This window comes from Oncorhynchus nerka, linkage group LG9a, assembly GCF_034236695.1.
Source record: "Oncorhynchus nerka isolate Pitt River linkage group LG9a, Oner_Uvic_2.0, whole genome shotgun sequence".
Taxonomy (NCBI): domain Eukaryota; kingdom Metazoa; phylum Chordata; class Actinopteri; order Salmoniformes; family Salmonidae; genus Oncorhynchus; species Oncorhynchus nerka.
The window spans coordinates 1,375,382-1,447,470 of NC_088404.1; the positions used below are offsets into that span (position 1 = coordinate 1,375,382).

At 44.9% G+C, this 72,089-nt stretch overlaps 2 protein-coding genes and 1 non-coding gene across 3 annotated transcripts in view; 2 read left to right on the forward strand and 1 right to left on the reverse strand.

The window, feature by feature from the left end:
* The first annotated feature begins 13,954 nt into the window (after positions 1-13,954).
* LOC135573440 (sodium/potassium/calcium exchanger 1-like) lies at positions 13,955-29,563 on the forward strand. Its single transcript, XM_065022767.1, has 6 exons — positions 13,955-14,021; positions 16,039-16,157; positions 16,416-16,706; positions 21,151-21,240; positions 23,015-23,181; positions 25,286-29,563. The coding sequence occupies exons 1-6, from the start codon at positions 13,955-13,957 to the stop codon at positions 25,533-25,535; spliced, it is 984 nt and encodes a 327-aa protein (XP_064878839.1). The 3' UTR covers positions 25,536-29,563.
* Positions 29,564-51,289: 21,726 nt separating this feature from the next.
* Positions 51,290-51,361, reverse strand: trnaq-cug (transfer RNA glutamine (anticodon CUG)). Its single transcript has one exon. It is a non-coding gene; the product is annotated as a tRNA-Gln (tRNA).
* A 207-nt stretch (positions 51,362-51,568) lies between these two features.
* The window catches only part of rab11a (RAB11a, member RAS oncogene family), a 24,735-nt gene continuing 4,214 nt past the window's right edge, over positions 51,569-72,089 (forward strand). The window contains exons 1-5 of the mRNA XM_065022182.1: positions 51,569-51,777; positions 57,883-58,078; positions 61,795-61,988; positions 63,292-63,372; positions 67,732-72,089. The exon at positions 67,732-72,089 is cut by the window's right edge and continues 4,214 nt beyond it. Of these exons, the coding sequence (XP_064878254.1) occupies positions 51,738-51,777; positions 57,883-58,078; positions 61,795-61,988; positions 63,292-63,372; positions 67,732-67,868 (648 nt within the window). The 5' untranslated portion in view covers positions 51,569-51,737 and the 3' untranslated portion in view covers positions 67,869-72,089. The remainder of the gene's footprint in view (positions 51,778-57,882; positions 58,079-61,794; positions 61,989-63,291; positions 63,373-67,731) is intronic.

The following is a 72,089-nucleotide window of genomic DNA, read 5'->3' on the forward strand; positions in this document are numbered from 1 at the left end:
GTAGAGTAATGTGTCTTCAGACTGTCACGTAGAGTAATGTGTCTTCAGACTGTCACGTAGAGTAATGTGTCTTCAGACTGTCACGTAGAGTAATGTGTCTTCAGACTGTCACGTAGAGTAATGTGTCCTCAGACTGTCACGTAGAGTAATGTGTCTTCAGACTGTCACGTAGAGTAATGAGTCTTCAGACTGTCACGTAGAGTAGTGTGTCTTCAGACTGTCACGTAGAGTAATGCGTCTGACTGTCACGTAGAGTAATGTGTCTTCTGACTGTCACGTAGAGTAATGTGTCTTCAGACTGTCACGTAGAGTAATGCGTCTTCAGACTGTCACGTAGCGTAATGTGTCTCTTCTGACTGTCACGTAGAGTAATGTGTCTTCTGACTGTCACGTAGAGTAATGTGTCTTCAGACTGTCACGTAGAGTAATGTGTCTTCAGACTGTCACGTAGAGTAATGTGTCTTCAGACTGTCACGTCTTCAGACTGTCACGTAGAGTAATGCGTCTTCAGACTGTCACGTAGAGTAATGTCTTCAGACTGTCACGTAGAGTAATGTCTTCAGACTGTCACGTAGAGTAATGTGTCTCTGACTGTCACGTAGAGTAATGTGTCTTCTGACTGTCACGTAGAGTAATGTGTCTTCAGACTGTCACGTAGAGTAATGCGTCTTCAGACTGTCACGTAGAGTAATGTGTCTGACTGTCACGTAGAGTAATGTGTCTGACTGTCACGTAGAGTAATGTGTCTTCAGACTGTCACGTAGAGTAATGTGTCTGACTGTCACGTAGAGTAATGTGTCTTCAGACTGTCACGTAGAGTAATGTGTCTTCAGACTGTCACGTAGAGTAATGTGTCTTCAGACTGTCACGTAGAGTAATGTGTCTTCAGACTGTCACGTAGAGTAATGTGTCTTCAGACTGTCACGTAGAGTAATGTGTCTTCAGACTGTCACGTAGAGTAATGTGTCTTCTGACTGTCACGTAGAGTAATGTGTCTTCTGACTGTCACGTAGAGTAATGAGTCTTCAGACTGTCACGTAGAGTAATGTGTCTTCAGACTGTCACGTAGAGTAATGTGTCTTCTGACTGTCACGTAGAGTAATGTGTCTTCAGACTGTCACGTAGAGTAATGTGTCTTCAGACTGTCACGTAGAGTAATGTGTCTTCTGACTGTCACGTAGAGTAATGTGTCTTCAGACTGTCACGTAGAGTAATGCGTCTTCAGACTGTCACGTAGAGTAATGTGTCTTCAGACTGTCACGTAGAGTAATGCGTCTGACTGTCACGTAATGTGTCTTCAGACTGTCACGTAGAGTAATGTGTCTTCAGACTGTCACGTAGAGTAATGTGTCTTCAGACTGTCACGTAGAGTAATGTGTCTTCAGACTGTCACGTAGAGTAATGTGTCTTCAGACTGTCACGTAGAGTAATGTGTCTTCAGACTGTCACGTAGAGTAATGTGTCTTCAGACTGTCACGTAGAGTAATGTGTCTTCAGACTGTCACGTAGAGTAATGTGTCTTCAGTCTTCAGACTGTCACGTAGAGTAATGCGTCTGACTGTCACGTAGAGTAATGTGTCTTCTGACTGTCACGTAGAGTAATGTGTCCTCAGACTGTCACGTAGAGTAATGTGTCTTCAGACTGTCACGTAGAGTAATGTGTCTCTTCTGACTGTCACGTAGAGTAATGTGTCTTCTGACTGTCACGTAGAGTAATGAGTCTTCAGACTGTCACGTAGAGTAGTGTGTCTTCAGACTGTCACGTAGAGTAATGTGTCTTCAGACTGTCACGTAGAGTAATGTGTCTTCAGACTGTCACGTAGAGTAATGAGTCTTCAGACTGTCACGTAGAGTAGTGTGTCTTCAGACTGTCACGTAGAGTAATGTGTCTTCAGACTGTCACGTAGAGTAATGTGTCTTCTGACTGTCACGTAGAGTAATGTGTCTTCAGACTGTCACGTAGAGTAATGTGTCTTCAGACTGTCACGTAGAGTAATGTGTCTTCAGACTGTCACGTAGAGTAATGCGTCTTCAGACTGTCACGTAGAGTAATGTGTCTTCAGACTGTCACGTAGAGTAATGTGTCTTCAGACTGTCACGTAGAGTAATGTGTCCTCAGACTGTCACGTAGAGTAATGTGTCTTCAGACTGTCACGTAGAGTAATGTGTCTTCAGACTGTCACGTAGAGTAATGTGTCTTCAGACTGTCACGTAGAGTAATGTGTCTTCAGACTGTCACGTAGAGTAATGTGTCTTCAGACTGTCACGTAGAGTAATGTGTCTTCAGACTGTCACGTAGAGTAATGTGTCTTCAGACTGTCACGTAGAGTAATGTGTCTTCTGACTGTCACGTAGAGTAATGAGTCTTCAGACTGTCACGTAGAGTAGTGTGTCTTCAGACTGTCACGTAGAGTAATGTGTCTTCTGACTGTCACGTAGAGTAATGTGTCCTCAGACTGTCACGTAGAGTAATGTGTCTTCAGACTGTCACGTAGAGTAATGTGTCTTCAGACTGTCACGTAGAGTAATGTGTCTTCAGACTGTCACGTAGAGTAATGTGTCTTCAGACTGTCACGTAGAGTAATGCGTCTTCAGACTGTCACGTAGAGTAATGTGTCTTCAGACTGTCACGTAGACTCTTCAGACTGTCACGTAGAGTAATGTGTCTTCAGACTGTCACGTAGAGTAATGTGTCTTCAGACTGTCACGTAGAGTAATGTGTCTTCAGACTGTCACGTAGAGTAATGTGTCTTCAGACTGTCACGTAGAGTAATGCGTCTGACTGTCACGTAGAGTAATGTGTCTTCAGACTGTCACGTAGAGTAATGCGTCTGACTGTCACGTAGAGTAATGTGTCTTCAGACTGTCACGTAGAGTAATGTGTCTTCAGACTGTCACGTAGAGTAATGTGTCTTCAGACTGTCACGTAGAGTAATGTGTCTTCTGACTGTCACGTAGAGTAATGTGTCTTCAGACTGTCACGTAGAGTAATGTGTCTTCAGACTGTCACGTCACGAGTAATGTGTCTTCAGACTGTCACGTAGAGTAATGTGTCTTCAGACTGTCACGTAGAGTAATGTGTGTCTCAGACTGTCACGTAGAGTAATTGTCTTCAGACTGTCACGTAGAGTAATGTGTCTTGTGTCTCTGACTGTCACGTAGAGTAATGTGTCTTCAGACTGTCACGTAGAGTAATGTGTCTTCAGACTGTCACGTAGAGTAATGTGTCTTCAGACTGTCACGTAGAGTAATGTGTCTTCTGACTGTCACGTAGAGTAATGTGTCTTCACGTGACTGTCACGTAGAGTAATGTGTCTTCAGACTGTCACGTAGAGTAATGTGTCTTCAGACTGTCACGTAGAGTAATGTGTCTTCAGACTGTCACGTAGAGTAATGTGTCTCAGACTGTCACGTAGAGTAATGTACTGTCACGTAGAGTAATGTGTCTTCAGACTGTCACGTAGAGTAATGTGTCCTGTCACGTCAGACTGTCACGTAGAGTAATGAGTCTTCAGACTGTCACGTAGAGTAATGTGTCTTCAGACTGTCACGTAGAGTAATGTGTCTTCAGACTGTCACGTAGAGTAATGTGTCTTCAGACTGTCACGTAGAGTAATGTGTCTTCTGACTGTACGTATAATGTGTCTCAGACTGTCACGTAGAGTAATGTGTCTTCTGACTGTCACGTAGTAATGAGTCTTCAGACTGTCACGTAGAGTAATGTGTCTTCAGACTGTCACGTAGAGTCTTCAGACTGTCACGTAGAGTAATGTGTCTTGTCACGACTGTCACGTCAGAGTAATGTGTCTTCAGACTGTCACGTAGAGTAATGTGTCTTCAGACTGTCACGTAGAGTAATGTGTCTTCAGACTGTCACGTAGAGTAATGTGTCTTCAGACTGTCACGTAGAGTAATGTGTCTTCAGACTGTCACGTGTCACGTAGAGTAATGTGTCTTCAGACTGTCACGTAGAGTAATGTGTCTTCAGACTGTCACGTCACGTAGAGTAATGTGTCTTCAGACTGTCACGTAGAGTAATGTGTCTTCAGACTGTCACGACTGTCACGTAGAGTAATGTGTCTTTCTGACTGTCACGTAGAGTAATGTGTCTTCAGACTGTCACGTAGAGTAATGTGTCTTCAGACTGTCACGTAGAGTAATGTGTCTTCTGACTGTCACGTAGAGTAATGTGTCTTCAGACTGTCACGTAGAGTAATGTGTCTTCAGACTGTCACGTAGAGTAATGTGTCTTCAGACTGTCACGTAGAGTAATGTGTCTTCAGACTGTCACGTAGAGTAATGTGTCTTCAGACTGTCACGTAGACTGTGTCACGTAGAGTAATGTGTCTTCAGACTGTCACGTAGAGTAATGTGTCTCTCAGACTGTCACGTAGAGTAATGTGTCTTCTGACTGTCACGTAGAGTAATGTGTCTTCAGACTGTCACGTAGAGTAATGTGTCTTCAGACTGTCACGTAGAGTAATGTGTCTTCAGACTGTCACGTAGAGTAATGTGTCTTCTGACTGTCACGTAGAGTAATGTGTCTTCAGACTGTCACGTAGAGTAATGTGTCTTCAGACTGTCACGTAGAGTAATGTGTCTTCAGACTGTCACGTAGAGTAATGTGTCCTCAGACTGTCACGTAGAGTAATGTGTCTTCAGACTGTCACGTAGAGTAATGTGTCTTCAGACTGTCACGTAGAGTAATGTGTCTTCAGACTGTCACGTAGAGTAATGTGTCTTCAGACTGTCACGTAGAGTAATGTGTCTTCAGACTGTCACGTAGAGTAATGTGTCTTCAGACTGTCACGTAGAGTAATGTGTCTTCAGACTGTCACGACTGTCACGTAGAGTAATGTGTCTTCTGACTGTCACGTAGAGTAATGTGTCTGACTGTCACGTAGAGTAATGTGTCTTCTGACTGTCACGTAGAGTAATGCGTCTGACTGTCACGTAGAGTAATGTGTCTTCTGACTGTCACGTAGAGTAATGAGTCTTCAGACTGTCACGTAGAGTAATGTGTCTTCTGACTGTCACGTAGAGTAATGTGTCTTCTGACTGTCACGTAGAGTAATGTGTCTTCAGACTGTCACGTAGAGTAATGTGTCTTCAGACTGACTGTCACGTAGAGTAATGTGTCTCTCTGACTGTCACGTGACTGACTGTCACGTAGAGTAATGTGTCTTCAGACTGTCACGTAGAGTAATGTGTCTTCAGACTGTCACGTAGAGTAATGTGTCTGACTGTCACGTAGAGTAATGTGTCTTCTGACTGTCACGTAGAGTAATGTGTCTTCTGACTGTCACGTAGAGTAATGTGTCTTCTGACTGTCACGTAGAGTAATGAGTCTTCAGACTGTCACGTAGAGTAGTGTGTCTTCAGACTGTCACGTAGAGTAATGCGTCTTCTGACTGTCACGTAGAGTAATGTGTCCTCAGACTGTCACGTAGAGTAATGTGTCCTCAGACTGTCACGTAGAGTAATGTGTCTTCAGACTGTCACGTAGAGTAATGTGTCCTCAGACTGTCACGTAGAGTAATGTGTCTTCAGACTGTCACGTAGAGTAATGCGTCTGACTGTCACGTAGAGTAATGTGTCCTCAGACTGTCACGTAGAGTAATCCCTCTCACCCCCCCCCCCCCCTTAAAAGATTTAGATGCACTACTGTTCCACTGGATGTCATAAGGTGAATGCACCAATTTGTAAGTCGCTCTGGATAAGAGCGTCTGCTAAATGACTTAAATGTAAATGTAAATGTAGATAAGGGGAGGAGACAGGTTAAAGGTCTTTTAACCCTTGAGACAATGGAGACATGAATTGTATGTGTGCCATTCAGAGGGTGAAACAAAAGATTTAGCTGACAGTTGGAGAGTTAAGAACTGCAGCGCTTGCAGGATTTCACACTCATCAGTTCCAGCCAACTGGACACAATTGAGGCTGTTCTGGAGGAGGGTGGGGGGACAACTCAATATTAGAAAGTTGTTCCTAATGTTTTGTACACTCAGTGTGTAGCAGATGAGGATCTGTAAGACAAAGTCTGAAGTGTCTCCACTAGGTGGTGCAACTGGGTAAAACGCTTCAGAAAGGTGGTTACGTGTGTTTGGTTTGAGGTCCTGGGTTTGAGGTCCTGGGTTTGAGTTCCTGGGTTTGAGGTCCTGGGTTTGAGGTCCTGGGTTTGAGGTCCTGGGTTTGAGGTCCTGGGTTTGAGGTCCTGGGTTTGAGGTCCTGGGTCCTCTGGATAAAATCATTCTGTAGGAGAGGTTACTACTACCTGCCAGCAGGTGGAGCTGTTATCCTCTGGATAAAAGCATTCTGCTGTAGGAGAGCCTTGGACCATGAAATCATACATGAAAATCCATTCCAACTCTGGTTTTGTCTTTGTCCAGGTCTGTACACAATAGAGTATAACTATGTTCCATCTTACAAATGGCAATTATTGCTAATTTACCCTGAATTGAAAGAGTAGATGTAACAGTATAACTTTAGACCGTCCCCTCGCCCATACCCGGGAGCGAACAGTCACCCATGAAGCATCGTTACCCATCGCTCCACAAAAGCCGCAGCCCTTGCAGAGCAAAGGGGAACAACTACTTCAAGGTCTCAGAGCGAGTGACGTCACCGATTGAAACGCTATTTAGCGCACACCGCTAACTAAGCTAGCCATTTCACATCCGTTACACCTGCACCACCGCTAACTAGCTAGTCGTTTCACATTGGTTACACTCACCCCCCTTTTGACCTCCTCCTTTTCCGCAGCAACCAGTGATCCGGGTCAACAGCATGAATGTAACAGTATAACTTTAGGCCGTCCCCTCGCCCATACCCGGGTACGAACCAGGGACCCTCTGCACACATCAACAACAGTCACCCACGAAGCATCGTTACCCATCGCTCCACAAAAGCCGCAGCCCTTGCAGAGCAAAGGGGGAACAACTACTTCAAGGTCTCAGAGCGAGTGACGTCACCGATTGAAACGCTATTTAGCGCACACCGCTAACTAAGCTAGCCGTTTCACATCAGTTACATAGACAGATTGATAACCCCCTAGAATGACTCCAAAAGACTCCTGAACACCTATTAAAATGGCTACTCAGACTATTTGCCCCCCTGTGAGAGTTCACTTCTTTACTATTAAATGAGGAGAGACTAACTTGTCACACAAGTCAGTTATAATTCAACTAAATCTATAATATAATGAGAGCTTTGCAATAGTGATGGCATTTCTGATGATCTGTTGAAAAGCCCCAAGACAAAAAGTACGAAGGTCTTTGAGAGCCAGGATACACCCCTTTCAACCTACTTGACGAACAACATATACATAGAATGAGTCACAAGGGGAGACTTTTTAAATGAGAAAGGAGTATCCCGTAGCCAGATAGCATTCGCTATAAATTATCGTTCAGTTTGGCCCTTAAGACGAGGTTCTAATCTCGTTCCTGGTATTTCATAGCACAAAAACGTCAACTCCAGACACTACCCCACACATCTAGTCTCAGACCTTATCTCCCCCAAGGCCAAAGGAGGGAGTGACTGGCGCACAGACATTGTGGAATCCAGTAATTGGTTGCCCATTAATCACACCCTCCCTTCACGTGGTTTAAGAATGATATTCTGCATAGCACCAGGAACATGTGAAAGACAAGCCTGACCTCTCCCCTCTCTGGGCCCCAGGTGACTGAGTCCCAGCTGAGGGAAGAAGTGCAACTGCCAACACCAGAGTCCAAAGGGATACATTCTAATAAGTATCTCACATCAGCATATTATGCAGATAGAATTATCTATGTTACCCAACTCATTCTGAATTCTTCCACCTCACACACACCCCCCCCCCTTCTACGCTGCTGCTACTCTGTTATCTATGTTACCCAACTCATTCTGATTCTTCCACTTCACACACACCCCCCCCTTCTACGCTGCTGCTACTCTGTTATCTATGCATAGTCACTTTAACTCTACCTACATGTACATATTACCTTGACTAACCGGTGCCCCCGAACGAACACTGACTCTGTACCAGTACCCCCTGTATATAGCCTCCACATTGACTCTGTACCGTAACACCCTGTATATAGCCTCCACATTGACTCTGTACCGTAATACCCTGTATATAGCCTCCACATTGACTCTGTACCGTAACACCCTGTATATAGCCTCCACATTGACTCTGTACCGTAATACCCTGTATATAGCATCCACATTGACTCTGTACCGTAATACCCTGTATATAGCCTCCACATTGACTCTGTACCGTAATACCTATATATAGCCTCCACATTGACTCTGTACCGTAATACCCTGTATATAACCTCCACATTGACTCTGTACCATAATAACCTGTATATAGCCTACACATTGACTCTGTACCGTAATACCCTGTATATAGCCTCCACATTGACTCTGTACCGTAATACCCTGTATATAGCCTCCACCTTGACTCTGTACCAGTACCCCCTGTATATAGCCTCCACATTGACTCTGTACCGTAATACCCTGTATATAACCTCCACATTGACTCTGTACCGTAATACCTATATATAGCCTCCACATTGACTCTGTACCGTAATACCCTGTATATAGCCTCCACATTGACTCTGTACCATAATACCCTGTATATAGCCTCCACATTGACTCTGTATATAGCCTCCACATTGACTCTGTACCATAATACCCTGTATATAACCTCCACATTGACTCTGTACCATAATACCCTGTATATAGCCTCCACATTGACTCTGTACCATAATACCCTGTATATAACCTCCACATTGACTCTGTACCATAATACCCTGTATATAGCCTCCACATTGACTCTGTACCGTAATACCCTGTATTTAGCCTCCACATTGACTCTGTACCGTAATACCCTGTATATAGCCTCCACATTGACTCTGTACCGTAATACCCTGTATATAGCCTCCACATTGACTCTGTACCGTAATACCCTGTATATAGCCTCCACATTGACTCTGTACCGTAATACCCTGTATATAGCCTCCACATTGACTCTGTACCGTAACACCCTGTATATAGCCTCCACATTGACTCTGTACCGTAATACCCTGTATATAGCCTCCACATTGACTCTGTACCGTAATACCCTGTATATAGCCTCCACATTGACTCTGTACCGTAATACCCTGTATATAGCCTCCACATTGACTCTGTACCGTAACACCCTGTATATAGCCTCCACATTGACTCTGTACCGTAATACCCTGTATATAGCCTCCACATTGACTCTGTACCGGTACCCCTGTATATAGCCTCCACATTGACTCTGTACCGTAATACCCTGTATATAGCCTCCACATTGACTCTGTACCGTAATACCCTGTATATAGCCTCCACATTGACTCTGTACCGGTACCCCCTGTATATAGCCTCCACATTGACTCTGTACCGTAATACCCTGTATATAGCCTCCACATTGACTCTGTACCGTAATACCCTGTATAAAGCCTCCACATTGACTCTGTACCGTAATACCCTGTATATAGCCTCCACATTGACTCTGTACCATAATACCCTGTATATAGCCTCCACATTGACTCTGTACCATAATACCCTGTATATAGCCTCCACATTGACTCTGTACCGTAATACCCTGTATATAGCCTCCACATTGACTCTGTACCATAATACCCTGTATATAGCCTCCACATTGACTCTGTACCATAATACCCTGTATATAGCCTCCACATTGACTCTGTACCGTAATACCCTGTATATAGCCTCCACATTGACTCTGTACCGTAATACCCTGTATATAGCCTCCACATTGACTCTGTACCGTAACACCCTGTATATAGCCTCCACATTGACTCTGTACCGTAATACCCTGTATATAGCCTCCACATTGACTCTGTACCGTAATACCCTGTATATAGCCTCCACATTGACTCTGTACCGTAATACCCCCTGTATATAGCCTCCACATTGACTCTGTACCGTAATACCCTGTATATAGCCTCCACATTGACTCTGTACCGTAATACCCTGTATAAAGCCTCCACATTGACTCTGTACCGTAATACCCTGTATATAGCCTCCACATTGACTCTGTACCATAATACCCTGTATATAGCCTCCACATTGACTCTGTACCATAATACCCTGTATATAGCCTCCACATTGACTCTGTACCGTAATACCCTGTATATAGCCTCCACATTGACTCTGTACCGTAATACCCTGTATATAGCCTCCACATTGACTCTGTACCATAATACCCTGTATATAGCCTCCACATTGACTCTGTACCGTAATACCCTGTATATAGCCTCCACATTGACTCTGTACCGTAATACCCTGTATATAGCCTCCACATTGACTCTGTACCGTAACACCCTGTATATAGCCTCCACATTGACTCTGTACCGTACTACCCTGTATATAGCCTCCACATTGACTCTGTACCGTAATACCCTGTATACAGCCTCCACATTGACTCTGTACCGTAATACCCTGTATATAGCCTCCACATTGACTCTGTACCGTAATACCCTGTATACAGCCTCCACATTGACTCTGTACCGTAATACCCTGTATATAGCCTCCACATAGACTCTGTACCGTAATACCCTGTATATAGCCTCCACATTGACTCTGTACCGTAATACCCTGTATATAGCCTCCACATTGACTCTGTACCGTAATACCCTGTATACAGCCTCCACATTGACTCTGTACCGGTACCCCCTGTATATAGCCTCCACATAGACTCTGTACCGTAATACCCTGTATACAGCCTCCACATAGACTCTGTACCGTACTACCCTGTATACAGCCTCCACATTGACTCTGTACCGTAATACCCTGTATATAGCCTCCACATTGACTCTGTACCGTAATACCCTGTATATAGCCTCCACATTGACTCTGTACCGTAATACCCTGTATATAGCCTCCACATTGACTCTGTACCGTAATACCCTGTATATAGCCTCCACATTGACTCTGTACCGTAATACCCTGTATATATCCTCCATATTGACTCTGTACCGGTACCCCCTGTATATAGCCTCCACATTGACTCTGTACCGTAATACCCTGTATATAGCCTCCACATTGACTCTGTACCGTAATACCCTGTATATAGCCTCCACATTGACTCTGTACCCTGTAATACCCTGTATATAGCCTCCACATTGACTCTGTACCGTAATACCCTGTATATAGCCTCCACATTGACTCTGTACCGTAATACCCTGTATATAGCCTCCACATTGACTCTGTACCGTAATACCCTGTATATAGTCTCCACATTGACTCTGTACCGTAATACCCTGTATATAGTCTCCACATTGACTCTGTACCGTAATACCCTGTATAAAGCCTCCACATTGACTCTGTACCGTAATACCCTGTATATAGCCTCCACATTGACTCTGTACCGTAATACCCTGTATATAGTCTCCACATTGACTCTGTACCGTAATACCCTGTATAAAGCCTCCACATTGACTCTGTACCGTAATACCCTGTATATAGCCTCCACATTGACTCTGTACCGTAATACCCTGTATATAGCCTCCACATTGACTCTGTACCGTAATACCCTGTATATAGCCTCCACATTGACTCTGTACCGTAATACCCTGTATATAGCCTCCACATTGACTCTGTACCGTAATACCCTGTATATAGTCTCCACATTGACTCTGTACCGTAATACCCTGTATATAGCCTCCACATTGACTCTGTACCGTAATACCCTGTATATAGCCTCCACATTGACTCTGTACCGGTACCCCCTGTATATAGACTCCACATTGACTCTGTACCGTAACACCCTGTATATAGCCTCCACATTGACTCTGTACCGTAACACCCTGTATATAGCCTCCACATTGACTCTGTACCGTAATACCCTGTATATAGCCCCCACATTGACTCTGTACCGTAATACCCTGTATATAGCCTCCACATTGACTCTGTACCGTAATACCCTGTATATAGCCTCCACATTGACTCTGTACCGTAATACCCTGTATATAGCCTCCACATTGACTCTGTACCGTAATACCCTGTATATAGCCTCCACATTGACTCTGTACCGTAATACCCTGTATATAGCCTCCACATTGACTCTGACCGTAACACCCTGTATATAGCCTCCACATTGACTCTGTACCGTAATACCCTGTATATAGCCTCCACATTGACTCTGACCGTAATACCCTGTATATAGCCTCCACATTGACTCTGTACCGTAATACCCTGTATATAGCCTCCACATTGACTCTGTACCGTAATACCCTGTATATAGCCTCCACATTGACTCTGTACCGTAATACCCTGTATATAGCCTCCACATTGACTCTGACCGTAATACCCTGTATATAGCCTCCACATTGACTCTGTACCGTAACACCCTGTATATAGCCTCCACATTGACTCTGTACCGTAATACCCTGTATATAGCCTCCACATTGACTCTGTACCGTAATACCCTGTATATAGCCTCCACATTGACTCTGTACCGTAATACCCTGTATATAGCCTCCACATTGACTCTGTACCGTAATACCCTGTATATAGCCTCCACATTGACTCTGTACCGTAATACCCTGTATATAGCCTCCACACTGACTCTGTACCGTAATACCCTGTATATAGCCTCCACACTGACTCTGTACCGTAATACCCTGTATATAGCCTCCACATTGACTCTGTACCGTAATACCCTGTATATAGCCTCCACACTGACTCTGTACCGTAATACCCTGTATATAGCCTCCACATTGACTCTGTACCGTAATACCCTGTATATAGCCTCCACATTGACTCTGTACCGTAATACCCTGTATATATCCTCCACATTGACTCTGTACCGTAATACCCTGTATATAGCCTCCACATTGACTCTGTACCGTAATACCCTGTATATAGCCTCCACACTGACTCTGTACCGTAATACCCTGTATATAGCCTCTCTGCCTCGCTACTGTTATTTTACTGCTGCTGTTATTTTACTGCTTATTTGTTACCTTCATTTCTTCTTATTATTTTTTGTGTGTATTTTTTAAAACTGCATTGTTGGTTAAGTGCATGTAAGTAAGCAGTTGGTTAAGTGCATGTAAGTAAGCAGTTGGTTAAGTGCATGTAAGTAAGCAGTTGGTTAAGTGCATGTAAGTAAGCAGTTGGTTAAGTGCATGTAAGTAAGCAGTTGGTTAAGTGCATGTAAGTAAGCAGTTGGTTAAGTGCATGTAAGTAAGCAGTTGGTTAAGTGCAGCATTTCACTGTAAAGTGCCGTATTTGGCGAATGTGACACACAAAAAAACATTTGATTTTATTGTAAGCCTGGGGGGGATGGTTCTACCAACCTAACATAGGGAATTGTTTTAAGGTGGTCACACCAAGGATCCTTTAGCTAATTCATTTAGAATTTTAGGTCACCTTATATGAAATAAAAACACAGTACCAGTCAACAGTTTGGACACACCTACATTCAAGGATTTTTCTTTATTTTTTATATTTTCTACATTGAAGAACAATAGTGAAGACATTAAAAACGATTAAATAACACATATGGAATCATGTAGTAACCAAAAAGTGTTTAAAAAAATGAAAGTATATTTCAGATTCTTCAAAGTAGCTACCCTTTGCCTTGATGACAGCTTTGCACACTCTTGGAATTCTCTCAACCAGTGTCATGAGGTAGTCACCTGGAATGCATTTTAATTAACAGGTGTGCCTTCTTAAAAGTCCATTTGTGGAATTTCTTTCCTTCTTAATGCGTTTGAGCCAATCAATTGTTGTGACAAGGTAGGGGTGGTATACAGAAGATAGCCCTCTTTGGCAAAAGACCAAGTCCATATTATGGCAAGAGCAGCTCAAATAAGCAAAGAGAAACAACAGTCCATCATTACTATAACACATGAAAGCCAATCAATGCAGAACATTAAGAACTTTGAAAGTTTCTTCAAGTGCAGTCGCAAAAACATCAAGCGCTATGATGAAACTGGCTCTCATGAGGACCGCCACAGGGAAGGAAGAGTTACCTCAGCTGCAGAGGATAAGTTCATAAGAGTTACCAGACTCAGAAATTGCTGCCCAAATAAATGCTTCACAGAGTTCAAGTAATGGACACATCTCAACATCAACTGTTCAAAAGAGACTGTGTGAATCAGGCCTTCAGGCCTAGCTGCAAAAAAAACACTACTAAAGGACACCAATTATAAGAGTCTTGCTTGTGCCAAGAAACACAAGCAATGGACATTAAACAAGTGGGAATCTGTCCTTTGGCCTGGAGTCCAAATTTGAGATTTTTGGTTCCAACCGCCGTGTCTTTGTGAGAAGCAGAGTAGGTGAACGGATGATCTTTGCATGTGTGGTTTCCACCATGAAGCATGGAGGAGGAGGTGTGATGGTGCTTTTCTGGTGACACTGTCTGATTTATTTAGAATTCAAAGCACACTTAACCAGCAAGGCTACAACCGCATTCTGCAGCGATATGCCATCCCATCTGGTTTGCGCTTAGTGGGACTATCATTTGTTTTTCAACAAGACAATGACCCAAAATACAACTCCAGGCTGTGTAAGGGCTATTTGACCAAGGAGAGTGATTGAGTGCTCCATCAGATGACCTGGCCTCCACAATCACCCGACCTCAACCCAATTGAGATGGTTTGGGATGAGTTGGACCGTAGAGTGAAGGAAAAGCAGCCAGGAAGTGGTCAGCATGTGTGGGAACTCTTTCAAGACTGTTGGAAAAGCATTCCAGGTGAAGCTGGTTGAGAGAATGCCAAGAGTGTGCAAAGCTGTCATTAATGCAAAGGGTGGCTACTTTGAAGAATCTCAAATGTGGAATTTGGCAAAAGGCACCTAAAGGACTCTCAGACCATGAGAAACAAGATTCTCTGGTATGATGAAACCAAGATTGAACTCTTTGGCCTGAAAGCCAAGCATCATGTCGGGAGGAAACCTGGCACCATCCCTACTGGGGAAGCATGGTGGTGGCAGCATTATGCTGTGGGGATGTTTTTAAGTGGCAGGAACTGGGAGACTAGTCAGGGTTGAGGAAAGATGAAAGGCGCAAAGTACAGAGAGATCCTTGATGAAAACCTGGTACAGAACTCAGGACATCAGACTGGGACTAAGGTTCCCCTTCCAACAGGACAACGAACCTAAGAACACAGCAAAGACAACGCAGGAGTGGCTTCGGGACAAGTCTCTGAATGTCCTTGAGGGACCCAGCCAGAGCCGGGACTTGAATCCGATCAAACATCTCTGGAGAGACCTGAAAATAGCTGTACAGTGATGCTCCCCATCCAACCTGACAGAGCTTGAAAGGATATGTAGAGAAGAATGGGAGAAACTCCCCAAATACAGTTGTGCCAAACTTGTAGCGTCATACCGGAGAAGACTCCAGGCTGTAATCGCTGCCAAAGATGCATCAACAAAGTACTGAGTAAAGGGTCTGAATACTAAATGAAATATTTCAGTTCTTTATTTTGTTATACATTTGCTTAAAAAAATGTTTTAATGTATTTGATTTTGTCGATATTGTGTGTAGATTGATGAACTATTTAATCCATTTAAGAATATGTCTGTAACGTAACAAAATGTGGAAAAAGTCCAGGGGTCTGAATGCTTTCCGAATGCAGTGTACTCCCATACATATTTTAAACTGGTAACCGGTTACCTTCAGACTAGTGTCGTGAGGGTCGTCCATAGACCAAACCGTTCCGACACTACAGATGTTTTCCTGAGAAGACTGATTTTCAGGATGTCTCATGGTCTGACAAACGTTGCTGTAACTCGGTCACTTTCCACCTCACATGCGGAAGGCTGACATAAGCAGCTGCTGTGGACACAGCCCATTAAAAAAAACATCTCTCTAGCTTAAACTGATGGATTTTGATAATAATAATATATTTGTATTATTATGCTATTTAGATTCAAGCGGAGTCGCAGACATCAACTCTAGGGGGGTTTTAAAATGGAAATTCCCACATGATGTTTGAGTTGGTTGAACTGATAGGATAGTGCTGCTGCTGTTCTGACCGCCCCCCCCCTTTACCATCTGTTGTCCAGACAAAGAACCAGCTGTCCCTGCACCCTCAGCCACCCCAGTTCCAGCCCCTGCTCCAGCCCCTGCTCCAGCCCCAGCCAAGGAGGAGGAGACGAAGAAGGAGCAGCCAGAGAGTCAGATGGTACAAGACAATGACAATACACTTCCTATCAATACATACAGTACATCACTAGGGGGACTCAAGGTAACAGCTCCCTCTCTCTCCTTCTCTCTCTCCCTCCACCTCTTTTCTCCTCTCTCTCGTTCTTCATCTCCTTCCCTCTCTCCATCAATCTCTCCCCCCCTGACCACTACCTCCAACCCCCTCTCTCCCCCTTGCTCTCTCCCTCCCTCTCCTTCCTCCCTCTCCCTCCTTCCCCCTCCCCTTCCTTCCTTATAGGAGAACAAATCGGCAGCAGTTGGTTCGTCTTGTAGTGAGGATGATGATGATGATGATGATGATGATGATGATGATGATGACGACAGTGATGAAGATAGTTCTGATGAGGAAAGTTCTGATGAGGAAAGTTCTGATGAAGATGACGATGAGGAAGATGAGGAAGATGATGACCTTGATGACAAGCCTCTGTCTTTGGTGTGGCCGGACACCAGATGTAAACAGGCCACCTATCTGTTCCTCCTGCCTATAGTCTTCCCTCTGTGGCTCACCGTGCCCGACGTCCGTAACCCGGTAAGGCCCACACACACCCACACGCCCACACACACCCACCAACACAGAAACACACACATACCCACAAATACACACATACCCACAAACACACACATACCCAGTAAAAAGAAAATACCACTGTAAGACAGCACCTTATGTAGTTTGGAAAAACATGAAAGTTGACCATGGACAGCAAAGTTCAAGTCAACTCAAGTACTATTGGAACCAGTGGAACTGAAGAAACTGGTGGAACTGATAGTTCTATGGAACTGATAGGACAGATAGGACTGATGGAACCAGTGGAACTGAGAACTGATAGAACTAGTGGAAATTATACAACTGATGGAACTGACGGAACCAGTGGAACTGACAGAACCGACGGAACTGGTGGAACTAAATAGATCTGGTGGAACTGGTGGAACTAGTGGACCTGATAGAACTAGTGGAACTGAAAGAACTAGTGGAACCGATAGAACTAGTGGAACTGATAGATCTAGTGGAACTGAAAAAACTAGTGGAACCGATAGAACTAGTGGAACTGATAGAACTGAAAGTACTAGTGGAACTGATAGAACTAGTAGAACTGAAAGAACTAGTGGAACTGATGGAACTAGTGGAACTGATGGAACTGATAGAACTAGTGGAACTGATAGAACTGAAAGTACTAGTGGAACTGATAGAACTAGTAGAACTGAAAGAACTAGTGGAACTGATGGAACTAGTGGAACTGATGGAACTGATAGAACTGAAAGTACCAGTGGAACTGATGGAACTAGTGGAACTGATGGAAGTGATGGAACTAGTGGAACTGATGGAAGTGATGGAACTAGTGGAACTGATGGAACTAGTGGAACTGATGGAACTAGTGGAACTGATGGAACTAGTGGAACTGATAGAACTAGTAGAACTGATAGAACTAGTAGAACTGAAAGAACTAGTGGAACTGATGGAACTAGTGGAACTGATGGAACTAGTGGAACTGATGGAACTAGTGGAACTGATGGAACTAGTGGAACTGATAGAACTAGTAGAACTGAAAGAACTAGTGGAACTGAAAGAACTAGTGGAACTGATGGAACTAGTGGAACTGATGGAACTAGTGGAACTGATGGAACTAGTGGAACTGATAGAGCTAGTGGAACTGATAGAGCTAGTGGAACTGATATAACTGATAGAACTGGTGGAACTGATGGAACTAGTGGAAGTGATGGAACTAGTGGAACTGATGGAACTAGTGGAACTGAAAGTACTAGTGGAACTGAAGGAACTGATAGAACTAGTAGAACTGAAAGAACTAGTGGAACGGATGTAACTAGTGGAACTGATGGAACTAGTGGAACTGATGGAAGTGATGGAACTAGTGGAACCGATGGAACTAGTAGAACTGAAAGAACTAGTGGAACTGAAATAACTAGTGGAACTGATGGAACTAGTGGAACTGATGGAACTAGTGGAACTGATGGAACTAGTGGAACTGATAGAACTAGTAGAACTGATATAACTGGTGGAACTGATATAACTGGTGGAACTGATGGAACTAGTGGAACTAGTGGAACTGATGGAACTAGTGGAACTGATGGAACTAGTGGACCTGATATAACTAGTGGAACTGATATAACTAGTGGACCTGATATAACTAGTGGACCTGATATAACTAGTGGAACTGATGGAACTAGTGGAACTGATGGAACTAGTGCAACTGATATAACTAGTGGACCTGATATAACTAGTGGACCTGATATAACTAGTGGACATGATATAACTAGTGGACCTGATATAACTAGTGGAACTGATATAACTAGTGGAACTGATATAACTAGTGGAACTGATGGAACTAATGGAACTGATAGAACTAGTGGAACTGATAGAACTAGTGCAACTGATAGAGCTAGTGGAACTGATGGAACTAGTGGAACTAGTGGAACTGATAGAGCTAGTGGAACTGATAGAGCTAGTGGAACTGATAGAGTTAGTGGAACTGATAGAACAAGTGGAACTAGTGGAACTGATAGAACTAGTGGAACTAGTGGAACTGATAGAGCTAGTGGAACTGATGGAACTAGTGGAACTGATTGAACTAGTGGAACTGATAGAATAAGTGGAACTGATAGAACAAGTGGAACTGATAGAACAAGTGGAACTGATGGAACTAGTGGAACTGATGGAACTAGTGGAACTGATGGAACTGATAGAACTGATAGAACTAGTGGACCTGAGAACTGATAGAACTAGTGGAACTAGTGGAACTGATAGAACTGATAGAGCTGATAGAACTAGTGGACCTGAGAACTGATAGAACTAGTGGAACTGATAGAGCTAGTGGAACTAATAGAGCTAGTGGAACTGATAGAACTAGTGGAACTGATAGAACTAGTGGAACTGATGGAACTAGTGGAACTGATAGAACTAGTGGAACTGATAGAACTAGTGGAACTGATAGAACCTGATAGAACTAGTGGACCTGATAGAACTGATAGAACTGATAGAGCTAGTGGACCTGATAGAACTAGTGGACCTGATAGAACTGATAGAACTGATAGAACTGATAGAGCTAGTGGAACTGATGGAACTGATGGAACTTATAGAACTAGTGGACCTGAGAACTGATAGAACTAGTGGAACTGATAGAACTAGTGGAACTGACAGAACTGGTAGAACTAGTGGAACTGATAGAACTGGTAGAACTAGTGGAACTGATAGAACTAGTAGAACTAGTGGAACTGATAGAACTAGTAGAACTAGTGGAACTGATAGAACTAGTAGAACTGATAGAACTGGTAGAACTGATAGAACTGGTAGAACTAGTGGAACTGATAGAACTAGTAGAACTGATATAACTGGTGGAACTGATATAACTGGTGGAACTGATGGAACTAGTGGAACTAGTGGAACTGATGGAACTAGTGGAACTGATGGAACTAGTGGAACTGATGGAACTAGTGGAACTGATATAACTAGTGGACCTGATATAACTAGTGGAACTGATATAACTAGTGGACCTGATATAACTAGTGGACCTGATATAACTAGTGGAACTGATATAACTAGTGGAACTGATATAACTAGTGGAACTGATGGAACTAATGGAACTGATAGAACTAGTGGAACTGATAGAACTAGTGCAACTGATAGAGCTAGTGGAACTAGTGGAACTGATGGAACTAGTGGAACTAGTGGAACTGATAGAGCTAGTGGAACTGATAGAGCTAGTGGAACTGATAGAGTTAGTGGAACTGATAGAACAAGTGGAACTAGTGGAACTGATAGAACTAGTGGAACTAGTGGAACTGATAGAGCTAGTGGAACTGATGGAACTAGTGGAACTGATTGAACTAGTGGAACTGATAGAATAAGTGGAACTGATAGAACAAGTGGAACTGATAGAACAAGTGGAACTGATGGAACTAGTGGAACTGATGGAACTAGTGGAACTGATGGAACTGATAGAACTGATAGAACTAGTGGACCTGAGAACTGATATAACTAGTGGAACTGATAGAACTAGTGGAACTGATAGAACTGATAGAGCTGATAGAACTAGTGGACCTGAGAACTGATAGAACTAGTGTAACTGATAGAGCTAGTGGAACTGATAGAGCTAGTGGAACTGATAGAACTAGTGGAACTGATAGAACTAGTGGAACTGATAGAACTAGTGGAACTAGTGGAACTGATAGAACTAGTGGAACTGATAGAACCTGATAGAACTAGTGGACCTGATAGAACTGATAGAGCTAGTGGACCTGATAGAACTAGTGGACCTGATAGAACTGATAGAACTGATAGAGCTAGTGGAACTGATGGAACTGATGGAACTTATAGAACTAGTGGACCTGAGAACTGATAGAACTAGTGGAACTGATAGAACTGGTAGAACTAGTGGAACTGATAGAACTAGTAGAACTAGTGGAACTGATAGAACTAGTAGAACTAGTGGAACTGATAGAACTAGTAGAACTGATAGAACTGGTAGAACTGATAGAACTGGTAGAACTAGTGGAACTGATAGAACTAGTAGAACTGAAAGAACTAGTGGAACTGATAGAACTAGTAGACCTGATGGAACTAGTGGACCTGATGGAACTGGTAGAACTGAAAGAACTAGTGGACCTGATGGAACTAGTGGACCTGATAGAACTGGTAGAACTAGTGGAACTAGTGGACCTGATAGAACTAGTGGAACTAGTGGAACTGATAGAACTGGTGGAACTGAGAACTGGTGGAACTGGTAGAACTGGTAGAACTAATAGAACTGGTAGAACTAATAGAAGTGGTAGAACTAATAGAACTGATAGAACTAGTGGAACTGGTGGAACTGATGGAAGTGACTTACTCAAATTCCTATAATCCTTGCCTGTATTTGATGTTGTCATTTACTGTCCCTGAGTCTATCAAACTGTATGGTGGAAGTATACCTCAGCTAGGCAGTGACAGAAGACATTGCTTTTCTCTATCTTTTCTGCAGATATATAAGAGGTTTTTTGTGATCACCTTCCTGGGGTCTATCCTATGGATCGCCGTCTTCTCCTACCTCATGGTGTGGTGGGCACATCAGGTAAGTTATACTAACTGCATCCCCAGGCTTTTGTATGAGTCAAGTGAACAAGAATAGTAGAATAATTAAAGAAGGCTGGTAGAAGAGGTAGTCTTCCTTTTGGCACTACCGCTACTGAGTCAAATAGAACAAACTATTAGAACCAACACCCAGTGTTACTCTCACTACCGCTACTGAGTCAAATAGAACAAACTATTAGAACCAACACCCAGTGTTACTCTCACTACCACTACTGAGTCAAATAGAACAAACTATTAGAACCAACACCCAGTGTTACTCTCACTACCGCTACTGAGTCAAACACTATTAGAACCAACACCCAGTGTTACTCTCACTACCACTACTGAGTCAAATAGAACAAACGATTAGAACCAACACCCAGTGTTACTCTCACTACCGCTACTGAGTCAAATAGAACAAACTATTAGAACCAACACCCAGTGTTACTCTCACTACCGCTACTGAGTCAAACACTTTTAGAACCAACACCCAGTGTTACTCTCACTACCACTACTGAGTCAAACACTATTAGAACCAACACCCAGTGTTACTCTCACTACCGCTACTGAGTCAAATAGAACACTATTAGAACCAACACCCAGTGTTCCTCTCACTACCGCTACTGAGTCAAATAGAACACTATTAGAACCAACACCCAGTGTTCCTCTCACTACCGCTACTGAGTCAAATAGAACACTATTAGAACCAACACCCAGTGTTACTCTCACTACCGCTACTGAGTCAAATAGAACACTATTAGAACCAACACCCAGTGTTACTCTCACTACCACTACTGAGTCAAATAGAACACTATTAGAACCAACACCCAGTGTTACTCTCACTACCACTACTGAGTCAAATAGAACACTATTAGAACCAACACCCAGTGTTACCCTCACTACCACTACTGAGTCAAATAGAACACTATTAGAACCAACACCCAGTGTTACCCTCACTACCACTACTGAGTCAAATAGAACACTATTAGAACCAACACCCAGTGTTACTCTCACTACCACTACTGAGTTAAATATAACACTATTAGAACCAACACCCAGTGTTCCTCTCACTACCACTACTGAGTCAAATAGAACAAACTATTAGAACCAACACCCAGTGTTACTCTCACTACCGCTACTGAGTCAAATAGAACACTATTAGAACCAACACCCAGTGTTACTCTCACTACCGCTACTGAGTCAAATAGAACACTATTAGAACCAACACCCAGTGTTACTCTCACTACCACTACTGAGTCAAATAGAACAAACTATTAGAACCAACACCCAGTGTTACTCTCACTACCGCTACTGAGTCAAATAGAACACTATTAGAACCAACACCCAGTGTTACTCTCACTACCACTACTGAGTCAAATATAACACTATTAGAACCAACACCCAGTGTTCCTCTCACTACCACTACTGAGTCAAATAGAACAAACTATTAGAACCAACACCCAGTGTTACTCTCACTACCGCTACTGAGTCAAATAGAACACTATTAGAACCAACACCCAGTGTTACTCTCACTACCGCTACTGAGTCAAATAGAACACTATTAGAACCAACACCCAGTGTTACTCTCACTACCACTACTGAGTCAAATAGAACAAACTATTAGAACCAACACCCAGTGTTACTCTCACTACCGCTACTGAGTCAAATAGAACACTATTAGAACCAACACCCAGTGTTACTCTCACTACCACTACTGAGTCAAATATAACAAACTGTTCCTATTAGAACCAAACACAACACCTTGTTTCTGTCAGGTGGGAGAGACCATAGGCATCTCAGAGGAGATCATGGGCCTAACTATCCTGGCTGCAGGAACGTCCATCCCTGACCTCATCACTAGTGTTATTGTGGCCCGTAAAGGACTGGGGGATATGGCTGTGTCCAGTTCTGTGGGCTCCAACATCTTCGACATCACCATGGGGTGAGTGCCATCACCTTCACACTGAAGGATGTTCAACTACACTAAAGCTGCCCTTAAGAAAAATCAAGTTTACTTAACTCAAATTCATTTTAAAAGCTAGTTCCCTACATCCCAAACTACTTAGTTATAAATTACCATATCTCAATCTGGAATGTCAGACTACAAAGGGCAAGAACAGATTACTCTCGAGCTGGGGATTTTCCCTGCAATCTGGAGCCATAATCATGCTTCATACTATTTTTTAAAAAATGTATATTTTTATGCATATCTAAGCATACCTCATGAGCTGTCTGTATCTTCCAGACTGGTGGTTCTTTTTTTATATTAACCAACTAAACTCTGCTAATATCTGGGTAAAAGATTGAAAGGAATGTGAGTCTTATTCAGTACATGTAGTTATTGCCCACTTTCTAAAGTCTATGAACCTTTCCAGCAGGAATGCCAGTTAAGATGGTTAGACAAGATAGCTACTCTAACTTGATTGATAACATGAAATGGCTTCTTGGTAGCTACTTATGAGGTTGGGAACCTATCAAGCTAAAGCCAATTTCATAAAATTGCTATGTGGTTAGTGTTATTACAGAGAAGAAAAAAGAAAATTAACACAAAAACAGGTCAAATTACATTTTAGTCAACGCTCTTATCCAGTGCAATTATGCTCAAGTGCCTTGATCAAAGGCACATCCACATAGTGTTCACATTGTCGGCTAGGGTATTCCAGACAAACCTTTCAGTTCCTGGCCCAACACGCTAACCGCTAGGCTACCGGCTGCCCTATTTGAGGGAGCATGTGCCCCCTAAGGGCATGACGCCACTGCTCTGGATTCAGATGTTAACCAAATGTGTAATTTGGCCTATTAAACACAAAAACTATGTTTTAAGTGAGAAGTAGGAAGGTCTGTTGCATAAAAATAAAATTAATTATTGCTTAGTTCACCCATATTTTATTTTTGTAAATAACAGTAGTATGCAGTTCCAGTAGTTAGCTACACCACTACATGGTAAAACAGTAGTATGCAGTTCCAGTAGTTAGCTACACCACTACATGGTAAAACAGTAGTGTGCAGTTCCAGTAGTTAGCTACATGGTAAAACAGTAGTGTGCAGTTCCAGTAGTTAGCTACACCGCTACATGGTAAAACAGTAGTGTGTAGTTCCAGTAGTTAGCTACACCGCTACATGGTAAAACAGTAGTGTGTAGTTCCAGTAGTTAGCTACACCGCTACATGGTAAAACAGTAGTGTGTAGTTCCAGTAGTTAGCTACACCGCTACATGGTAAAACAGTAGTGTGTAGTTCCAGTAGTTAGCTACACCGCTACATGGTAAAACAGTAGTGTGTAGTTCCAGTAGTTAGCTACACCGCTACATGGTAAAACAGTAGTGTGTAGTTCCAGTAGTTAGCTACACCGCTACATGGTAAAACAGTAGTGTGTAGTTCCAGTAGTTAGCTACACCGCTACATGGTAAAACAGTAGTGTGTAGTTCCAGTAGTTAGCTACACCGCTACATGGTAACACAGTAGTGTGTAGTTCCAGTAGTTAGCTACACCGCTACATGGTAAAACAGTAGTGTGTAGTTCCAGTAGTTAGCTACACCGCTACATGGTAAAACAGTAGTGTGTAGTTCCAGTAGTTAGCTACACCGCTACATGGTAACACAGTAGTGTGTAGTTCCAGTAGTTAGCTACATGGTAAAACAGTAGTGTGTAGTTCCAGTAGTTAGCTACATGGTAAAACAGTAGTGTGTAGTTCCAGTAGTTAGCTACACCACAACATGGTAAAACAGCTGTTAACTACTGAAAACACTACCAACATTTGAATTCAGTTGAACTACCACCAAGCTACTCCAAAATTTATTCACATTCCTAGATGTAGTTCACTAGTCCCCAGAACTATGGGCTAACATCCTGTAACTGGTTCAGGCTCTGAGAAAGAGGCTTAAAGGACTATGGAAAAAAGGGGTTATGAGTCCAATTGATTAAAATTTGTCGACCTAGCTGTACAAGGTAATAATATCTCCCCCCCCCCCCCCTAGCTGTACAAGGTAATAATATCTCCCCCCCTAGCTGCACAAGGTAATAATATCTTTCTCTTCCCCCCCCCAGCCTGCCAGTCCCGTGGTTATTGTGGTCGTCGTTCCATGGTTTTGCTCCGGTGCCCGTCAGCTCCAACGGTCTGTTCTGTGCCATTGTGTTGCTCTTCCTCATGCTCCTCTTCGTCATCATCAGTATTGCTGTGTGTAAGTGGAGGATGAACAAGATGCTGGGATCTACCATGTTCCTTCTCTATTTTGTCTTCCTGGTGCTGAGTGTTCTGCTAGAGGACAGAGTTATCATCTGTCCTGTGTCCATCTGACACTATTGTCTTCCTGGTGCTGAGTGTTCTGCTAGAGGACAGAGTTATCATTGGTTGAATTTATTTGACAATTTGTCAAATACATATGGGCACTTCAGCCGGTGACACCTCCACAAAATAGTTTGCTTCATAACATGAGATAATTAGTACAATTTCCTAATAAACATTAAGTGCACACACACCCAAACGTACACGCACACACACAAATGCATACACACACACACAGAAAGATACACACACGTGCTGGAGGATCAAGTCATTATATGCTCTGTTTCCATCTGAGACTGATTGTGTGAGGCCTCTCTTTTGGGGCTGATTGTGTGAGGCCTCTCTTTTGGGGCTGATTGTGTGAGGCCTCTCTTTTGTCCAGCATGGTGTCTGACCAGATGAGTCTACAGGCATGGTTCCAAATTAAATAGATACTTCAGTTTAAAGAAAGTCGCTAACTAGCATTTGCGAGTAGATACCATAGGCTTCCAGTCATTGCGCTAACACTAGTTAGCATTGGCTCACGGAACTACCTCTAATTTTCTTCATATTGGATGCAGAGACATACAGATGGTATCCATGAGTTCATTTGACTCTGGGGAAGTACATAAAGTGCTTCTTTGCCAACATCCAGAAGTATCCCTTCAACATTTTTCATTGGTAGCACTGGTGCTCCCAACTTTAAAAAGTTAGGAGCACCACATGAAACTTAGAAGCACCAGAAAACAGGATGTGTTTAATTCAGAGATACAGCCTATATTAGGCTTTTATGAATTCTACTTTTGAAGCATGTGTTGTGTCCTAGAAACTAATATGTAACACGGTAAAGAAATGTGTTTATTATAAAAGCTAAAATGTTGATACTAATACCTGTCATTGACATTACAAAAGTTATTGCATTGTGTAAAAGCACAATTTTCCTATTGAGATACATTGAATTGGAAATTGTACACTGTCCCTTTAAACACTTCAGGTTTGTGATGACAACATGCAAGAGATCTGTCATTCATTCATTGCTGTGATCATTGACCTCCTGAAGAAGATATCCCTCTTCCTTTCTTTCTGTGTCCCCAGATGTTCGGATATACTGGTGAAGTTACCAGGTTGTTAGCTAGCTAGCCAATGAGGTAACATGACTGAACGAAGTATAAACAAGTGGTTAACGACGCACAAGTAGTTTTGGAATGGCCCAAAACATAATTTCAGAATGTAAAATGTGGTCCCTGCGATCCGCTATAGACAATCCGCTATAGACAAGTTGGTTGTTTCGCAAGCTAGCTACCTAGCAAATTTTAGCCATATTACAATAGACACCTCTATTAGAAAACACATCAAAACAAGACATGGTATTAACAAGATCAAACGAGTCACTTACTATTCGCCACATGGCAGCTTCTCGTCATTGTAGCTAGCTGTCTGGCCATCCAGAACCATAACAACACATGGCAGCTTCTCGTCATTGTAGCTAGCTGTCTGGCCATCCAGAACCATAACAACACATGGCAGCTTCTCGTCATTGTAGCTATCTGTCTGGCCATCCAGAACCATAACAACACATGGCAGCTTCTCGTCATTGTAGCTAGCTGTCTGGCCATCCAGAACCATAACAACACATGGCAGCTTCTCGTCATTGTAGCTAGCTGTCTGGCCATCCAGAACCATAACAACACATGGCAGCTTCTCGTCATTGTAGCTAGCTGTCTGGTCATCCAGAACCATAACAACACATGGCAGCTTGTTGTCATTGTAGCTAGCTGTCTGGCCATCCAGAACCATAACAACACATGGCAGCTTGTTGTCATTGTAGCTAGCTGTCTGGCCATCCAGAACCATAACAACACATGGCAGCTTGTTGTCATTGTAGCTAGCTGTCTGGCCATCCAGAACCATAACAACACATGGCAGCTTGTTGTCATTGTAGCTAGCTGTCTGGCCATCAGAACCATAACAACACATGGCAGCTTCTCGTCATTGTAGCTAGCTGTCTGGCCATCCAGAACCATAACAACACATGGCAGCTTCTTGTCATTGTAGCTAGCTGTCTGGCCATCCAGAACCATAACAACACATGGCAGCTTCTCGTCATTGTAGCTAGCTGTCTGGCCATCCAGAACCATAACAACACATAGCAGCTTGATGTCATTGTAGCTAGCTGTCTGGCCATCAGAACCATAACAACACATGGCAGCTTCTCGTCATTGTAGCTAGCTGTCTGGCCATCCAGAACCATAACAACACATAGCAGCTTGTTGTCATTGTAGCTAGCTGTCTGGCCATCAGAACCATAACAACACATGGCAGCTTCTCGTCATTGTAGCTAGCTGTCTGGCCATCCAGAACCATAACAACACATTAAAGCTATTCACTTTATTGTACAGTAGAAGATGTTTTAACTCAGTTTTTAGGGAAACACTTGTGACATTCTCTCGTTGGGTTAAACCACAGAAGATATTTTGACCTGGTTGGGCTAGAAGCAGGCCGTTTTCGCTGTGGTAATGATATAACCATGACGCTAACTAATCTGTTCTCACTTTGTTCTCTAACTGTGGTACAGAGAAGCCTGATCATTACAATGTATTATCTGGGAGATTCTTTTCCTAGTCGCTCCCAAAATAAAACTACTGGTCATACAACAAAATATTTCATATGCCACCAAACTGGTCGCACTTAACAGCCCCCAGTCACTGTCCGGCTCGATGGACCTTTGAATGCATCATCAAAATATCCCAATCATTTAATTTCTAAAAGCTGTAGCAATGTCTACATTGAGTCGTTGGTGGATTACGACTATCCGAGGCTCTCTGACTGGCAACACAGTCAACACAATGTCAATTGAGATGTTGCCAAATTTCAAATCACTTAAAAAATGTCTGGTTTTGACTTTCAGAAATGCTGACCTAAGTATAAAGAAGTGCGAGTAGTGAAACGAGTTGTATTATTTATTTTATTAATAATATAATATTATTACCAACAATTACTTTATTGCTTTAAGTAACGTGATAAAAGCCCAAGTAGAAAACAAGGCAGTTGAATAATAGATGAAAAGCTACTGTTCTCACTCAGTAGAAAACAAGGCAGTTGAATAATAGATGAAAAGCTACTGTTCTCACTCAGTAGAAAACAAGGCAGTTGAATAATAGATGAAAAGCTACTGTTCTCACTCAGTAGAAAACAAGGCAGTTGAATAATAGATGAAAAGCTACTGTTCTCACTCAGTAGAAAACAAGGCAGTTGAATAATAGATGAAAAGCTACTGTTCTCACTCAGTAGAAAACAAGGCAGTTGAATAATAGATGAAAAGCTACCGTTCTCACTCAGTAGAAAACAAGGCAGTTGAATAATAGATGAAAAGCTACCGTTCTCACTCAGTAGAAAACAAGGCAGTTGAATAATAGATGAAAAGCTACCGTTCTCACTCAGTAGAAAACAAGGCAGTTGAATAATAGATGAAAAGCTACCGTTCTCACTCAGTAGAAAACAAGGCAGTTGAATAATAGATGAAAAGCTACTGTTCTCACTCAGTAGAAAACAAGGCAGTTGAATAATAGATGAAAAGCTACCGTTCTCACTCAGTAGAAAACAAGGCAGTTGAATAATAGATGAAAAGCTACTGTTCTCACTCAGTAGAAAACAAGGCAGTTGAATAATAGATGAAAAGCTACTGTTCTCACTCAGTAGAAAACAAGGCAGTTGAATAATAGATGAAAAGCTACCATTCTCACTCAGTATCAAGGTTATTTATGTTTGTATTCAGATCCGATTTCCTATTTTATATTTAGTTTTATACAAACATTTCATTTTCGTTTTCATGTTATTTAGTTTCAATGTTAGTGTCACGTCTACCCCCCTCTGGAGATCGACGTTGCCGGTTTACGAAAAACCGGTCCTGGGGTCCATCATTACCTACATGTCATCATGAACCTCCATTACCTCCCCTTTATCCGTCACTCCCTTAGGTCCCCAGGCAGTATGATGCTGTGAGATGAAGCTACTGTTGTCTGGTTCTATGTTTGTTGTTTTATTAAACGTTTCGCCTGCTTCTCCACTCACAGCGTCTTTGTTTACAGTTAGGAACAGAAAGTAGCGTATGTGGGGTTGGGGGGGGTTTACCACTAAATTATTGTCAAAATTAATATAACCAGAAATGAGCTGTTTGGTCTAATTAAGTTTAGACATGCGTGGAGCAAGCAGTCATTTAGCTTTTTGGTCTATTAAGGTCTTGTATGGTGCTCATCTCAATGGGCGCATGCCTCTGCTCAGACACGGCATTCTTCTGCCAGATCTTGCATCACCTGGACAGGTGTTTAACATATCAGCTAACCATAGAGTAGTTGCTGCCTTGGCTAATGGGGATCCATAATAAATACAAATAAACTCAGGAAAAAAAAGAAACATCCCTTTTTGAAAGACCCCTGTCTTTCAAAGACCATTTGTAAAAATCCAAATAACTTCACAGATCTTCATTGTAAAGGGTTTAAACACTGTTTCCCTGCTTGTTCAATGAACCATAAACAATTAATGAACATGCACGTGTGGAATGGTCGTTAAGACACTAACAGCTATGAAAACTTAGGACACTAAAGAGGCCGTTCTACTGACTATGAAAAACACCAAAAGAAAGATGCCCAACGTCGCCTATGGGCACAAACCCACCGTCGCTGGACCAGACAGGACTGGCAAAAAAGTGCTCTTCACTGACGAGTCGTGGTTTTGTCTCACCAGCGGTGATGGTCGGATTTGCGTTTATCGTCGAAGGAATGAGCGTTACACCGAGGCCTGTACTCTGGGGCGGGATCGATTTGGAGGTGGAGGGTCCGTCATGGTCTGGGGCGGTGTGTCACAGTATCATCGGACCGAGCTTGTTGTCATTGCAGGTAATCTCAACGCTGTGCGTTACAGGGAAGACATCCTCCTCCCTCATGTGGTACCCTTCCTGCAGGCTCATCCTGACATGACCCTCCAGCATGACAATGCCACCAGCCATACTGCTTGTTCTGTGTGTGATTCCCTGCAAGACAGGAATGTCAGTGTTCTGCCATGGCCAGCGAAGAGCCTAGATCTCAATCCCATTGAGCATGTCTGGGACCTGTTGGATCGGAGGGTGAGGGCTAGGGCCATTCCCCCCAGAAATATCTGGGAACTTGCAGGTGCCTTGGTGGAAGAATAGGGTAACATCTCACAGCAAGAACTGGCAAATCTGGTGCAGTCCATGAGGAGGAGATGCACTGCAGTACTTAATGCAGCTGGTGGCCACACAAGATACTGACTGTTACTTTTGATTTTGATCCCCCCTTTGTTAAGGGACACATTATTCCATTTATGTTAGTCAAATGTCTGTGCAACTTGTTCAGTTTATGTCTCAGTTGTTGAATCTTGTTATGTTCATACATATATTTACGCATGTTAAGTTTGCTGAAAATAAACGCAGTTGACAGTGAGAGGGTGTTTCTTTTTTTGCTGAGTTTACATCATAATATAGGTCACGTTCCCCTGCTTAGAAGTTGCATGCATCAACCAATGGTTGTGTGCCACGTCATCGACTGACAGATTGATATAACATAATGATGCAATTATCTGATATGTAAAATACCTATCCAGGTGTTGCAAGATCCGGCAATGTCTAAGCAGTGGAACACAGCCAATATCTGTGGTGCAGTTCATGGCAACACCATCTTGATGGGTCTACCTTTAAATTAAAATCCGCCAGATTCAGAAGCTTGAAACCCCAAAAAATGTTTGGCCGTAATTTTGAGAAGAAAATCTAAAACTTAATATAATTCATGATGATTTTTATTTAATTTGGATTCAAAGATAATAGTTTCAGTATAGTTTTAATTTTTCAAACAGGTTTGTTAATTATTTTATTTCAGTTTACTACATAGTTTTTTCAAGATGAGTTTCAGTTTTAGTTTCCTATAATAACTGTCCTCAGTATGACTCAAAAATATCAGAGTAATAGATGATGTGATTTATCATTGACATCTAATGATAGTGTTGGAGTAGTGTTTGGCCACGCAGTCGTGGGTGAACAGAGAGTACAGGAGGGACTAAGGAACACCATAGTGCCCACGAAGCTCATCACAAAGCTAAGGACCCTGGGACTAAACACCTCCCTCTGCAACTGGATCCTGGACTTCCTGACGGGCCGCGCCCAGGTGGTAAGAGTAGGCAAACAACACATGTTCAACATTAGGGCCCCTCAGGGGTGTGTTATTCTTACTACACGTGTCAACTCACTTGAAAAGCAGGAATCAGTTACATCAAGAAGACCTTTTCACATCTTGTACACAGGCCTTCTCTACACAAGGCTCAAAGCATTAACTTTTCATTCTTGATGCACCCATCCCGTTAACGGGATCATTTTCGTCAACCACCGCTGAATTGCAGAGCGCCAAATTCAAATGAAATTACTAAACATATTTAATTTTCATGCAATCACAAGCAATCACAAGTGCAATATATCAAAACACAGTTTAGCTTGTTGTTAATCCACCTGGCATGTCAGATTTCAATACAACCTTTCAGCAAAAGCATAACAAGCGTTTAGAACATCTCTCTCAGTAGACAAAATATTACAAACAGCTAGCAGCCAAGTAGATTGGTCACAAAAGTCAGAAAAGCAATAGATTAAAATGCTTACCTTTGATGAACTTAGGATGTTTGCACTCACGAGACTCCCAGTTACACAATAAATGTTCCCTTTGTTCCATAAAGATTATTTTTTTATAAATATAATTTAATAAATAAATTAAAATAATAAATAAATAGCTCCATTTGGTTGGCGTGTTATGTTCAGAAATCCACAGGCTCGAGCGGTCACGACATCACAGACGAAAATTCCAAATAGTATCCGTAATGTTCGTAGAAACATTTCAAACGTTTTTTATAATCAATCCTCAGGTTGTTTTTACAATATATAATCAATAATATATCAACTGGGTCTGTAGCTTCTTCAATAGGAGAGAGAGAGAAAATGGCTGCTCCAAGCTGTTGCACATACAAAACGCTGCTGGCACCCAGCCATACAATGACAGGATGTGATCTTTCTCGCTCATTTTTCAAAATAAAAGCCTGAAACTATGTCTAAAGACTGTTCACACCATGGGGAAGCCATAGGAAAAGGAATCTGGTTGATATCCCTTTAAATGGAGCGAAGGCAGGCTATAGAACATGGAGCTTTCAAAATAGAGGCCACTTCCTGGTTTGATTTTCCTCAGGTTTTCGCCTGCAATATCAGTTCTGTTATACTCACAGACAATATTTTTGACAATTTTGGAAACTTTATAGTGTTTTCTATCCTAATCTGACAATTATATGCAATATTCTAGATTCTGGGCCTGAGAAATAGGCCGTTTAATATGGGTAGGTTTTTCATCCAAACATCAAAATACTGCCCCCTACACTCCAAGAGGTTAAAACTTAGAATTCTAAAGTCTTTACCAGTAGTGCTGTGAAGCAAAGGATCGCGGTTACAATACTGCTACAACTAGCAGGCAGACAGAAAATGGTATTGTTGGAAATCAACTCCTTCAGTCAGTAGCTTAGTTATAGTTTTTGTAAAACTTCAGTCTACAGCAATTGTAGATCTTATCAAATTTAGGAAGGTCTAAAAGAGTCTACTGAGATACAACAATAATTGTATTAACACCCACACGCTTTTTGCGTTTCCTAAACTTCACTTAATCAATCCAATTGATTGTAAAATGGAACTCCACACGCAAGCCTAGTTAGTAAGATATCCGTCTTCAGCTTTCAGCTTCACGTCCTCGTCTCGTTAATAATCAAAAAATCAATTTCTCTTCCGGATACTTCCACTGCCAGGCCCAGTGCTGTTTCTTCTTTTCCATGTATTCGTTTTACCAGCCCTCTTCCTCGCTCATCATGCAACGGTATAGCCCAAATAATGATATTTTAGGCAAACCGATACTCTCGACATTATTATCTCGTTTTGCGCGTTCCACTTCCAGAGTAGTTTTAGATTTCTTTCAGGCGCAAATCATGTCATCCTTCATACTTTTAGAATCTCCTTCAACTAATTGTCCCATATCATGTCATTATTTTTCATTCGTCCAGTAGTCATTGTCCATTTGGAAGACCCATTCGCGACCAAGCTTTAACTGATGTCTTGAGATGTTGCTTCAATATATATATACACATAATTTCCCTCCCTCATGTCACCATCTATTTTGTGAAGTGCACCAGTCCCTCCTGCAGCAAAGCACCCCCACAACATGATACTGCCACCCCCGTGCTTCACGGTTGGGATGGTGTTCTTTGGCTCTGGCTATTTTATGGCGGTTTTGGAGCAGTGGCTTCTTCCTTGCTGAGCGGCCTTTCAGGTTATGTTGATATAGGACTCGTTTTACTGTAGATATAGATACTTTTGGACCTGTTTCCTCCAGCATCTTCAGAAGGTAATTTGCTGTTGTTCTGGGATGGATTTGCACTTTTCGCACCAAAGTACGTTCATCTCTAGGAGACAGAACGTGTCTCCTTCCTGAGCGGTATGACGGCTGTGTGGTCCCATGGTGTTTATATTTGCGTACTATTGTTTGTACAGATGAACGTGGTACCTTCAGGCATTTGGAAATTGCTCCCAAGGATGAACCAGACTTGTGGAGGTCTACAATTTTTTTCTAAGGTCTTGGCTGATTTCTTTTGAATTTCCCATGATGTCAAGCAAAGAGGCACTGAGTTTGAAGGTAGGCCTTGAAATACATCCACAGGTACACCTCCAATTGACTCAAATGATGTCAATTAGCCTATCAGAAGCTTCTAAAGCCATGACATCATTTTCTGGAATTTTCCAAGCTGTTTAAAAGGCACAGTCAACTTAGTGTATGTAAACTTCTGACCCACTGGAATTGTGATACAGTGAATTATAAGTGAAATAATCTGTCTGTAAACTATTGTTGGAAAAATTACTTGTGTCATGCACAAAGTAAATGTCCTAACCGACTTGCCAAAACTATAGTTTGTTAACAAGAAATGTGTGGAGTGGTTGAAAAACGAGTTTTAATGACTCCAACCTAAGTGTATGTAAACTTCTGACTTCAACTGTGTGTACAGTATATCATTGTAATGCATTCTCTTCGTTTCTATAGCGTTTTTAGTCCACACAGGTTTGGATGTTCATCCGGTTCACACAGGTTTGGATGTTAACGTTAATGGCAGTTCCAGACCTGCCAACCCTGTCCAACTTTTTAGAGTACCAGAGGCACGCGGCAAATTGGAGATTCAACTCGCAAATCTAGTGAGAAGGCATTTTAGAAGCATTGAGTCTAGCTAATACCGGACACTCATTCACTCTTCGTCGCGCAGTCTTCTAAACTCCCGACTCCATTTAATGTCAAGATGTTCATTTATCATTTTACTTTTGTAATGCTTTTGACGTGGATCATAATTACAGTTTCAGGTGGCATGATCCTCGTATTGTTACATGGAAAATACAACTAATGGGACGCAGAATTAAATGTAAATCACACTCGCACAAATGCGACCAGTTATTTTTCATATTTGCATTTCATTTCTTTCACTAGCAATTGCGAGTGAACTGCTGGCACTTTAGAGCCCACTGAATGTCCATCTTATGTTCGCTAACATTAGCTTGAAACAATTAGTGTTAACCTTTCCCCAACACACGGAGTCGAAACGGGATTTGTCCATGTGTTTATGTACAGCTGACAGTCGGCAAACTCAGCATCACAACAGGAGGAGCAGACACCGGGTAGCTACGTCCAATGATAATGATGATATTCATCTCCATGTCTGTTGACACAAACTCTGTATATGTCTGTGTGTTGCAGCTCGAGAATCGGGATGGTAGGTTTACTCAGTGGAATAATTTTTTATTAAAATGTTTTTAATTATTTATTTTTTAAATCCCTATTTATTTCTGCATACTTTTAACTTTGATCTCGTACCTGTGTACATGGACAGAGAATTGAGTAGTTGGTATGCAAAATACCTGCATGTTGGCAGGTCTGCAGTTCGCTTGGAACTCACCCTATATATCTGTCTCAGTTCGGGCTTCTCCTTCAGTGGAGGGTGGGTTTCCTTGAGCCACTTGGTGGCCCCTGTGCACGGTTACCCCAGGTTCCTCATGGGCCCCTGTGCACGGTTAACCCAGGTCCTCAGGGGCCCCAGTGCACAGTTAACCCAGGTCCTCAGGGGCCCCTGTGCACGGTTAACCCAGGTCCTCAGGGGCCCCTGTGCACGGTTAACCCAGGTCCTCAGGGGCCCCTGTGCACGGTTAACCCAGGTCCTCAGGGGCCCCAGTGCACAGTTAACCCAGGTCCTCAGGGGCCCCAGTGCACGGTTAACCCAGGTCCTCAGGGGCCCCAGTGCACGGTTAACCCAGGTCCTCAGGGGCCCCAGTGCACAGTTAACCCAGGTCCTCAGGGGCCCCAGTGCACGGTTAACCCAGGTCCTCAGGGGCCCCAGTGCACAGTTAACCCAGGTCCTCAGGGGCCCCAGTGCACGGTTAACCCAGGTCCTCAGGGGCCCCTGTGCACGGTTAACCCAGGTCCTCAGGGGCCCCTGTGCACGGTTAACCCAGGTCCTCAGGGGCCCCAGTGCACAGTTAACCCAGGTCCTCAGGGGCCCCAGTGCACGGTTAACCCAGGTCCTCAGGGGCCCCAGTGCACGGTTTACCCAGGTCCTCAGGGGCCCCTGTGCACGGTTTACCCAGGTCCTCAGGGGCCCCTGTGCACGGTTAACCCAGGTCCTCAGGAGCCCCTGTGCACGGTTAACCCAGGTCCTCAGGGGCCCCTGTGCACGGTTAACCCAGGTCCTCAGGGGCCCCTGTGCACGGTTAACCCAGGTCCTCAGGGGCCCCTGTGCACGGTTAACCCAGGTCCTCAGGGGCCCCTGTGCACGGTTAACCCAGGTCCTCAGGGGCCCCTCCTATGCAGATCAGGGCATCATAAGCCACCTTGGGTTCATCTTGTGGTTATGTGCACCAGGTGTTGTTTACCCCTCCCTGTTTCTCAGAAGCAAAAATGATTAGGAACAAATAGGGGTTTGTTCTACTCCTCCAGGCTCTCTCCATCTCGGGTCACACCATGTCCTTGGCTATACACCCAGACCAGCTGCAGGGAGCTAGAGGAGAATAATCCCTTTACAGAAGCACAGGATTAGTAGCTATCAATATTCATACAGATAGTGTAAACATAGCAGGTAAAAACATACTTTTCCCCCAATTGCTCAGTTTGGTCGGGCGGCCAGCTCTAGGAAGAGTCTTGGTGGATCCAAACTTCTTCCATTTAAGAATGATGGAGGCCACTGTGTTCTTGGGGAACTTCAATACTGCAGAATGATGGAGGCCACTATGTTCTTGGGGACCTTCAATGCTGCAGACATTGTTTGGTCCCCTTCCCCTGATCTGTGCCTCGACACAATACTGTCTCAGAGCTCTACGGACAATTCCTTCAACCTCATGGTTTGGTTTTTGCTCTGATGTGCACTGTCAACTGTGTGACCTTACGTAGACAGGTGTGTGCCTTTCCAAATCATGTCCAATCAATGGAATTTACCACAGGTGGACTCCAATCAAGTTGTAGAAACATCTCAAGGATGATCAACGGAAACAGGATGCACCTGAGCTCAATTTCGAGTCTCATAGCAAAGGGTCTGAATACTTAATAAATGAAATCTGAAATCTCTAAAAACCTGTTTTCGCTTTGTCATTATGTGGTATTGTGTGTAGATTGACGTGGAATTTATTTTAATTTAATCCGTTTTAGAATAAGGCTGTAACATAACAACATGTGGAAAAGGTCAAGGGACCTGAATACTTTCCGAAAGCACTGTACATTATAGTTCTCATACAGGGAGAGACTCCCTGTGATGGACTACCAACAAGCCTAGAGAGACATAAGTCACTGGTGGACCAAGTTCCTAATAGGTAGGCTTACCTTTCAAGAAGCCTCTATCAAAAACCAATAAGATAGCCTCATAACCAGTTACTAGGCTACATATTTATCTCCATAGTAATTGGGGGTCCTGTACGGCTCAGTTGGTAGAGCTTAGCAATTTGCAACACAAGTGTTGAGAGTTCGATTCCCACAGGGGACCAGTATGAACATTAATGCCCTCACTACTGTAAGTCACTCTGGTTATTATGAACATCTGCTAAATCACAAAAATGTCATTGTAAAATTAAGATTTATTTCTAACTGAAGGCAATGTTACTGGACCAGAGAGGAGAGAAAGGTTAATGTTACTGGACCAGAAAGGAGAGAAAGGTTAATGTTACTGGACCAGAAAGGAGAGAAAGGTTAATGTTACTGGACCAGAAAGGAGAGAAAGGTTAATGTTACTGGACCAGAAAGGAGAGAAAGGTTGCTGAAGGCAATGTTACTGGACCAGAGAGGAGAGAAAGGTTAATGTTACTGGACCAGAAAGGAGAGAAAGGTTAATGTTACTGGACCAGAAAGGAGAGAAAGGTTAATGTTACTGGACCAGAAAGGAGAGAAAGGTTGCTGAAGGCAATGTTACTGGACCAGAGAGGAGAGAAAGGTTGCTGAAGGCAATGTTACTGGACCAGAGAGGAGAGAAAGGTCAATGTTACTGGACCAGAGAGGAGATAAAGGTTGCTGAAGGCAATGTTACTGGACCAGAAAGGAGAGAAAGGTTAATGTTACTGGACCAGAAAGGAGAGAAAGGTTGCTGAAGGCAATGTTACTGGACCAGAAAGGAGAGAAAGGTTGCTGAAGGCAATGTTACTGGACCAGAGAGGAGAGAAAGGTTGCTGAAGGCAATGTTACTGGACCAGAAAGGAGAGAAAGGTTGCTGAAGGCAATGTTACTGGACCAGAAAGGAGAGAAAGGTTGCTGAAGGCAATGTTACTGGACCAGAGAGGAGAGAAAGGTTGCTGAAGGCAATGTTACTGGACCAGAGAGGAGAGAAAGGTTGCTGAAGGCAATGTTACTGGACCAGAAAGGAGAGAAAGGTTGCTGAAGGCAATGTTACTGGACCAGAGAGGGAAAGGTTGCTGAAGGCAATGTTACTGGACCAGAGAGGAGAGAAAGGTTGCTGAAGGCAATGTTACTGGACCAGAAAGGAGAGAAAGGTTGCTGAAGGCAATGTTACTGGACCAGAGAGGAGAGAAAGGTTGCTGAAGGCAATTTTACTGGACCAGAGAAGAGAGAAAGGTTGCTGGAGGCAATGTTACTGGACCAGAAAGGAGAGAAAGGTTGCTGAAGGCAATGTTACTGGACCAGAGAGGAGAGAAAGGTTAATGTTACTGGACCAGAAAGGAGAGAAAGGTTGCTGAAGGCAATGTTACTGGACCAGAAAGGAGAGAAAGGTTAATGTTACTGGACCAGAAAGGAGAGAAAGGTTGCTGAAGGCAATGTTACTGGACCAGAGAGGAGAGAAAGGTTGCTGAAGGCAATGTTACTGGACCAGAAAGGAGAGAAAGGTTGCTGAAGGCAATGTTACTGGACCAGAAAGGAGAGAAAGGTTGCTGAAGGCAATGTTACTGGACCAGAAAGGAGAGAAAGGTTGCTGAAGGCAATGTTACTGGACCAGAGAGGAGAGAAAGGTTGCTGAAGGCAATGTTACTGGACCAGAAAGGAGAGAAAGGTTGCTGAAGGCAATGTTACTGGACCAGAGAGGAGAGAAAGGTTGCTGAAGGCAATTTTACTGGACCAGAGAAGAGAGAAAGGTTGCTGGAGGCAATGTTACTGGACCAGAAAGGAGAGAAAGGTTGCTGAAGGCAATGTTACTGGACCAGAGAGGAGAGAAAGGTTAATGTTACTGGACCAGAAAGGAGAGAAAGGTTAATGTTACTGGACCAGAAAGGAGAGAAAGGTTGCTGAAGGCAATGTTACTGGACCAGAGAGGAGAGAAAGGTTGCTGAAGGCAATGTTACTGGACCAGAGAGGAGAGAAAGGTTGCTGAAGGCAATGTTACTGGACCAGAAAGGAGAGAAAGGTTGCTGAAGGCAATGTTACTGGACCAGAGAGGAGAGAAAGGTTGCTGAAGGCAATGTTACTGGACCAGAGAGGAGAGAAAGGTTGCTGAAGGCAATTTTACTGGACCAGAGAAGAGAGAAAGGTTGCTGGAGGCAATGTTACTGGACCAGAAAGGAGAGAAAGGTTGCTGAAGGCAATGTTACTGGACCAGAGAGGAGAGAAAGGTTAATGTTACTGGACCAGAAAGGAGAGAAAGGTTAATGTTACTGGACCAGAAAGGAGAGAAAGGTTAATGTTACTGGACCAGAAAGGAGAGAAAGGTTAATGTTACTGGACCAGAAAGGAGAGAAAGGTTAATGTTACTGGACCAGAAAGGAGAGAAAGGTTAATGTTACTGGACCAGAAAGGAGAGAAAGGTTAATGTTACTGGACCAGAAAGGAGAGAAAGGTTAATGTTACTGGACCAGAAAGGAGAGAAAGGTTAATGTTACTGGACCAGAAAGGAGAGAAAGGTTGCTTCAAAAGTTGTCACACTCCTTGATTCCTTTCACATTTTGTTGTGTTACAGCCTGAATTTAAAATGGATTGAGATGTGTGTAACTGACCTACACATCATATGCCATAACATCCAAGTAGAATTGTGTTTTTAGAGACAAATTAATACAAATGTAATAGCTGAAATGTTTTGAGTCAATATGGCAAGCTTAAATATGTTCAGGAGTAAAAATGTGCTTAACAAGTCACATAATAAGTTGCATGGAAAAACTCTGTGTGGAATAAAAGTGTTAATATGATTTTTGAATGACTACCTCATGTCTGTACCCCAAACAATACACTTTGGATGGTGTATTAATACATCCAGTTACTATAAAGATACAGGCGCCCTTCCTAACTCAGTTGCTGGAGAGGAAGGAAACCACTCAGGGATTTCACCATGAGGCCAATGGTGATTTAAAAACCGTTACAGAGTTTAATGGCTGTGATAGGAGAACACTGAGGATGGATCAACAACATGGTAGTTACTCCACAATACTAACCTAAAGGACAGTGAAAAGAAGGAAGCCTGTACAGAATACAAATATTCCAAAAGATGCATTCTGTTTGCAATAAGGCACTAAAGTAAAACTGCAAAAAAATGTGGCAAAGAAATACATTTTATTTCCTGAATACAAAGTGTTATGTTTGGGGAAAAACCAATACAACACATTACTGAGTACCACTCTCCGCATGATGGTGGCTGCATCATGTTATGGGTATAATTGCCATCGGCAAGGACTACATAGTTTTTTTAGGGTAAAAATAAATGGAATGGAGCTAAGCACAGCAAAAATCCTAGAGATAACCTGGTTCAGTCTGCTTTCCAACAGACACTGGGAGACAAATTCCCCTTTCAATCAGGATAATAACCTAAAACACAAGGCCAAATATACGCTGGAGTTGCTTACCAAGACAACACTGAATATTCCTGAGTGTTCTAGTTACAGTTTCAACATTAAATTGTCTTGAAACTCTATGGCAAGACCTTGAAAATGGTTGTCTAACAATGATCAACAACCAACTTGACAGAGCTTGACATTTTTTTAAAAAGAATAATCTGTAAATATTGTACAATCCAGGTGTGCAAACTCTTAAAGACTTACCCAGAAAGACTCACAGCTGTAATCCTTTCCAAAGGTGATTCTAACATGTATTGACTCAGGGGTGTGAATACTTATGTCAAGTAGATGTTTCTGTATTACATTTTTAAAACATTTGCAAATATTTTTTAAACATATTTTGAGTAGATGGGTGAGAAAAAGAACAGACTTAATCCATTTTGAATTCAGGCTATAACACAACTCAGAAGTGGCCCCACTGCCCAATTTCAGAAGACGATCTTTACTGTCCTAGATGGGTTTTTAAGTTCTGGTCAAATCACCCCAAAATAACATGACTTTTTGGCTATTTAACACCCTAAAATTGCCACTTTTTATACTTAGACGAAATTAATCAAGAATGTTACAAAACCTCCAGGGCGCCCTATTGTAGCGGGCATTGGTGCAGTAACAGCTCCTATTGTAGTTGGCATTGGTGCAGTAACGGCCCCTCTATCATTGATGCAGTAACGGCCCCTCTATCATTGGTGCAGTAACGGCCCCTCTATCATTGGTGCAGTAACGGCCCCTCGATCATTGATGCAGTAACGCCCCTCTATCATTGGTGCAGTAACGGCCCCTCTATCATTGGTGCAGTAACGGCCCCTCTATCATTGGTGCAGTAACGGCCCCTCGATCATTGATGCAGTAACGGCCTTCTATCATTGATGCAGTAACAGGCCCCTCTATCATCAGCTCCCCTCCTAAAGGACACCAGCAGTATGGTCTCAGAACAGCTCCCCTCCTAAAGGACACCAGCAGTATGGTCTCAGAACAGCTCCCCTCCTAAAGGACACCAGCAGTATGGTCTCAGAACAGCTCCCCTCCTAAAGGACACCAGCAGTATGGTCTCAGACCAGCTCCCCTCCTAAAGGACACCAGCAGTATGGTCTCAGAACAGCTCCCCTCCTAAAGGACACCAGCAGTATGGTCTCAGAACAGCTCCCCTCCTTTGTAAAGGACACCAGCAGTATGGTCTCAGAACAGCTCCCCTCCTAAAGGACACCAGCAGTATGGTCTCAGAACAGCTCCCCTCCTAAAGGACACCAGCAGTATGGTATCAGAACAGCTCCCCTCCTAAAGGACACCAGCAGTATGATCTCAGAACAGCTCCCCTCCTAAAGGACACCAGCAGTATGGTCTCAGAACAGCTCCCCTCCTAAAGGACACCAGCAGTATGGTCTCAGAACAGCTCCCCTCCTAAAGGACACCAGCAGTATGATCTCAGAACAGCTCCCCTCCTAAAGGACACCAGCAGTATGGTCTCAGACCAGCTCCCCTCCTAAAGGACACCAGCAGTATGGTCTCAGAACAGCTCCCCTCCTAAAGGACACCAGCAGTATGGTCTCAGAACAGCTCCCCTCCTAAAGGACACCAGCAGTATGGTATCAGAACAGCTCCCCTCCTAAAGGACACCAGCAGTCTGTTCTCAGAGCAGCTCCCCTCCTAAAGGACACCAGCAGTCTGGTCTCAGAACAGCTCCCCTCCTAAAGGACACCAGCAGTATGGTCTCAGAACAGATCCCCTCCTTTGTAAAGGACACCAGCAGTATGGTCTCAGAACAGCTCCCCTCCTAAAGGACACCAGCAGTATGGTATCAGAACAGCTCCCCTCCTTTGTAAAGGACACCAGCAGTATGGTCTCAGAGCAGCTCCCCTCCTAAAGGACACCAGCAGTATGGTCTCAGAACAGCTCCCCTCCTTTGTAAAGGACACCAGCAGTATGGTCTCAGAACAGCTCCCCTCCTTTGTAAAGGACACCAGCAGTATGGTCTCAGAACAGCTCCCCTCCTAAAGGACACCAGCAGTATGGTCTCAGAACAGCTCCCCTCCTAAAGGACACCAGCAGTATGGTCTCAGAACAGCTCCCTCCTAAAGGACACCAGCAGTATGGTCTCAGAACAGCTCCCCTCCTAAAGGACACCAGCAGTATGATCTCAGAACAGCTCCCCTCCTAAAGGACACCAGCAGTATGGTCTCAGAACAGCTCCCCTCCTAAAGGACACCAGCAGTATGGTCTCAGAACAGCTCCCCTCCTAAAGGACACCAGCAGTATGATCTCAGAACAGCTCCCCTCCTAAAGGACACCAGCAGTATGGTCTCAGACCAGCTCCCCTCCTAAAGGACACCAGCAGTATGGTCTCAGAACAGCTCCCCTCCTAAAGGACACCAGCAGTATGGTCTCAGAACAGCTCCCCTCCTTTGTAAAGGACACCAGCAGTATGGTCTCAGAACAGCTCCCCTCCTAAAGGACACCAGCAGTATGGTCTCAGAACAGCTCCCCTCCTAAAGGACACCAGCAGTATGGTATCAGAACAGCTCCCCTCCTAAAGGACACCAGCAGTATGATCTCAGAACAGCTCCCCTCCTAAAGGACACCAGCAGTATGGTCTCAGAACAGCTCCCCTCCTAAAGGACACCAGCAGTATGGTCTCAGAACAGCTCCCCTCCTAAAGGACACCAGCAGTATGATCTCAGAACAGCTCCCCTCCTAAAGGACACCAGCAGTATGGTCTCAGACCAGCTCCCCTCCTAAAGGACACCAGCAGTATGGTCTCAGAACAGCTCCCCTCCTAAAGGACACCAGCAGTATGGTCTCAGAACAGCTCCCCTCCTAAAGGACACCAGCAGTATGGTATCAGAACAGCTCCCCTCCTAAAGGACACCAGCAGTCTGGTCTCAGAGCAGCTCCCCTCCTAAAGGACACCAGCAGTCTGGTCTCAGAACAGCTCCCCTCCTAAAGGACACCAGCAGTATGGTCTCAGAACAGCTCCCCTCCTTTGTAAAGGACACCAGCAGTATGGTCTCAGAACAGCTCTCCTCCTAAAGGACACCAGCAGTATGGTATCAGAACAGCTCCCCTCCTTTGTAAAGGACACCAGCAGTATGGTCTCAGAGCAGCTCCCCTCCTAAAGGACACCAGCAGTATGGTCTCAGAACAGCTCCCCTCCTTTGTAAAGGACACCAGCAGTATGGTCTCAGAACAGCTCCCCTCCTTTGTAAAGGACACCAGCAGTATGGTCTCAGAACAGCTCCCCTCCTAAAGGACACCAGCAGTATGGTCTCAGAACAGCTCCCCTCCTAAAGGACACCAGCAGTATGGTCTCAGAACAGCTCCCCTCCTAAAGGACACCAGCAGTATGGTCTCAGAACAGCTCCCCTCCTAAAGGACACCAGCAGTATGATCTCAGAACAGCTCCCCTCCTAAAGGACACCAGCAGTATGGTCTCAGAACAGCTCCCCTCCTAAAGGACACCAGCAGTATGGTCTCAGAACAGCTCCCCTCCTAAAGGACACCAGCAGTATGATCTCAGAACAGCTCCCCTCCTAAAGGACACCAGCAGTATGGTCTCAGACCAGCTCCCCTCCTAAAGGACACCAGCAGTATGGTCTCAGAACAGCTCCCCTCCTAAAGGACACCAGCAGTATGGTATCAGAACAGCTCCCCTCCTAAAGGACACCAGCAGTCTGGTCTCAGAGCAGCTCCCCTCCTAAAGGACACCAGCAGTCTGGTCTCAGAACAGCTCCCCTCCTAAAGGACACCAGCAGTATGGTCTCAGAGCAGCTCCCCTCCTTTGTAAAGGACACCAGCAGTATGGTCTCAGAACAGCTCCCCTCCTTTGTAAAGGACACCAGCAGTATGATCTCAGACCAGCTCCCCTCCTTTGTAAAGGACACCAGCAGTATGGTCTCAGAGCAGCTCCCCTCCTAAAGGACACCAGCAGTATGGTCTCAGAACAGCTCCCCTCCTAAAGGACACCAGCAGTATGGTCTCAGAGCAGCTCCCCTCCTTTGTAAAGGACACCCGCAGTATGGTCTCAGAACAGCTCCCCTCCTAAAGGACACCAGCAGTATGGTCTCAGAACAGCTCCCCTCCTAAAGGACACCAGCAGTATGGTCTCAGACCAGCTCCCCTCCTAAAGGACACCAGCAGTATGGTCTCAGAACAGCTCCCCTCCTAAAGGACACCAGCAGTATGGTCTCAGAACAGCTCCCCTCCTAAAGGACACCAGCAGTATGGTCTCAGAACAGCTCCCCTCCTAAAGGACACCAGCAGTATGGTCTCAGAACAGCTCCCCTCCTTTGTAAAGGACACCAGCAGTATGGTCTCAGAGCAGCTCCCCTCCTTTGGAAAGGACACCAGCAGTATGATCTCAGACCAGCTCCCCTCCTTTGTAAAGGACACCAGCAGTATGGTCTCAGAGCAGCTCCCCTCCTAAAGGACACCAGCAGTATGGTCTCAGAACAGCTCCCCTCCTAAAGGACACCAGCAGTATGGTCTCAGAACAGCTCCCCTCCTAAAGGACACCAGCAGTCTGGTCTCAGAACAGCTCCCCTCCTAAAGGACACCAGCAGTCTGGTCTCAGAACAGCTCCCCACCAGCAGTCTGATCTCAGAACAGCTCCCCTCCAGCAGTCTGGTCTCAGAACAGCTCCCCTCCTAAAGGACACCAGCAGTCTGGTCTCAGAACAGCTCCCCACCAGCAGTCTGATCTCAGAACAGCTCCCCTCCAGCAGTCTGGTCTCAGAACAGCTCCCCTCCTAAAGGACACCAGCAGTCTGGTCTCAGAACAGCTCCCCACCAGCAGTCTGATCTCAGAACAGCTCCCCACCAGCAGTCTGGTCTCAGAACAGCTCCCCTCCTAAAGGACACCAGCAGTCTGGTCTCAGAACAGCTCCCCTCCTAAAGGACACCAGCAGTCTGGTCTCAGAACAGCTCCCCTCCTAAAGGACACCAGCAGTCTGGTCTCAGAACAGCTCCCCTCCTAAAGGACACCAGCAGTCTGGTCTCAGAACAGCTCCCCTCCTAAAGGACACCAGCAGTCTGGTCTCAGAACAGCTCCCCTCCTAAAGGACACCAGCAGTCTGGTCTCAGAACAGCTCCCCTCCTAAAGGACACCAGCAGTCTGATCTCAGAACAGCTCCCCTCCTAAAGGACACCAGCAGTCTGATCTCAGAACAGCTCCCCTCCAGCAGTCTGATCTCAGAACAGCTCCCCTCCAGTATTATGAACTATATTATTGAATCTCTTGATCCTCTCCCTGATAATACTTTGTTAGTTAGTTGTTAATAATACCTGGTTAGTTAGTTAGTTGTTAATAATACCTGGTTAGTTAGTTAGTTGTTAATAATACCTGGTTAGTTAGTTAGTTGTTAATAATACCTGGTTAGTTAGTTAGTTGTTAATAATACTTTGTTAGTTAGTTAGTTGTTAATAATACCTGGTTAGTTAGTTAGTTGTTAATAATACCTGGTTAGTTAGTTAGTTGTTAATAATACCTGGTTAGTTAGTTAGTTGTTAATAATACCTGGTTAGTTAGTTAGTTGTTAATAATAACTGGTTAGTTAGTTAGTTGTTAATAATACTTTGTTAGTTAGTTAGTTGTTAATAATACCTGGTTAGTTAGTTAGTTGTTAATAATACTTTGTTAGTTAGTTAGTTGTTAATAATACTTTGTTAGTTAGTTGTTAATAATACTTTGTTAGTTAGTTAGTTGTTAATAATACCTGGTTAGTTAGTTAGTTGTTAATAATACCTGGTTAGTTAGTTAGTTGTTAATAATACCTGGTTAGTTAGTTAGTTGTTAATAATACCTGGTTAGTTAGTTAGTTGTTAATAATACTTTGTTAGTTAGTTAGTTGTTAATAATACCTGGTTAGTTAGTTAGTTGTTAATAATACTTTGTTAGTTAGTTAGTTGTTAATAATACCTGGTTAGTTAGTTAGTTGTTAATAATACCTGGTTAGTTAGTTAGTTGTTAATAATAACTGGTTAGTTAGTTAGTTGTTAATAATACTTTGTTAGTTAGTTAGTTGTTAATAATACTTTGTTAGTTACTTTTGATGTTGAGTCGTTATACACCAATATTCCACACGAGGGCGGTATTGAAGCCATGGAACATTTTCTTCTGCAACGTGACCCTAATGAACTACCTTCCAGTGCTGCATTATAACATTGGTAGAAATGGTACTCACACACAACTACTTCATGTTTCTACATGATTTCTTTATTCAGACGAAGGGTACTACTATGGGATCCCCCATGGCTCCTAACTATGCTGATGTGTATGTGGGTTACATGGAGAAACAGTCCATTTTACAATCCTCTCAATCCCAAAAAATATTGCCTAACATCATTATGTGGAAACGGTATATTGATGATATTTGTGTTCTATGGAGGGGTGATGCCAAACAGCTCCAGGCGTTTTATGCTTTTCTTAACTCCTGTTCTGAGCATCTGAGATGTACTATGCAGTCTGATACACGTCAAATCAGTGATTCTTAATCTTCTGATCTTGTATGAAGATAATGTTCTATACACTGATCTTTACAGGAAACCTAATGATCCTAACAGTTTGTTGAGGGCTGATAGTTGTCACCAGCTTCCCCTGAAAAACAGTTTGCACTACAGCCAATACTACTGAATCAAAAAGAATTTGCAAAAAAACAATTACATTTCGACAGAAATATGGCTGAGAAGCAAAGAAAATTAAAGGAGTGGGGCTACAGATATGGTCAGATTAAAACAGCAGTTGAGAACATTCTAAACAAAAGGTCCCGTTCTAACTACCTGCTATTCAAAGTCCTCTGAACAAATTAAGGGAATCGTTCACAAACATTGGCCCATTCTAACATCCGATGATCGTCTCGGTAATGTGTTTTCGGACCCTCTCTTGGTGGTATTCTCTCGGGGCAGAAATCTTAGAGATCAATTGGGAAACTCTGGTTTACCATCCCAAGATATCCCTGCACAACGTCTATTTGCGCCCCTACTGGATGGAAACTAGAATGGCTGTCCTCAATGCAATGGCACTTATAAATATAGATCCTTCAAACACCCTCAAACAGGGAAGCAAATCCCAACCAAAGGTGTTATCACTTGGTCCACTAAGGCAGTTATTTATCTTATAACGTGTCCTTGTGGTAAAACAAATATGTGGGTAAAACAAAGCATCGTAGCACCATTAAGTGCAAAACCCGACTTACCCAGTTGCGGCCCACTTTTTTGGAAGTGAACCACCCGATTTCGTTCATACGTTATATCGGCATCGAACATGTCACCCTCCCTAGGAGGGGGTGACCGCTACGATTTATTGTTAAAACGAGAGGCTGCCTGGATCTTTAATTTAAAAACCCTTGCTCGTCTCGGTCTCAAGGTACTTTGATCTGAAGCCATTCTTGTGATTTTGCTATTGTAAATGTCTGTAGGCTTATGTAGCCAAATTGTTTCTATAATCGTATGTTATCCATTCATGTTTTTGGTATGTTATTTTTTATATCTGAGAATTAACCAATGATATCAGGCCACATCCGACCATTATTACAGAGTGTGTGTCCTTTGACACTATATAAACTAGTCACCCCGCAGTGTTTGTCATTATACCCCGATGAAGACAGCTTGTCTGTCGAAACGTTGGTTATTAAATGATTGCATTTTAACTCCTAGTGTGCGGCTCTCCGTTCATTTTTGCGTTCTACTCCGCTAGCCAGCACCTCGCCTAAATAGGTGTGCGTTTATTTTGCCTCTAGGCTACAATGTATCGCCTACTAGTAAGTAACATAATATGGCATAACACTGGATCTGCCTGACTTTTGTTCCGTAAGGCATGGAGTCGATTTATTGATGGGTGTGTACAGTATCACAGAGTGATTTTACCCGACGGGGGCAGTCAACCACTAAAGGATGGTTGTATATATGTTATAACGGTCAAAAACATGGCATGTCCGTCCAATGAAATGGTGAAGTTCCTCTACTCACATCCCAGGATCACACGACGATTGTTGTCAAACGGTCACTGAACTAGACATTGCTATACTATCAAAATAAACCTCAAATTCATGAACATTTTTGGATGATCATTTTTGGACAGTTTGATTATTTTTCCTACTTCTGTTGTATAAGAGAATAATGTGTCTCAGGTCGACCAACATAACATGCATCCAATTAAATAAATCGACTTGGCGCGAGCAGTGCTTGATCCCACACCAGTCATTCACGTGACCGCGCACAAATCACACGAACGTTCACGGACGTCACCGGTGACATGTTGGAAGAGAATCCCGGAGCAGTACTCTGGATCAGAAATCCAGTCAGTATCGGGTGTGACCACCGTTTGCCTCAATCATAGCGATACCTCCTTCCTATGGAATCAAATCAAATTGTATTCGTCACATGCGCGGAATATATTATTTATTTGTATTTTATTTAACTTATTTAACTAGGCAATACCTTACCATGAAATGCTTAGTTACAAGCCCTTAACCAATAATGCAGTTCAAGAAATGGAGTTAAGAAAATATTTACCAAATAAACTAAAGGCGTGATCCTGGACAACACCCTGTCGTTCTCAACTAACATCAAGGCGGTGGCCCGTTCCTGTAGGTTCATGCTCTACAACATCCGCAGAGTACGACCCTGCCTCACACAGGAAGCGGCGCAGGTCCTAATCCAGGCACTTGTCATCTCCCGTCTGGATTACTGCAACTCGCTGTTGGCTGGGCTCCCTGCCTGTGCCATTAAACCCCTACAACTCATCCAGAACGCCGCAGCCCGTCTGGTGTTCAACCTTCCCAAGTTCTCTCACGTCACCCCGCTCCTCCGCTCCCTCCACTGGCTTCCAGTTGAAGCTCGCATCCGCTACAAGACCATGGTGCTTGCCTACGGAGCTGTGAGGGGAACGGCACCTCAGTACCTCCAGGCTCTGATCAGGCCCTACACCCAAACAAGGGCACTGCGTTCATCCACCTCTGGCCTGCTCGCCTCCCTACCACTGAGGAAGTACAGTTCCCGCTCAGCCCAGTCAAAACTGTTCGCTGCTCTGGCCCCCCAATGGTGGAACAAACTCCCTCACGACGCCAGGACAGCGGAGTCAATCACCACCTTCCGGAGACACCTGAAACCCCACCTCTTTAAGGAATACCTAGAATAGGATAAAGTAATCCCTCTCACCCCCCCCCTTAAAAGATTTAGATGCACTACTGTTCCACTGGATGTCATAAGGTGAATGCACCAATTTGTAAGTCGCTCTGGATAAGAGCGTCTGCTAAATGACTTAAATGTAAATATATATGTATTAAAACAAATAAAATATACAAAAATAAATTAAAAAAGACACAATAAAATAATAACGAAGCTATATACAGGGGGTACTGACCTGTACCGAGTCAATGTACTAGGGTACAGGTTAGTCAAGGTAATTTGTACATGTAGGTAAGGGTAAAGTGTGACTATGCATAGATAATAAACATCGAGTGGGGGGGGGGGGGGGGGTGTAAATAGTCCGGGTGGCCATTTGATCAGTCTGTTGATTGTTTCCTGTGGAATGTTGAATATTTGCTGGAACTGGAACACGTTGTAGTACATGTCAATCCAGAGCATCCCAAACATGCTCAATGGTTGGCATGTCTGGTGAGTATGCAGGACATGGAAGAACTGGGACATTTTCAGCTTCCAGGAATTGTGTACAGAGTCTTGCGACATGGAGTTGTGCATTATCATGCTGAAACATGAGGTGATGGTGGCTGAATGGCACAACAATGGGCCTCAGGATCTCGTCACGGTATCTCTGTGCATTCAAAATGCCATCCACAAAATGTAATTATGTTTGTTGTACATAGTTTATGACTGCCCATACCCCACCGCCACCAACGTTGACAGAGGCAAACCACTTGACCACGCAACACCATACACGTGGTTTGCGGTTGTGAGGCGGGTTGGATGTACTGCCAAATTCCCTGAAACAACGTTGGAGGAGGCTTATGGTAGAGAAATTAACATTCAATTCTCTGGCAACAGCTCTGGTGGACATTCCTGCAGTCAGCATGCCAAATACACACTCCGTCAAAACTTGAGACATCTGTGTTATGACAAAATTTTAGAGTGACCATTTGTTGACCCCAGCACAAGGTGCACCTGTGTAATGATCATGCTGTTTAATCATATTCTTTATATACCACACCATGGATGGATTATATTGGCAAAGGAGAATGGGGAATTGAGAGGAGTATGATTACTTGTTTAAGGTTGAATAAATTTGTGCACAACATTTGAGAGAATGCCTTCTAGGCATATGTAAAGTGTCTGTGGTCTTTAATTTCTGCGGATGAAACATGGGAACAACACTTTACATGTTGCATTTATATTGTTGTTTAGTATATTTCATCTACTAGCAATTTACAACTGCTTTGACTCACAGCTAAGAAGTTCAAAAATTTAGGTCCTACCGAGATTTGAACTCGGATCGCAGGATTCAGAGTCCTGAGTGCTAACCATTACACCATAGAACCACACATTTCTACAGCATACGTATTCCACTAGTCTGATGTAACTCTGATTCTTTCGCCTATTCTTCCTCATTGCCTGCTGTTAACACAATGCATGTATTACTCCGGTAAATTAATTTCATGTAGTTACATTAAATAAATCATATGAGAAGTATTATCAATGCAGATGGTTGATCCGGAAGTGGGCATTATATATAGCGGTTAGATGCCCGCTGGTTTTCCTGCTGCTGAGGTTAAATGACAAGGCTCGAACTGCAGTGCATTGCGGGGACGGGCAGGATAAGAAGGTATAATAACCGGATAGGACCGGGGAAGGAAGGAAAGGGACGGTGCCACTTGGATTCAAAGACATCGAACCTCGCCTTAATTTAGATTCAGAATGGGGAATAGAGACGACGAGTATGATTACTTGTTTAAAGGTAAATGTGACCTCAATGTACCTGTCCGTAAAAGGTGATGTCATCGTGGTTTTATTATAGGAGTGGTCGCCTGGCTAACCTAGTTAGCTCCTAGCTAACGCTACGCATTTGCAGCCTGATCACTTTAGCCTGATATCCTGCGAATTTAAAAGAGGTCGTTTGGATATAAATATAGCGATTGATTTTGGTTTTGATATTCTCAATAATGCTAACTAATAGCAGTTGATCCTTTGTCTTTGTCTTGATGGCTAGATAGCGCAGGTCTCTGATGGACCGGTGCGGAAAACGTTACCGTAAGGAAATGTACAACTAACGTTAGTTAGGTTACTAGTAACAGCCACTTAGTGAACCAGCTAATATGTCAAATGACCACATATCTAACGTTAACTTAGTTAACCAGCTACTGAAACCACGGGTAGTTGCTCCAGCTACATAATGGATTTTATAGCTATCTAACGTTATGTCGTTCATTTAAACACATGTCTTAATTAAGAGAGGATTACAAATCATATCTACCTAGTTTATGTGCCATATCCTGTTTGTGAAATATAGTGGCTTCCACAAAATGCTCATCATCCTCATGCCATCTGATGAAATGGGTTATTCCTAGGTCCACTTAACGTTGCTTTCAATTGTATTAGGTTGCACCAAAACGGTCAGTGGAAGGCCAGAAGTTAAATATAATTTCATTTTAATATGCTGTGCCGGTGGGCAGGGCGGTTGATCATTATAAACAGGGGGACTATTTGACGAAATAGCTTAACAATGGTCATTATTAGAGACGTCCCAACCCGAGGCTCTGTTGCAGACCCACTTGCTCTCTGCTCTCTGCCCTCTGCTCAGGGCAGCAGGTCACCTTGAGGTTAGAGCTTTGGGCCAGTAATCAAATAGCAGATCTGACAAGGTCAAACATCTGTTGCTCCAGGATGCAGAACAATGAGAACCCCTCTTTCTGCTGGTGTCTTGGGGAGTTGGGATATGCAAATAAAAAATATTAATTACACACTTGTAATATAAGCACCCCACATGTGATTGTTATTACCTTGTATTTAACCTTTATTTAACTAGGCAAGTCATTGAGGTACAAAATCTTATTTACAATGGCGGCCTACCCTGGCCAAACGCGGACGACGCTGGGCCAATTGTGCGCCGCCCTGTGGCAGAGGAAGTGGATCTACAACAGACCCATTGTTTGGATTGTCTGTTTAGTAATACGCTCCTTTTGAGATATTTTGTCTCCCCAAATCAACATCTTCCTATTCTACATTATAATGAATGGGCTCCTGCTTGTTAGCTGTTAGCATGTGATGGGAATCTGGTCAAAGCACATTTCACATTCAGATAGACTTTTTCTTTATTGTACAATAAGGGGGTGTATTGATGTATATGATTGTTTTATATTCCTACTGTAATATCTAACGGATGTGTATATTCCTACTGTAATATCTAACGGATGTGTATATTCCTACTGTAATATCTACAGGATGTGTATATTCCTACTGTAATATCTACAGGATGTGTATATTCCTACTGTAATATCTACAGGATGTGTATATTCCTACTGTAATATCTACAGGATGTGTATATTCCTACTGTAATATCTACAGGATGTGTATATTCCTACTGTAATATCGACATGATGTTTATATTCCTACTGTAATATCTACAGGATGTGTATATTCCTACTGTAATATCTACAGGATGTGTATAATCCTACTGTAATATCTACAGGATGTGTATATTCCTACTGTAATATCTACAGGATGTGTATATTCCTACTGTAATATCTACAGGATGTGTATATTCCTACTGTAATATATACAGGATGTGTATATTCCTACTGTAATATATACAGGATGTGTATATTCCTACTGTAATATCTACAGGATGTGTATATTCCTACTGTAATATCTAACGGATGTGTATATTCCTACTGTAATATCTACAGGATGTTGTACATTTGACTGCCTTCTTCAATGTGAGGGGAATCAGGAGATGCATCAAGTTGTTTTGAATTGATTCTAACCCGTCTCTTTCTCTCTGGCCCAGTGGTGTTGATAGGAGACTCTAACCCGTCTCTCTCTCTGGCCCAGTGGTGTTGATAGGAGACTCTAACCCGTCTCTCTCTCTGGCCCAGTGGTGTTGATAGGAGACTCTAACCCGTCTCTCTCTCTGGCCCAGTGGTACTGATAGGGGACTCTAACCCGTCTCTCTCTCTCTCTCTCTCTCTGGCCCAGTGGTGTTGATAGGAGACTCTAACCTGTCTCTCTCTCTCTCTCTCTCTGGCCCAGTGGTGTTGATAGCAGACTCTATCCTGTCTCTCTCTCTCTCTCTCTCTGGCCCAGTGGTGTTGATAGGAGACTCTAACCTGTCTCTCTCTCTGGCCCAGTGGTGTTGATAGGAGACTCTAACCTGTCTCTCTCTCTCTCTCTGGCCCAGTGGTGTTGATAGCAGACTCTAACCTGTCTCTCTCTCTCTCTCTCTCTGGCCCAGTGGTGTTGATAGGAGACTCTAACCTGTCTCTCTCTCTCTCTCTCTCTGGCCCAGTGGTGTTGATAGGAGACTCTAACCTCTCTCTCTCTCTGGCCCAGTGGTGTTGATAGCAGACTCTAACCTGTCTCTCTCTCTCTCTGGCCCAGTGGTGTTGATAGGAGACTCTAACCTGTCTCTCTCTCTCTGGCCCAGTGGTGTTGATAGCAGACTCTAACCTGTCTCTCTCTCTCTCTCTGGCCCAGTGGTGTTGATAGGAGACTCTAACCTGTCTCTCTCTCTGGCCCAGTGGTGTTCATAGGAAACTCTAACCTGTCTCTCTCTCTCTCTGGCCCAGTGGTGTTGATAGGAGACTCTCTAACCCATCTCTCTCTCTCTGGCCCAGTGGTATTGATAGGAGACTCTAACCCGTCTCTCTCTCTCTGGCCCAGTGGTGTTGATAGGAGACTCTAACCTGTCTCTCTCTCTCTGGCCCAGTGGTGTTGATAGCAGACTCTAACCTGTCTCTCTCTCTCTCTCTCTGGCCCAGTGGTGTTGATAGCAGACTCTAACCTGTCTCTCTCTCTCTCTCTGGCCCAGTGGTGTTGATAGGAGACTCTAACCTGTCTCTCTCTCTCTGGCCCAGTGGTGTTGATAGCAGACTCTAACCTGTCTCTCTCTCTCTCTCTGGCCCAGTGGTGTTGATAGCAGACTCTAACCTGTCTCTCTCTCTCTCTCTCTCTGGCCCAGTGGTGTTGATAGGAGACTCTAACCTGTCTCTCTCTCTCTGGCCCAGTGGTGTTGATAGCAGACTCTAAGCTGTCTCTCTCTCTCTCTCTGGCCCAGTGGTGTTGATAGGAGACTCTAACCTGTCTCTCTCTCTCTCTGGCCCAGTGGTGTTGATAGCAGACTCTAACCTGTCTCTCTCTCTCTCTCTCTGGCCCAGTGGTGTTGATAGCAGACTCTAACCTGTCTCTCTCTCTCTCTCTCTGGCCCAGTGGTGTTGATAGGAGACTCTAACCTGTCTCTCTCTCTCTGGCCCAGTGGTGTTGATAGGAGACTCTAACCTGTCTCTCTCTCTCTGGCCCAGTGGTGTTGATAGGAGACTCTAACCTGTCTCTCTCTCTCTGGCCCAGTGGTGTTGATAGGAGACTCTAACCTGTCTCTCTCTGGCCCAGTGGTGTTGATAGGAGACTCTAACCTGTCTCTCTCTCTCTGGCCCAGTGGTGTTGATAGGAGACTCTAACCTGTCTCTCTCTCTCTCTGGCCCAGTGGTGTTGATAGCAGACTCTAACCTGTCTCTCTCTCTCTCTCTGGCCCAGTGGTGTTGATAGGAGACTCTAACCTGTCTCTCTCTCTCTGGCCCAGTGGTGTTGATAGCAGACTCTAACCTGTCTCTCTCTCTCTCTCTGGCCCAGTGGTGTTGATAGCAGACTCTAACCTGTCTCTCTCTCTCTCTCTCTCTGGCCCAGTGGTGTTGATAGGAGACTCTAACCTGTCTCTCTCTCTCTGGCCCAGTGGTGTTGATAGCAGACTCTAAGCTGTCTCTCTCTCTCTCTCTGGCCCAGTGGTGTTGATAGGAGACTCTAACCTGTCTCTCTCTCTCTCTGGCCCAGTGGTGTTGATAGCAGACTCTAACCTGTCTCTCTCTCTCTCTCTCTCTGGCCCAGTGGTGTTGATAGCAGACTCTAACCTGTCTCTCTCTCTCTCTCTCTGGCCCAGTGGTGTTGATAGGAGACTCTAACCTGTCTCTCTCTCTCTGGCCCAGTGGTGTTGATAGGAGACTCTAACCTGTCTCTCTCTCTCTGGCCCAGTGGTGTTGATAGGAGACTCTAACCTGTCTCTCTCTCTGGCCCAGTGGTGTTGATAGGAGACTCTAACCTGTCTCTCTCTCTGGCCCAGTGGTGTTGATAGGAGACTCTAACCTGTCTCTCTCTCTCTGGCCCAGTGGTGTTGATAGCAGACTCTAACCTGTCTCTCTCTCTCTCTCTCTGGCCCAGTGGTGTTGATAGGAGACTCTAACCTGTCTCTCTCTCTCTGGCCCAGTGGTGTTGATAGGAGACTCTAACCTGTCTCTCTCTCTCTGGCCCAGTGGTGTTGATAGGAGACTCTAACCTGTCTCTCTCTCTCTGGCCCAGTGGTGTTGATAGGAGACTCTAACCTGTCTCTCTCTCTGGCCCAGTGGTGTTGATAGGAGACTCTAACCTGTCTCTCTCTCTCTGGCCCAGTGGTGTTGATAGGAGACTCTAACCTGTCTCTCTCTCTCTCTGGCCCAGTGGTGTTGATAGGAGACTCTAACCTGTCTCTCTCTCTGGCCCAGTGGTGTTGATAGGAGACTCTAACCTGTCTCTCTCTCTCTGGCCCAGTGGTGTTGATAGGAGACTCTAACCTGTCTCTCTCTCTGGCCCAGTGGTGTTGATAGGGGACTCTAACCTCTCTCTCTCTCTGTCCCAGTGGTGTTGATAGGAGACTCTAACCTGTCTCTCTCTCTGGCCCAGTGGTGTTGATAGCAGACTCTAACCTGTCTCTCTCTCTCTCTGGCCCAGTGGTGTTGATAGGAGACTCTAACCTGTCTCTCTCTCTGGCCCAGTGGTGTTGATAGCAGACTCTAACCTGTCTCTCTCTCTCTCTCTCTGGCCCAGTGGTGTTGATAGCAGACTCTAACCTGTCTCTCTCTCTCTCTCTCTGGCCCAGTGGTGTTGATAGCAGACTCTAACCTGTCTCTCTCTCTCTGGCCCAGTGGTGTTGATAGGAGACTCTAACCCGTCTCTCTCTCTCTGGCCCAGTGGTGTTGATAGGAGACTCTAACCTGTCTCTCTCTCTCTGGCCCAGTGGTGTTGATAGCAGACTCTAACCTGTCTCTCTCTCTCTCTCTGGCCCAGTGGTGTTGATAGGAGACTCTAACCTGTCTCTCTCTCTCTCTCTGGCCCAGTGGTGTTGATAGGAGACTCTAACCCGTCTCTCTCTCTCTGGCCCAGTGGTGTTGATAGGAGACTCTAACCTGTCTCTCTCTCTCTGGCCCAGTGGTGTTGATAGCAGACTCTAACCTGTCTCTCTCTCTGGCCCAGTGGTGTTGATAGGAGACTCTAACCTGTCTCTCTCTCTCTCTCTGGCCCAGTGGTGTTGATAGGAGACTCTAACCTCTCTCTCTCTCTCTGGCCCAGTGGTGTTGATAGCAGACTCTAACCTGTCTCTCTCTCTCTCTCTGGCCCAGTGGTGTTGATAGGAGACTCTAACCTGTCTCTCTCTCTCTGGCCCAGTGGTGTTGATAGGAGACTCTAACCTGTCTCTCTCTCTCTGGCCCAGTGGTGTTGATAGGAGACTCTAACCTGTCTCTCTCTCTCTGGCCCAGTGGTGTTGATAGGATACTCTAACCTGTCTCTCTCTCTCTCTCTGGCCCAGTGGTGTTGATAGCAGACTCTAACCCGTCTCTCTCTCTCTCTCTCTGGCCCAGTGGTGTTGATAGGAGACTCTAACCTGTCTCTCTCTCTCTGGCCCAGTGGTGTTGATAGGAGACTCTAACCTGTCTCTCTCTCTCTGGCCCAGTGGTGTTGATAGGAGACTCTAACCTGTCTCTCTCTCTCTGGCCCAGTGGTGTTGATAGGAGACTCTAACCCATCTCTCTCTCTGGCCCAGTGGTGTTGATAGGAGACTCCGGTGTGGGGAAGAGTAACCTGTTGTCTCGTTTCACCCGGAATGAGTTTAACCTGGAGAGTAAGAGCACCATCGGGGTGGAGTTTGCCACTCGCAGTATCCAGGTGGATGGGAAGACCGTGAAGGCTCAGATCTGGGACACAGCTGGCCAGGAGAGATACCGGGCTATTACATCAGCGTGAGTACAAACACACACAAACAAACACACTGTTTAGAAAACACTTCTGACACGACTGGACAGGAGCGATACGAGCCATCACCTCAGTATGAGCACTCGGGATTGTGGCCATTTTGGAAATACTGCCTTCTGAAATGTTGCATATTAAACGTATGTATCAAATATAATATGAAAGTATCATGCGTAGATCTAATGCATTTAGTTGGGGAGTCAGTTCAACACTTAGACCTAATGCATTTAGATGGGGAGTCAGTTCAACACACAGATCTAATGCATTTAGTTGGGGAGTCAGTTCAACACTTAGACCTAATGCATTTAGATGGGGAGTCAGTTCAACACACAGATCTAATGCATTTAGTTGGGGAGTCAGTTCAACACATAGACCTAATGCATTTAGATGGGGAGTCAGTTCAACACACAGACCTAATGCATTTAGATGGGGAGTCAGTTCAACACATAGACCTAATGCATTTAGTTGGGGAGTCAGTTCAACACACAGACCTAATGCATTTAGATGGGGAGTCAGTTCAACACATAGATCTAATGCATTTAGTTGGGGAGTCAGTTCAACACATAGACCTAATGCATTTAGTTGGGGAGTCAGTTCAACACATAGACCTAATGCATTTAGATGGGGAGTCAGTTCAACACATAGACCTAATGCATTTAGATGGGGAGTCAGTTCAACACATAGACCTAATGCATTTAGATGGGGAGTCAGTTCAACATAGACCTAATGCATTTAGATGGGGAGTCAGTTCAACACATAGACCTAATGCATTTAGATGGGGAGTCAGTTCAACACATAGACCTAATGCATTTAGATGGGGAGTCAGTTCAACATAGACCTAATGCATTTAGATGGGGAGTCAGTTCAACACATAGACCTAATGCATTTAGATGGGGAGTCAGTTCAACATAGACCTAATGCATTTAGATGGGGAGTCAGTTCAACACAGACCTAATGCATTTAGATGGGGAGTCAGTTCAACACATAGACCTAATGCATTTAGTTGGGGAGTCAGTTCAACACATAGACCTAATGCATTTAGTTGGGGAGTCAGTTCAACACATAGACCTAATGCATTTAGATGGGGAGTCAGTTCAACACATAGACCTAATGCATTTAGTTGGGGAGTCAGTTCAACACATAGACCTAATGCATTTAGTTGGGGAGTCAGTTCAACACATAGACCTAATGCATTTAGTTGGGGAGTCAGTTCAACACATAGACCTAATGCATTTAGTTGGGGAGTCAGTTCAACACATAGACCTAATGCATTTAGATGGGGAGTCAGTTCAACACATAGACCTAATGCATTTAGATGGGGAGTCAGTTCAACACAGACCTAATGCATTTAGATGGGGAGTCAGTTCAACACATAGACCTAATGCATTTAGATGGTCAGTCAGTTCAACACATAGACCTAATGCATTTAGATGGGGAGTCAGTTCAACACAGACCTAATGCATTTAGATGGGGAGTCAGTTCAACACATAGACCTAATGCATTTAGATGGGGAGTCAGTTCAACACACAGACCTAATGCATTTAGATGGAGAGTCAGTTCAACACATAGACCTAATGCATTTAGTTGGGGAGTCAGTTCAACACAGACCTAATGCATTTAGTTGGGGAGTCAGTTCAACACATAGACCTAATGCATTTAGATGGGGAGTCAGTTCAACACATAGACCTAATGCATTTAGATGGGGAGTCAGTTCAACACACATACCTAATGCATTTAGATGGAGAGTCAGTTCAACACATAGACCTAATGCATTTAGTTGGGGAGTCAGTTCAACACAGACCTAATGCATTTAGTTGGGGAGTCAGTTCAACACATAGACCTAATGCATTTAGATGGGGAGTCAGTTCAACACATAGACCTAATGCATTTAGTTGGGGAGTCAGTTCAACACATAGACCTAATGCATTTAGTTGGGGAGTCAGTTCAACACAGACCTAATGCATTTAGTTGGGGAGTCAGTTCAACACACAGACCTAATGCATTTAGATGGGGAGTCAGTTCAACACAGACCTAATGCATTTAGATGGGGAGTCAGTTCAACACATAGACCTAATGCATTTAGATGGGGAGTCAGTTCAACACAGACCTAATGCATTTAGATGGGGAGTCAGTTCAACACAGACCTAATGCATTTAGATGGGAAGTCAGTTCAACACAGACCTAATGCATTTAGATGGGGAGTCAGTTCAACACAGACCTAATGCATTTAGATGGAGAGTCAGTCCAACACATAGACCTAATGCATTTAGTTGGGGAGTCAGTTCAACACATAGACCTAATGCATTTAGTTGGGGAGTCAGTTCAACACATAGACCTAATGCATTTAGTTGGGGAGTCAGTTCAACACATAGACCTAATGCATTTAGATGGGGAGTCAGTTCAACACACAGACCTAATGCATTTAGATGGGGAGTCAGTTCAACACACAGACCTAATGCATTTAGATGGAGAGTCAGTCCAACACATAGACCTAATGCATTTAGATGGAGAGTCAGTCCAACACATAGACCTAATGCATTTAGATGGAGAGTCAGTTCAACACATAGACCTAATGCATTTAGATGGAGAGTCAGTCCAACACATAGACATAATGCATTTAGATGGAGAGTCAGTCCAACACATAGACCTAATGCATTTAGATGGAGAGTCAGTTCAACACACAGACCTAATGCATTTAGTTGGGGAGTCAGTTCAACACATAGACCTAATGCATTTAGTTGGGGAGTCAGTTCAACACATAGACCTAATGCATTTAGATGGGGAGTCAGTTCAACACAGACCTAATGCATTTAGTTGGGGAGTCAGTTCAACACATAGACCTAATGCATTTAGTTGGGGAGTCAGTTCAACACATAGACCTAATGCATTTAGATGGGGAGTCAGTTCAACACAGACCTAATGCATTTAGATGGGGAGTCAGTTCAACACAGACCTAATGCATTTAGTTGGGGAGTCAGTTCAACACATGGACCTAATGCATTTAGATGGGGAGTCAGTTCAACACAGACCTAATGCATTTAGTTGGGGAGTCAGTTCAACACATGGACCAATGTATTTAGGCAATTTGAAAGCCTGTTACAAGGTTTGCTTTAAGTTTCTAACAACACTATATAGGCCATCGCTGCTTGTCACCTTTGATCCTAACTCTGCTTCCTCTGGTCCACAGGTATTACCGTGGGGCAGTGGGGGCCTTGTTGGTCTATGACATCACTATATAGGCCATCGCTGCTTGTCACCTTTGATCCTAACTCTGCTTCCTCTGGTCCACAGGTATTACCGTGGGGCAGTGGGGGCCTTGTTGGTCTATGACATCACTATATAGGCCATCGCTGCTTGTCACCTTTGATCCTAACTCTGCTTCCTCTGGTCCACAGGTATTACCGTGGGGCAGTGGGGGCCTTGTTGGTCTATGACATCACTATATAGGCCATCGCTGCTTGTCACCTTTGATCCTAACTCTGCTTCCTCTGGTCCACAGGTATTACCGTGGGGCAGTGGGGCCTTGTTGGTCTATGACATCACTATATAGGCCATCGCTGCTTGTCACCTTTGATCCTAACTCTGCTTCCTCTGGTCCACAGGTATTACCGTGGGGCAGTGGGGGCCTTGTTGGTCTATGACATCACTATATAGGCCATCTCTGCTTGTCACCTTTGATCCTAACTCTGCTTCCTCTGGTCCACAGGTATTACCGTGGGGCAGTGGGGGCCTTGTTGGTCTATGACATCGCCAAGCACCTGACCTATGAGAACGTGGAGCGTTGGCTGAAGGAGCTGAGAGACCATGCAGACAGCAACATCGTTATTATGCTGGTCGGCAACAAGAGTGACCTGCGCCACCTCAGGGCCGTGCCCACCGACGAGGCACGGACATTCGCAGGTCAGTGTGTGTTTTTTACATTTCATTTTATTTCACCTTTATTTAACCAGGTGGCCAGTTGAGAACACCTTTATTTAACCAGGTAGGCCAGTTGAGAACACCTTTATTTAACCAGGTAGGCCAGTGGAGAACACCTTTATTTAACCAGGTAGGCTAGTTGAGAACACCTTTATTTAACCAGGTAGGCTAGTTGAGAACACCTTTATTTAACCAGGTAGGCCAGTGGAGAACACCTTTATTTAACCAGGTAGGCCAGTTGAGAACACCTTTATTTAACCAGGTAGGCCAGTTGAGAACACCTTTATTTAACCAGGTAGGCCAGTTGAGAACACCTTTATTTAACCAGGTAGGCCAGTGGAGAACACCTTTATTTAACCAGGTAGGCTAGTTGAGAACACCTTTATTTAACCAGGTAGGCTAGTTGAGAACACCTTTATTTAACCAGGTAGGCCAGTGGAGAACACCTTTATTTAACCAGGTAGGCCAGTTGAGAACACCTTTATTTAACCAGGTAGGCCAGTTGAGAACACCTTTATTTAACCTGGTAGGCCAGTTGAGAACACCTTTATTTAACCTGGTAGGCCAGTTGAGAACACCTTTATTTAACCAGGTAGGCCAGTTGAGAACACCTTTATTTAACCAGGTAGGCCAGTTGAGAACACCTTTATTTAACCTGGTAGGCCAGTTGAGAACACCTTTATTTAACCTGGTAGGCCAGTTGAGAACACCTTTATTTAACCAGGTAGGCCAGTTGAGAACACCTTTATTTAACCTGGTAGGCCAGTTGAGAACACCTTTATTTAACCAGGTAGGCCAGTGGAGAACACCTTTATTTAACCAGGTAGGCCAGTTGAGAACACCTTTATTTAACCAGGTAGGCCAGTTGAGAACACCTTTATTTAACCAGGTAGGCTAGTTGAGAACACCTTTATTTAACCAGGTAGGCCAGTTGAGAACACCTTTATTTAACCAGGTAGGCCAGGAGAACAAGTTCTCATTTACAACCGCAGGTCAGTGTGTGGCATGGGGCAGGTAATAAGAGTGAACTGCGCCAGCTCAGGGCCGTGCCCACCGACGAGGCACGGACATTCGCAGGTCAGTGCAGTACCAACTCACACAGGAAGAGGTCTAGGAGTAGTGGGGTGAACAGTTTCATTACTTTCCTTACCCATGAGTGGCTGTTGGTTTTCATGGTTTTACTTATTCAAATAGGAAGACGTCTCTGTCATAGAGATTTGCATAATGGTAGAGACCTTAACACAGTGGTGATTGACATGGTTTACTGTTTCTCTCTGTTCCTCAGAGAAGAACGGTTTGTCTTTCCTGGAGACCTCAGCCCTGGATTCTACTAACGTGGAGACTTCCTTCCAGACCATTCTGACTGGTGAGGGGCTGTCTCTCTATGTTCTCTACAGCATTGATCTGTATCTGAAGAGAACTCGGATTCATTTGTATGATAAGCTGGAACGATTGATTCGGTGTCGTGATATAGACTTGTGGTGGTAGAGATGTGTGTGTGTGACAGAGACGAGACCAGTGATTGTGTGTTGGAGTGATCTGGGCCGAGGGATCTGCCTGAAGACCTAATCACAGCTGAGACATGACTAGCCTCGATGAGGACTAATGTGTGGGTTCTCCTGAAGTCCAGCTCTTCTAACAGGATATGACCACCACAATGCTTTGCAGCTGTGTCCTAATTCTGCTCTAGCCTGGTCCCAGATCTGTTTTATAATGCTGGGTGTAATCATCAGGCACCAAACTGAAGAAGACAACTGACAAACAGGAAGGGACCAGGCTACCTGAACTTGTCCAATAAAAAATGCTTGTTTTCCACTGTGTGCCCTAATGAATATAACCTCTGGACCTTTCCTGCTCTGCCCTGTCTTACCCTGTCCTGCTCTGCCCTGTCTTACCCTTTCCTGCTATACCCTGTCTTACCCTTTCCTGCTCTGCCCTGTCTTACCCTGTCCTGCTCTGCCCTGTCTTACCCTGTCCTGCTCTGCCCTGTCTTACCCTTTCCTGCTCTACCCTGTCCTACCCTGTCTTGCTCTGCCCTGTCTTACCCTGTCTTGCTCTGCCCTGTCTTACCCTGTCCTGCTCTGCCCTGTCTTACCCTTTCCTGCTCTACCCTGTCCTACCCTTTCCTGCTCTACCCTCTCTTACCCTTTCCTGCTCTACCCTGTCTTACCCTTTCCTGCTCTGCCCTGTCTTACCCTGTCCTGCTCTGCCCAGTCTTACCCTTTCCTGCTCTGCCCTGTCTTACCCTTTCCTGCTCTGCCCAGTCCTACCCTTTCCTGCTCTGCCCTGTCTTACCCTGTCCTGCTCTGCCCTGTCTTACCCTTTCCTGCTCTGCCCTGTCCTGCTCTGCCCTGTCTTACCATTTCCTGCTCTGTCCTGTCCTGCTCTGCCCTGTCTTACCCTGTCCTGCTCTGCCCAGTCTTACCCTGTCCTGCTCTACCCTGTCCTGCTCTGCCCTGTCTTACCCTGTCCTGCTCTGCCCTGTCTTACCCTTTCCTGCTCTGCCCTGTCTTACCCTGTCCTGCTCTACCCTGTCTTACCCTGTCCTGCTTTGCCCTGTCTTACCCTGTCCTGCTCTGCCCTGTCTTACCCTGTCCTGCTCTGCCCTGTCTTACCCTGTCCTGCTCTGCCCTGTCTTACCCTTTCCTGCGCTGCCCTGTCTTACCCTTTCTTGCTCTGCCCTGTCTTACCCTTTCCTGCTCTGCCCTGTCTTACCCTGTCTTACCCTTTCCTGCTCTGCCCTGTCCTGCTCTGCCCTGTCTTACCATTTCCTGCTCTGTCCTGTCTTACCCTTTCCTGCTCTGCCCTGTCCTGCTCTGCCCTGTCTTACCCTGTCCTGCTCTGCCCAGTCTTACCCTGTCCTGCTCTGCCCTGTCTTACCCTGTCCTGCTCTGCCCTGTCTTACCCTGTCCTGCTCTGCCCTGTCTTACCCTTTCCTGCTCTGCCCTGTCTTACCCTGTCCTGCTCTACCCTGTCTTACCCTGTCCTGCTTTGCCCTGTCTTACCCTGTCCTGCTCTGCCCTGTCTTACCCTGTCCTGCTCTGCCCTGTCTTACCCTGTCCTGCTCTGCCCTGTCTTACCCTTTCCTGCGCTGCCCTGTCTTACCCTTTCCTGCTCTGCCCTGTCTTACCCTGTCCTGCTCTGCCCTGTCTTACCCTGTCCTGCTCTGCCCTGTCTTACCCTTTCCTGCTCTGCCCAGTCCTACTCTGCCCTGTCTTACCCTTTCCTGCTCTGCCCTGTCTTACCCTTTCCTGCTCTGCCCTGTCTTACCCTTTCCTTCTCTGCCCTGTCTTACCCTTTCTTGCTCTGCCCTGTCTTACCCTGTCCTGCTCTGCCCTGTCTTACCCTTTCCTGCTCTGCCCTGTCCTACCCTTTCTTGCTCTGCCCTGTCTTACCCTTTCCTGCTCTGCCCTGTCCTACCCTTTCTTGCTCAGCCCTGTCTTACCCTTTCCTGCTCTGCCCTGTCCTACCCTTTCCTGCTCTGCCCTATCTTACCCTGTCTTGCTCTGCCCTGTCTTACCCTTTCCTGCTCTGCCCTGTCTTACCCTTTCTTGCTCTGCCCTGTCTTACCCTTTCCTGCTCTGCCCTGTCCTACCCGTTCCTGCTCTGCCCTGTCTTACCCTGTCTTGCTCTGCCCTGTCTTCCCCTTTCCTGCTCTGCCCTGTCTTACCCTTTCCTGCTCTGCCCTGTCTTACCCTGTCCTGCTTTGCCCTGTCTTACCCTGTCCTGCCCTGTCTTACCCTGTCCTGCTCTGCCCTGTCTTACCCTGTCCTGCTCTGCCCTGTCTTACCCTTTCCTGCGCTGCCCTGTCTTACCCTTTCCTGCTCTGCCCTGTCTTACCCTGTCCTGCTCTGCCCTGTCTTACCCTTTCCTGCTCTGCCCAGTCCTGCTCTGCCCTGTCTTACCCTTTCCTGCTCTGCCCTGTCTTACCCTTTCCTGCTCTGCCCTGTCTTACCCTTTCCTTCTCTGCCCTTTCTTACCCTTTCTTGCTCTGCCCTGTCTTACCCTGTCCTGTTCTGCCCTGTCTTACCCTGTCCTGCTCTGCCCTGTCTTACCCTGTCCTGCTCTGCCCAGTCTTACCCTGTCCTGCTCTGCCCTGTCTTACCCTTTCCTGCTCTGCCCAGTCTTACCCTTTCCTGCTCTGCCCAGTCTTACCCTGTCCTCCTCTGCCCTGTCTTACCCTTTCCTGCTCTGCTCTGCCCTGTCTTACCCTTTCCTGCTCTGCCCAGTCTTACCCTGTCCTGCTCTGCCCAGTCTTACCCTGTCCTGCTCTGCCCTGTCTTACCCTGTCCAGCTCTGCCCTGTCTTACCCTTTCCTGCTCTGCCCTGTCTTACCCTTTCCTGCTCTGCCCTGTCTTACCCTGTCCTGCTCTGCCCTGTCTTACCCTGTCCTGCTCTGCCCAGTCTTACCCTGTCCTGCTCTGCCCTGTCTTACCCTGTCTTGCTCTGCCCTGTCTTACCCAGGCCTGCTCTGCCCTGTCCTACCCAGTCCTGCTCTGCCCTGTCTTACCCTGTCCTGCTCTGCCCAGTCATACCCTGTCCTGCTCTGCCCTGTCTTACCCTGTCTTGCTCTGCCCTGTCTTACCCTGTCCTGCTCTGCCCTGTCTTACCCTTTCCTGCTCTGCCCTGTCTTACCCTTTCCTGCTTTGCCCTGTCCTACCCAGTCCTGCTCTGCCCTGTCTTACCCTGTCCTGCTCTGCCCTGTCTTACCCTGTCCTGCTCTGCCCAGTCTTACCCTGTCCTGCTCTGCCCTGTCTTACCCTGTCTTGCTCTGCCCTGTCTTACCCTGTCCTGCTCTGCCCTGTCTTACCCTTTCCTGCTCTGCCCAGTCTTACCCTGTCCTGCTCTGCCCTGTCTTACCCTTTCCTTCTCTGCCCTGTCTTACCCTGTCTTGCTCTGCCCTGTCTTACCCTGTCCTGCTCTGCCCTGTCTTACCCTGTCCTGCTCTGCCCTGTCTTACCCTTTCCTGCTCTGCCCTGTCCTACCCAGTCCTGCTCTGCCCTGTCTTACCCTGTCCTGCTCTGCCCTGTCTTACCCTTTCCTGCTCTGCCCAGTCCTGTTCTGCACTAACATATCAAACCAATGTTTTAATGGGAGTGCTAGCTGGTGATTGTGTTAGATAGCTCCTGTTTAAGCTGTGAGTAAAGTACTTTAGCAACATGCTACTTAAAGACCATTCGAAACTGGGTGGTTCCAGCCCTGAATGCTGATTGGCTGACAGCCGTGGTATATCAGACCATATACCACAGGTATGACAAAACATGTAATTTTACTGCTCCCGTTTTAAATAGCAATAAGGCACCTCAGGGGTTTGTGGTATACGGCCAATATACTCTGTGATGTGTCGTGACTAAGAACAGCCCTTAGCCGTGGTATATTGGCCATATACCACACCTCCTTGGTCCTTATTGATAAAGCCTAACACTCACCTACACCGAGGGTACTTAACACTAGCTGTCAACACCTTTTGGAACTAGGCTTGTTCTCAACTATATATCCCCATCTCCTCACCACCTCCTCAAAAGGCAGAGGGGAGTATCCTCCGATGGGTTGTGAGAAAGCAGTGTGGAGATGGGACGGGAGGAATTGAGGAAAGAGGAATTGAGACAGAGCCCTAGTGTTCTGTCTTTCTGTGTGAGTGATGTTAATGCCCTGTCTCTCTCTTCTCCCCCCTTGCTCCCCCTCTCCCACCTCTCCTCCCCTCCCTACCCCCCCCCCGCTGCAGAAATCTATCGCATCGTGTCTCAGAAACAGATGTCGGACCGACGAGACAACGACATGTCGCCTAGCAACAACGTGGTCAACATCCAGGTGCAGCCGACGGAGAACAAACCAAAGATGCAGTGTTGTCAGAGCATCTAACAGCCTCACCAGTAGCACCTGATCCCCCCCCCTCCCCTAAAAGACTGCTTGGTCCTGTCTGACTGAGACACAGCTGCATGGCCAGGCTCTAGACTGAGACACAGCTGCGTGGCCAGGTTCTAGACTGAGACACAGCTGCGTGGCCAGGTTCTAGACTGAGACACAGCTGCGTGGCCAGGTTCTAGACTGAGACACAGCTGCATGGCCAGGTTCTAGACTGAGACACAGCTGCGTGGCCAGGTTCTAGACTGAGACACAGCTGCATGGCCAGGTTCTAGACTGAGACACAGCTGCGTGGCCAGGTTCTAGACTGAGACACAGCTGCATGGCCAGGCTCTAGAGACTCTATGCTTCCATGTAGAGGGTGAGGCTGTGTCCAGATTCTCCACACTCCATGTCATGGATTTAAAGGCATTAGATTGTAATCATTGGCTGAAGGGAGTTTATTTTCACCATTGTTAAATGTATGATGGGAAGTGTTCAAGTGAACACTGAGAAAAGGGTGGATAATTAGGGTGCAGCTGTGAGCCCGCTGGTTCCTTACGGATCCCCAGTCAGGACTATACAGCTGTGTCTGAGCCCGTTGGTTCCTTACGGATCCCCAGTCAGGACTATACAGCTGTGTCTGAGCCCGTTGGTTCCTTAAGGATCCCCAGTCAGGACTATACAGCTATGTCTGAGCCCGTTGGTTCTATACAGCTGTGTCTGAGCCCGTTGGTTCCTTACGGATCCCCAGTCAGGACTATACAGCTGTGTCTGAGCCCGTTGGTTCCTTAAGGATCCCCAGTCAGGACTATACAGCTATGTCTGAGCCCGTTGGTTCTATACAGCTGTGTCTGAGCCCGTTGGTTCTATACAGCTGTGTCTGATCCCGTTGGTTCTATACAGCTGTGTCTGAGCCCGTTGGTTCCTTCAGGAACCCCAGTCAGGACTATACAGCTGTCTGATCCCGTTGGTTCCTTAAGGACCCCCAGTCAACACTATACAGCTGTGTCTGATCCCGTTGGTTCTATACAGCTGTGTCTGATCCTGTTGGTTCCTTAAGGATACCCAGTCAGGACTATACAGCTGTCTGATCCCGTTGGTTCCTTAAGGATCCCCAGTCAGGACTACACAGCTGTGTCTGATCCCGTTGGTTCCTTAAGGATCCCCAGTCAGGACTACACAGCTGTGTCTGATCCCGTTGGTTCCTTAAGGATCCCCAGTCAGGACTACACAGCTGTCTGAGCCCGTTGGTTCCTTACGGATCCCCAGTCAGGACTATACAGCTGTCTGAGCCCGTTGGTTCCTTACGGATCCCCAGTCAGGACTATACAGCTGTGTCTGATCCCGTTGGTTCTATACAGCTGTGTCTGATCCCGTTGGTTCTATACAGCTGTGTCTGATCCCGTTGGTTCTATACAGCTGTGTCTGATCCCGTTGGTTCTATACAGCTGTGTCTGAGCCCGTTGGTTCTATACAGCTGTGTCTGAGCCCGTTGGTTCTATACAGCTGTGTCTGATCCCGTTGGTTCTATACAGCTGTGTCTGATCCCGTTGGTTCTATACAGCTGTGTCTGATCCCGTTGGTTCCTTACAGATCCCCAGTCAGGACTATACAGCTGTGTCTGAACCCGTTGGTTCCTTAAGGACCCCCAGTCAGGACTATACAGCTGTGTCTGAGCCCGTTGGTTCTATACAGCTGTGTCTGAGCCCGTTGGTTCCTTACGGATCCCCAGTCAGGACTACACAGCTGTGTCTGATCCCGTTGGTTCTATACAGCTGTGTCTGAGCCCGTTGGTTCTATACAGCTGTGTCTGAGCCCGTTGGTTCCTTAAGGACCCCCAGTCAGGACTATACAGCTGTCTGAGCCCGTTGGTTCCTTAAGGATCCCCAGTCAGGACTATACAGCTGTGTCTGAGCCCGTTGGTTCCTTACGGATCCCCAGTCAGGACTATACAGCTGTATCTGATCCCGTTGGTTCTATACAGCTGTGTCTGATCCCGTTGGTTCTATACAGCTGTGTCTGATCCCGTTGGTTCCTTACGGATCCCCAGTCAGGACTATACAGCTGTCTGAGCCCGTTGGTTCCTTAAGGATCCCCAGTCAGGACTATACAGCTGTGTCTGATCCCGTTGGTTCCTTAAGGATCCCCAGTCAGGACTATACAGCTGTGTCTGAGCCCGTTGGTTCCTTAAGGATCCCCAGTCAGGACTATACAGCTGTATCTGATCCCGTTGGTTCCTTAAGGATCCCCAGTCAGGACTATACAGCTGTGTCTGAGCCCGTTGGTTCCTTAAGGATCCCCAGTCAGGACTATACAGCTGTATCTGATCCCGTTGGTTCTATACAGCTGTGTCTGATCCCGTTGGTTCTATACAGCTGTGTCTGATCCCGTTGGTTCCTTACGGATCACCAGTCAGGACAATACAGCTGTCTGAGCCCGTTGGTTCCTTAAGGATCCCCAGTCAGGACTATACAGCTGTGTCTGATCCCGTTGGTTCCTTACGGATCCCCAGTCAGGACTATACAGCTGTCTGAGCCCGTTGGTTCCTTAAGGATCCCCAGTCAGGACTATACAGCTGTGTCTGATCCCGTTGGTTCCTTAAGGATCCCCAGTCAGGACTATACAGCTGTGTCTGAGCCCGTTAGTTCCTTAAGGACCCCCAGTCAGGACTATACAGCTATGTCTGATCCCGTTGGTTCCTTAAGGACCCCCAGTCAGGACTATACAGCTGTCTGATCCCGTTGGTTCTATACAGCTGTGTCTGATCCCGTTGGTTCTATACAGCTGTGTCTGAGCCCGTTGGTTCTATACAGCTGTGTCTGAGCCCGTTGGTTCCTTACGGACCCCCAGTCAGGACTATACAGCTATGTCTGATCCCGTTGGTTCCTTAAGGACCCCCAGTCAGGACTATACAGCTGTCTGATCCCGTTGGTTCTATACAGCTGTGTCTGATCCCGTTGGTTCTATACAGCTGTGTCTGAGCCCGTTGGTTCCTTACGGATCCACAGCTTTTTATTTTTGCAGTCTTTTATATTATTATATAGCTGTTTTAATAACCAGACAGACGCTGGAAGAATCTGCACAGAAATGTATTCATATATGATGGACTAGTTTTATTGGTGATAACGCAGACCTGCCAACATGCATTGTACCTACCATAGGCTTCTATTTGGCACATTGTGGTTTTTGACTCAACCGGCTGAAGTTGGAGCTGAGCCAATCAGAGGAATTGGCTGAGGAGAAAACATCTCCAGCTCTCCTCCCCCCTGTGTTCATAGTAATGTTTTCCTCACTCCATCTTGATAGCAGCTCTTCACTTTGTCTGTCCATACCACTGATGTGTGAGGGGGAAAATGGAGAACCAACTGTTTGGCAAATACATTTTCCATAATTGTAAGTGTTAGTCAAGCACATAACCACTATTTAGCAGTTAGCTCCTTAGCTAAGGCGTCATTACGACTAAGGTAGTTAACTACAGTGTTTAGTCAACTAAGCGAGAACAATTTCTCTGCAATGGTAGTAGGCACAAGCACATTGACGAGCAACATGTGCTGTGTTGCAGTAGTTCAATGTTACTGAGTGTTATGCTAGTTCAGTGCTGCGCTAGTTCAGCGCTACGCTACTTCAGCGCTGCGCTACTTCAGCGCTACGCTACTTCAGCGCTGCGCTAGTTCAGCACTGCGCTACTTCAGCGCTGCGCTAGTTCAGCGCTACGCTACTTCAGCGCTGCGCTAGTTCAGCGCTACGCTACTTCAGCGCTGCGCTAGTTCAGCGCTGCGCTAGTTCAGCGCTGCGCTACTTCAGTGCGCGTCACTGTGAGGATGGAAACAGACATGGCAGAGAGCTGTTCTGCTAATACCGTCCTTCATTGAAAGTTATGTTAAAGTGTTAAAGATTAGCAGGCCTATGTTATTGAATCATTTGTGGATCTGTCCTCTTCAAATACCTGGTGGATGAGATCAGGGTCGGTGGATGAGGTCAGGGTCGGTGGATGAGGTCAGGGCCGGTGGATGAGGTCAGGGCCGGTGGATGAGGTCAGGGCCGGTGGATGAGGTCAGGGATAGAGATCTGGAACCAGCTCCTATAGGCCTAGCTCAATTTGTCGTCATATTCCATATATCCTACAGTCAACTAGACTACTACATTGCATCCATTAATTTAATTATTTAGAATTTTCTCCTCAAACAAATTTAAGAAGAAGCTAGTTTGCATTTTCACTAGACGATCCACCTTCAT

Bases quoted from the DNA above. Each gene is read 5' to 3' on its own strand.
- LOC135573440 (XM_065022767.1), top strand. From the start codon at position 13,955: ATGATGAAACTGGCTCTCATGAGGACCGCCACAGGGAAGGAAGAGTTA. The intron at 21,241-23,014 runs GTAAGTTATACT...TGTTTCTGTCAG, and splicing joins TGGTGTGGTGGGCACATCAG to GTGGGAGAGACCATAGGCAT. The intron at 23,182-25,285 runs GTGAGTGCCATC...TCCCCCCCCCAG, and splicing joins ATCTTCGACATCACCATGGG to CCTGCCAGTCCCGTGGTTAT.